General features: G+C 48.5%; 5 protein-coding genes and 1 non-coding gene across 10 annotated transcripts; 2 read left to right on the top strand and 4 right to left on the bottom strand.

Moving 5' to 3' along the window:
* Positions 1–20,346: 20,346 nt before the first annotated feature.
* On the top strand, positions 20,347–34,538 carry LOC136512605 (kinesin-like protein KIN-14K). The gene is made up of 21 exons (XM_066506564.1): positions 20,347–20,623; positions 27,689–27,843; positions 27,946–28,059; positions 28,708–28,945; positions 29,187–29,284; positions 29,376–29,459; positions 29,544–29,621; positions 29,700–29,792; positions 29,885–29,914; positions 30,404–30,745; positions 30,839–30,920; positions 31,010–31,105; positions 31,190–31,369; positions 31,457–31,563; positions 31,649–31,825; positions 31,951–32,114; positions 32,193–32,446; positions 32,549–32,712; positions 33,498–33,859; positions 34,001–34,095; positions 34,187–34,538. Exons 1-21 carry the CDS (start codon positions 20,584–20,586, stop codon positions 34,255–34,257), a joined length of 3,024 nt encoding a protein of 1,007 aa, XP_066362661.1. The 5' UTR covers positions 20,347–20,583; the 3' UTR covers positions 34,258–34,538.
* Positions 34,539–38,771: 4,233 nt separating this feature from the next.
* LOC136514246 (E3 ubiquitin-protein ligase APD2-like) lies at positions 38,772–41,796 on the bottom strand. Of its 5 annotated transcripts, none has more exons than XM_066508228.1 (10): positions 41,671–41,796; positions 41,462–41,568; positions 41,130–41,338; positions 40,898–41,000; positions 40,283–40,354; positions 40,108–40,193; positions 39,860–40,012; positions 39,677–39,749; positions 39,256–39,573; positions 38,772–39,162 (listed from the first exon to the last, which is right to left on the bottom strand). In XM_066508228.1, the coding sequence occupies exons 1-10, from the start codon at positions 41,784–41,786 to the stop codon at positions 39,107–39,109; spliced, it is 1,293 nt and encodes a 430-aa protein (XP_066364325.1). In that variant the 5' UTR covers positions 41,787–41,796; the 3' UTR covers positions 38,772–39,106. The 5 variants fall into 5 exon arrangements, with proteins under 5 accessions (XP_066364325.1, XP_066364326.1, XP_066364327.1 ...); XM_066508229.1 differs by having other exon boundaries at positions 39,256–39,550; XM_066508230.1 differs by having other exon boundaries at positions 41,204–41,338.
* TRNAK-CUU (transfer RNA lysine (anticodon CUU)) lies at positions 38,989–39,061 on the top strand. Its single transcript has one exon. It is a non-coding gene; the product is annotated as a tRNA-Lys (tRNA).
* A 2,718-nt stretch (positions 41,797–44,514) lies between the features above and the next one.
* LOC136514378 (glycerol-3-phosphate acyltransferase 1-like) lies at positions 44,515–46,660 on the bottom strand. The gene has a single exon (XM_066508344.1). It carries the CDS (start codon positions 46,000–46,002, stop codon positions 44,515–44,517), a length of 1,488 nt encoding a protein of 495 aa, XP_066364441.1. The 5' UTR covers positions 46,003–46,660.
* Positions 46,661–48,539: 1,879 nt separating this feature from the next.
* LOC136511191 (uncharacterized) lies at positions 48,540–51,172 on the bottom strand. Its single transcript, XM_066505361.1, has 5 exons — positions 50,937–51,172; positions 49,956–50,286; positions 49,063–49,165; positions 48,890–48,973; positions 48,540–48,733 (listed from the first exon to the last, which is right to left on the bottom strand). The coding sequence occupies exons 1-5, from the start codon at positions 51,170–51,172 to the stop codon at positions 48,540–48,542; spliced, it is 948 nt and encodes a 315-aa protein (XP_066361458.1).
* Positions 51,173–53,889: 2,717 nt separating this feature from the next.
* Positions 53,890–54,480, bottom strand: LOC136513927 (auxin response factor 14-like). Its single transcript, XM_066507903.1, has one exon. The coding sequence runs from the start codon at positions 54,478–54,480 to the stop codon at positions 53,890–53,892; it is 591 nt and encodes a 196-aa protein (XP_066364000.1).
* Between the last annotated feature and the right edge of the window lie 15,367 nt (positions 54,481–69,847).

Genomic DNA, 69,847 nt, shown 5'->3' with positions numbered 1-69,847 from the left:
CGATCAGGAGTCCTCCTAACTTTTTGTGTGACCCTCGTGCTTCCTTTTCGCTTAGAAGGAGGGGTGGAATATGCCAGGCTACCCTCGGTGGGCGTGAGCGGTGACACTTCTGGGGAGCTGTTATCGGGTAAGTCCGAGTGGAGGCCCATGTCCCGTTCGCTGGGGTCGGCTAGCGGTCTAGAGATGCACTCCAAGAGTACTAGAGGGTTTTTCTAGTGGGTGTCAGGGCCGTTCGCTGGGCCTCGGTGGCTCGATGCCTCCCTATAGTGGGATCCCATTCAGAGACCTCCATGCCGGTCTCGGACATGACTTAGGGCGTCCCAAGCATTTCGCTTGCTTGGTCCTTGGCCCCATACGGGCTTACCCATAGTCGTCCCTGACTCTGTTGCCCTGGGGCAGCTGTCGAAACCCCTAGGGGCCCAGCCTTCGAACCCCTGGACCACAACGTGCTCAATGCCCTTTATCATGTTTTTTTGGGTCTTCAAGTGCGGGCTGGGCTCGCTTGTCTTTGTCTTGGGTGCAGGAGGAGCCCCCAAGCCTCCTCACGGAGCGAGAGGGCGGTCAGGGGTCCCCCTAACTTTTTTGTTTGACCCTCGCACATCCTTTTCATTCGGATGGAGGGGTTTTTTGCCGAGCCCACTCATATGCGAGCCTGGGTCGCTGGGTCTCGGCAAAATTGCAGGGAGAGCCCCCGAGCCTCTGCACGGAGTAAGAGGGCGATCGGGAGTTCCCTTGGCTTTTTGTACACCCCTCACGCGTGAGGGTTTGTTTGCTGAGCCCCCCTTAGGTGCGAGCCTAGGTCGCGGGGTCTCGGCATATCTACAGGAAGAGCTCCCTAGCCTCTACACGGAGCGAGAGGGCCGTCAGGAGTTCCCCTAGCTTTTTGAACGACCCTCGCGTGTCCTTTTCGCTCGGAAGGAGGGGTTGTTTTGCTGAGCCCCCTTGAATGCGAGCCTGGGTCGCTGGGTCTCGACAAGGTTGTAAGAAGAGCTCCTTAGCCTCTACACGGAGCAGGAGGGCCGTCAGGGGTTTCCCTAGCTTTTTGTATGACCCTCGTGCTTCCTTTTCATTTGGAAGGAGGGGTGGAATATGCCAAGCTACCCTCGATGGGTGCGAGTGGTGGCACTTCCGGTGAGCTGTTATCGGGTGAGTCCGAGTGGAGGCCCGTGCCCCGTTCACTGGGGGTCGACTAGCGGTCCAGAGACGCACTCCAAGAGTACTAGAGGGTTTCTCTAGTTGGTGCTAGGGCTGTTCACTGGGCCCCGGTGGCTCGGTGCCTCCCTACGGTGGGATCCCATTCGGAGACCTCTCTGCCGGTCTCGGACATGACTTAGGGTGTCCTAAGCATTTCGCTTGCTTGGGTCTCGGCCCCGTGTGGGCTCGCCTATGGTTATCCCTGACTCTATTGCCCTAGGGCGGCTGTCGAAACCCTTAGGGGCCCAGCCTTAGAACCCCTGGACCGTAATGGGCTCGACGCCCAGTTCCTTCGTCTGAAAGGAATAGGGTGGGGGATATCTCCCCCATCGGCTCGACAACAGCTGGCACGCCTTTTGAGGCAATTTTCTCAGGGAGGCAGAACGACGCCTGCCGCTGTAGCGGTCGGATGCGATGTGGTGTCAGTGGATGGGATGTAACTATTCCCATGATTAATGAGGAAAAGGTGGGCACGTGGGCGGTAAAATCAGATCAGGATTAACCACGCCAGATCTAAGGGAAACTTCCCTAATTTCGTCGCCCATCCATTTTGCCTTCATCCTGCATAAATATGCAACGAGCCTCGTCCCTCCCCTCCTTACCTTGCTTGCATTAGCTTTGCCGCCTTTGAGCCATCACTAGAGCAGAGAGCCTCGGGAGGAAGAAGGGAGAGAGGCGAGGCAGAGAGAGAGAGGGGGAGAGGGACTCACTGCCGTAGTCGAACCCTCCACTGCACTCATGGTCAGCGACATTGTTGTCATCGAGGTGGACCCTTGGGGTCCATCTGACGTCACCATGGAGATGCTTCAGTCGCTCGTTGATGGTAGGCTTCTTCGTTCGGTCACCGACCCTAATAGGCCGGAGTGGATCACTCCGTCAGGCAAGCCAGAGCCGAGGCCTCACGACGGTTACGTCGTGAGCTTCGTGTCTTTTCACGAGTGTGGCCTCGGCCTCCTGGTGGAACGGTTCATGCAGGTGCTCCTGCACTACTATGGCATGGAGCTCCACAACTTCAACCCCAATTCCATCGTGTAGGCGGCCATGTTCAATGCTGTCTGCAAGGGGTATCTGGGGATTGCTCCCCATTGGGAGTTGTGGCTCCACCTCTTCCGGGTGGGGCACACCACCAAGCCGACAGGTACGTTGGGCACGAGGAAGGCGGTAAGGGCTGGCGACTGCACTCTCCAAGTGTGCTAGGACCATCAGCACCTCTACATACCAGCCTAGCTCATGTTAACCAATGGCCGATGGTACATGAGCTGGTTCTATCTTCATAATGACGATGGTGGACTTCCCCCCTACACCGGGTGGATCGTGGGGAGCTACCCGGAGAGGTGGAAGTATGGCATCCTGAGGGAGGATCAGCCAAAGCTACAGCTGCTCCTAGAGGGGCTAGAGAGGCTACGAGACCACGACCTTACTGTGGCTATGGTCATGGCCGCCTTCCACCGCCGGAGGGTGCTACCGCTGATGGCTCGGCGGTGGTGCATGTTCGAGATGAGGCCGGATGAGCCGATCGAGGGCATCCAGATGTCTGCCTCCGCCCTTTCCGACGAGGAAATTATTCACCAGGTGAAGGAGACGGTGGAGGCGAAGCTGAGGGGCGGTGGCCTGACCCCCTTTGCGATGCGCCCATAGCAGGGGTTCCTCTTACTGGTAAGTCACGTGCCACTGCAGCCCTCGAGGCCTTCCCATTTTTCATTATTTCTTGTTCCCTTACCTGTGTTTGCCGTTCCTGCAGGGGATGAGGGACGTGCGAGCCTCCCCGCCGCCCATTCCCGAGGACGCGAGGCGGCGGGCGGTCAACCAGGCGCACGCCGAGGCGCTGAAAAGGCGGAAGGACGCCAAGGTGGCGAAGCGCATGAAGAAGATCCTCGCACACGAGGAACTGGATAAGCGCCGCTGGTAGCAAAGGAAGGATGGTCTCCCGTTGGAGGAGTCCCCGTCGCCGTTGCTATCGATGGATGCCTTAGACGGAGATGACGAGGGCGAGATAGGGCGGGGTCCCCTAGACCATCTCCCTGACATTAGGGAGACGGTGACTGGGGCATCGGCAAGCAGCTCGGCGCTCCTAGGGGGAGGAGGAGGAGCTGACTCGAGGTCGATAATCACCCGCCTCAGGGCTGAGGCCGACTCGCCCGAGGCGCAGGCGCTGGGAAAGCGTGCTGTCAGCCGGGTGGGCTCGACGGTAGCGGTAGAGCCGGTGGCGGTGGGGGTGACACAACCACCCCCGTAGAGGACCGAGGGGCCGCCAAGGTCCGTCGAGGACCGGCCGGCGCCGACGGATATAGAGGCCATGCCTCTGCTGCCGCCATCGCCTTTGCAGATGAGGGTCGCCGTGCTGAAGCAGTTGCAGCCCCGCTCGAGGTAAGCGTATTTTTGGTGGGGCCACAGCGTTTTCCGTTCGTCCTTTCGTCTTGTGCTAACTCTATAAGTGTTTTGTCCTTAGCTAGAAGTGACCTATGGAGGTGCCCACCTTGGCGCCCCTTAAGGCGCTCAAGGTGAACCCCGGCTCCACCGCCCACTAGGTGGCGGAGGCGCAAGCCGCCCTACAACATGGCGCGGCGTCGGTGAGGGCTAACCCAAAGGAGTCGGCCGCCCAAGGAGGGGCTGTCAAGGTGGCCCTAACATAGACGGGGGAGGGAGTGCCTCCACCCTATGAGGGCAAGGCCAGTGAGTCAGATGGGGCCAAGGTGCCCTTAGTTGCCGAGGCCACCGAGGTCGAGGCCCCTAGGGTCTCCGAGGCCAAGGCGGCGGAGGCCGGGGCGCCCAGGACCACCGAGGCCATAGCGGCGGGCGCCGGAGCCCCTGCGACCACCGAGGCTACGATGGCAGAGGCTGGAGCCCCTAGGACCACCGAGGCTGATGTGATCATGGCGAGGCCGTTGGCCCAGGAAGTGGAGATGAAGGCGGTGGAGGCCTCGGTGGCACCCTTGGTTCAAGGCCCGCCGTCGTTGCGGGAGAGCACCCGGGAGGTGGAGGTCCATCCAATCTCTTTCGATGATACTTCTCAGGCACAGAAGGTGGTCGACACCGAGGTGGTCGGTGCCATGGAACAGCCGGTTCCGACCTCGGGCGAGGGAAGCTCGGCCCTCATGTGGGTACAACCCGAGCCCCATGGGTGGGATCACCCGCGTGTCCTATGGCAGAGCCAGGATGACCCTAAGGCGGAGCCTCTATTCGCCCTCAAGGATGTGACCGAGGGTGGGCGCTGGGACACCTTCGAGCAATACTGCCAGCTGGTAGAGCAGTCACTATAGACGGCGCTGTTCGTGGTGGCCGATGATCTGCCCGGAGTCGCCCAGGTTCGCGCTTTCTTTTTTCATGCAGTGTTATCTTTTTCCGAGTTTTCTTGTAGTGAATGACCCCTATTCTGTTTTCCCAGGAGCTCGAGGCCCGGTCCCTTAAGAAGTCGGTCTTTCTTTGGTGGGAGAGGGACGTTTGGGACCAACTCCAGTGGTAGAAGGGCCTTCTTGCCGGCGCCAACGAGCTCCTGTCAGTGTGGAGCACAGAGGTGGAGGACCTACGCCTTCATTGTGCTGATGGAAGGTTGAGGCGGCCATGGCCCAGGAGCAGGTCACCCCTCTAGCAGCATGGGTCAAGGAGTTGGAGGAGGAGCTGACCCGCATGGCCGGTGATTAGGATGCCTTCAGGTCTCGGGCTGAAGAAGCCATGGCCTCGGGCAAGGTCCTTGCTGTGCAGCTAGGGGTGGAGTAGAGTGCGCACCTGCTGATGAAAGGCACCTTGGATGAGGCCCTTAAGGTGGCTAAGGCCTCCTGGACCGAGGCTGTGGTCTGGAGGGGGAAGGCCGAGGGTGAATCTCGTTCCCTTTATTTAGTTTGTTTTTCTTGTATTCGGCCCCTAACTCCCTGGTGTGATGCAGAGCTGGGGAATGAGGCTTCTAGGGCTACCGAGGCTACTCAGGTCGAGGCCCAGCGTCTAAAGGAGAAGGCCGAGGCTTCCCAAGTCGAGGCCCAGCGCTGGAAGGAGAAAGCCGAGGGTGAGTCCCGTAGGCTTCCATCCCTATTTGGCTTGTTTTCCTTTGCGCTCAACCCCATTCCGTTTCCTGTGGCATAGAGTTGGAGGCGGAGGTCACCCAGGCAGCCGAGGCTTCTGTCGTGGTGCAGGCGGTGCTCGAGACCAAGATCGGGGAGCACGACGCACTGAAAGGTGCCGCCTATACCACCTGCGAGGCCCTAGAGGTCAAGGGGGTTCAGTCAGGCTGCTCCCTTGGGAGCCGTCTAATCGCGTTGAGCGGCCAAGTGCGCGAGCGGCTCCGAGGAGCGCTACACATGGGTGTCAAGCGTGCGCTGGCCGTCATCGCCTCGCACTACATCGGTGTTGACCTCCAGGCCATCAGCGATGGCTACGTCCTGCCCGACGATGACGAGGAGGCCAACGAGGCGGTCGTGAAGCTAATAGAGGCGGCGGAGGGCCCCGGCACGATGCTAGCTAAGCTGTTCAAAGAGGTGGTCCCTCCCCCGCCGTCCGCCGACGCTGAAGGCCCTGAGCCTTGACCTAGGCCCAAGAGGCCATGTAAATAGAATAGGGATTAACTTTGTATTGTAACGCTTGTGGCCGTCGAGGCCTTTTTTAAGTACTCGTGCTTCTTAATCATTTTTCTTGTATTTCCAAGCCTCTACCTTCTTTTGTCTCTGATCAGATGTCTTTTGCGAAAAAACCTTTTTGGAACCTAAGCCGCCCCTTGGGCGAAAGGTGGTGAGGGAGTGCCGTAGCCCGGAGGCATAGGCCATCTCGTGACTCTACCGGCCTTCTGGCCCTGAGACAGACTTTCGGTCCTTGGGTTTTTCACAACCGATTCGTCAGAGCATGCTAGAGAGTTTGGCGTAGGAATTTTTTTTTGAAAAACAACTAAAAAATGGTGCGTGGGACTTAGGGGGGAGTCCCCCATCTAGCCCCCGAGGGAGGCTCAGTTCTATAGAAGCAGAGCCGTGTCTCCCTTGTGATGTTATCGTACTGCCGAGGCCTGTGATGGGGCTCGGGGGGTTTCTCGAGGAATTAGAACAACTAAAGAACGCTTCTTAATTGTATTTCAAGAAACAATGTATACAATGCTTGGAAATTTAAGGGTAAAAGCAACGTAGTTGTTCTATGTTCCAAGCGTTGGTGAGGATTTCACCCTTCTCATTGGCTAGCTTGTAGGTCCCGGGCTTCAGCACTTGGGCGATGATGTATGGTCCTTCCCATGGCGAGGTCAGCTTGTGGCAGCCCTTGTTGCTCTGCCTTAGCCTCAACACTAGGTCGCCTACCTTCAGGTCTTGGCTTTGAATGTGCCAGGCCTGATAGCGCCATAGGGCTTGCTGGTACTTGGCTGAATATAGTAGCGCCACATCTCTTGCTTCCTCCAGTTGGTCGAGGGCGTCTTCATGGGTGGTGCAGTTGTTTTGCTCGTTGTAGGCCTAGGGAGGATAGCCTCGGCTCCATAGACCAGGAAGAAATGTGTGAACCCCATGGCTTGGCTTAGAGTGTTCCTCAGGCTCCAGATGACCGACGGGAGTTCGACGAGCCATTTCTTGCCAAATTTCTTCAACCGGTTGTAAATTCTTGGCTTGAGGCCTTGTTGGATCATGCCGTTAGCACGTTCTACTTGGCTGTTTGTCCTTGGGTGTCCTATGGCCGATCAGGCCACACGGATATGGTGGTCGTCGCAGAATGTCAAGAATTTTTGGCCGGTGAATTGTGTCCCGTTGTCGGTGATGATGGTGTTCGGAACCTCGAACCTGTGGATGATGTCCGTGAAGAATAGCGCCGCTTGCTCAGATTTAATTTGATTGATCGAGCGAGCCTCGATCTACTTGAAGAACTTATCGATTGCTACCAGTAGATGGGTGTAGCCCCCAGGGGCCTTCTGTAGAGGCCCAACCATGTCGAGCCCCCACACAGCAAACGGCCATATAATGGGGATGGTTTGGAGGGCCTGGGCCGGGAGGTGCATCTGCCACGCATAGTACTAGCATCCCTCGCAGGAGCATACTAACTTGGTGGCATCAGCAACCGCCGTTGGCCAGTAGAACCCTTGGCGGAAGGCATTTTTGACGAGCGTTCGAGGTGCCGCATGGTGCCCACAAGCCCCCGTGTGCAAGTCCCAAAGTAGGACCTGGCCTGCCTCGGTGGTGATGCATCATTGGAGGACGTTAGATGGACTTCGCCGGTATAACTCGCTGTTGTAGAGGACATAAGTTTTGGCTTGTCGCGCAAGCCACCAGGCTTTGGTCCTGTCAGTAGGAAGCTCTTCACGAGCGAGCCAATCAAGGAACGGGACTCGCTAGTCCATGTCCTAGTCGGTCTAGGGAGGCTCCATGTTGACTTCCATGACCTTAGGCTCGGCTGAAGGAGTCTCAGCGGTAGAGGGGGCATCGAGCCCTGCGGTGGGTTCAGCCAGTGGGCCCTCTTCCATTGCTGAGGCACAATCAATGGAAGGCTTATGGAGGTCTCTAGCAAAGACGTTTGGGGGGACCGGAGCCCGTGCCGACGCCATCTTTGCCAGTTCGTCCGCGGCCTCATTGTATTTCCGCGCGATGTGGTTGAGTTCAAGACCGTCGAACTTGTCTTCTAGGTGGCGTACCAACTTGCAGTACGCCTCCATTTTGGGGTCGAGGCAGTTTGACTCCTTCATGACTTGATTGACGACGAGCTACAAGTCATCTCGGACATCAAGATGTCGTACCCCAAGTTCGATGGCGATTTGCAAGCCATTGACGAGGGCTTCATACTTGGCTACGTTGTTGGAGGCGGCGAAGTGGAGCCGAACCATGTAGCACATGTGTACTCTGAGGGGCGAGATGAAGAGCAGACCTGCGTCTACCCCGATCTTCATCAGGGACCCGTCAAAGTACATGGTCCAGCACTCCGTCTGAATTTGAGCAGGTGGCAGTTGGGTGTCGGTCCACTCAGCCACAAAATTGGCCAAGACCTAAGACTTAATCGCTTTTCGAGGCGCAAAAGTCAAGGCTTCCCCCATAAGCTCGACGGCCCACTTGGCTATCCTACCCGAGGCCTCCCGGTTATGGATTATCTCTCCCAAGGGGAAAGACAATACCACGGTCACTGGGTGGGACTCGAAGTAGTGACGTAGCTTACGCTGGGCTAGGACTATGGCGTAGACTAGCTTCTGGATGTGGGGGTAGCGCATTTTGGTCTTGGAGAGCACCTCGCTAATGAAGTAAATAGGTCATTGGATGGGTAGAGCATGCCCCTCTTCCTGTCTCTCCACTACCATGGCCATGCTGACCACTTATGTTGTTGCGGTGACGTAGAGTAAGAGGGCCTCATCCCTGGCTGGCGATACCAGGACAGGAGGATTGGTGAGCAGTGCCTTGAGCTTGGCGAGGGCTTCTTCGGCCTCAGGGGTCCAAGAAAAGCGTTCGGATTTTCTCAAGAGGCGGTACAGAGGCAAGCCCTTTTTGCCAAGGCGTGAGATGAAGCGGCCTAGGGCCGCAAGGCATACCATGACCCTCTGCACTCCCTTGAGGTCTCGGATTAGTCCCATGCTGGTTACAGCCGAGACCTACTCCGGGTTGGCCTCGATGCCACGTTCCGAGACTATGAATCCCAAGAGCTTGCCTCGGGGGACCCCGAACACACACTTCTTGGGGTTGAGCTTGATGCCCTTCTCTCTGAGGCAGTTTAAGGCTATCTCTAGGTCATCGACGAGATCCCTGACCATTCTGGTCTTGACCACGATGTCGTCCACATAGGCCACGATGGTTCATCTGATGTGCTCGCCAAAGACCTAGGTCATGCATCGCTGGTATGTGGCCCCTACGTTTCTAAGGTTGAAAGGCATTGTCACATAGTAGTACATGCCGAATGGTGTGATAAAAGAAGTCACGAGCTAGTCGGACTCTTTCATCTTGATTTGATGGTAGCCGGAATACGCATCAAGGAAAGACAGGGTCTCGCATCCCGCAGTGGAGTCAATGATTTGATCGATTTGGGGTAATGGGAAGGGGACTTTCAGATAAGCTTTATTCAAACCGGTGTAGTCTATACACATCCTCCACTTCCCATTTTTCTTCTTGACTAACACAGGGTTAGCCAACCACTCTAGATGGGATACTTCCTTAATGAATCTAGCCGCCAAGAGCTTTTGCACCTTCTTGCCAATGGTCCTACATTTTTCCTCATCGAATCAGCGTAGGCGCTGCTTCACCGGCCTAGAGCCAGCCCGGATGTCCAAGGCATGCTCGGTGACCTCCCTTGGTATGCCCAGCATGTCCGAGGGACTCTATGCGAACATATCAGCATTTGTGTGGAGAAAGTCGACGAGCATGGCTTCCTATTTGATGTCGAGAGTGGCGCTGATCCTCAGCGCCCGGTCGTCGAGGCAGGCGGGTCGACTAGGACGAGTTTGATGGCCTCTGTGGGTTCGAAAGTCCCAGCTCGATGCTTGGGCTTGGGTAGCTGGCTGCCGAGTCAATCAAGGTCGATGATGAGGGTCTCGGCCTCCATGAGAGCCTCGGCGTACTCGATGCACTCAACATCATAGTCGTATGCATGTTTGTATGTGGACTCAATCGTGATGATGCCATTGGGACCCGGCATCTTGAGCTTGAGGTAGGTGTAGTTGGGGACCACCATGAACTTGGCGTAGCACGGCCGCCCTAGGACGGCATGGTAGGTTCCCTTGAACCCAACCACCTCGAAGGTAAGGACCTCCTTGCGGTAGTTGGAGGGGGTGCCGAAGCAAACGGGAAGGTCAATGCGCCCGAGGGGTCGCATGTGTTTCCCTGGCACGATGCCGTGGAAAGGTGTGGCGTCACCTCGGAGCCACGACCTGTCGATTTCCAGGAGCTCCAGGGTGTTGGCGTAGAGGATGTTGAGGCCGCTGCCTCCATCCATCAACACCTTGGTGAGTCGGGTGTTGCCGATGATCGGGTCGACAACGAGTGGGTACTGCCCGGGATTCAGGACATGGTCAGGGTGGTCATCCCGATTAATGGTGATCGCCTCCTGAGACCAGTCAAGGTATCAGGGAGTGGCCACCTTAACTGAGAAGACCTCTTGGCCTTCCCTCTTTTGCTGGCATGCCATAAGGTACACCGAGGGTCCGTCGAAGATCATGAAGACGTTGTGCACCTCAAGGAACCCTTCGTCCTTGTCGTCGTCCTGGTCGCCGGCGCCTCTCTTCTTGGCGTCGTCGTCGGGGAGCCCTAGCTTGGTGTAATAACACCGAAGCATGGTGCAATCCTCGAGGGCATGCCTCACCGGGCCCTGGTGATAAGGGCAGGGCTTCTTCAGCATGTCATCAAAGAGCCTAGGGCCCTGGGGCCTCGGGGATTCTTGCGCTCTATGGTCGCGACTAAATCGGCCTTGAGGATCTCCTACTTCCCCTGGCGACCCTTTTTCTTTTTCCTGGGAGGTGGGGAGCTGAGACATTGGTGACCTCGTCCCTCCGCTTCCCCTTGGCGTTGTTGTCGGGGAAGATGGCTCCAACTACCTCTTCACCCAAGGTGAAGTTGGTGGCGATGTCAAGGAGCGTGGCACATTTCGGCCTAACTCTCGGACCAAGTCTCGGGAGGTGGTGCTGGAGAGGAAAGCCTAGACGATTTCTGAGTCATCGACGCAACTCGATGCATTGTTTGGAGAAGCATCGGATGAAGTCTTGGAGAGACTCATCCGGTCTCTGGCGATAGCTCTTAAGGTCCTAGGAGTTTCTAGGGCACACGTACGTGCCCTGGAAATTCCCGACAAAGATCCTAAACAAGTCATGCTAGTCGTGGATTTGTGAGGGGAAGGTGCTCGAGCCAGGCTCATGCCGAGTCTGACAAGAGCAAGGGGAGGTTGTGGATGATGAGCAGGTCATCATCCACGCTGCCTAGCTGACAAGCCAGGCGATAATCGGCTAGCCAAAGCTCGGGGTTGGTTTCATCACTATATTTCGTGAGGTTGGCTGGTTGGCGAAACCGGGCTAGAAACTGAGCGCCACGGATGGCCCTGCTAAAAACTCGGGGGCCAGACGGTTCAGGAGAGGGGCTGCGGTCCTCTCCACTATCGTAGCGGATGCCTCTGTGTGGATGGTAGCCGTGGGCAGGCCCCTCATTATCGTGGCGTCGTCGCCTGCTGACCACCTCGTGGTCATCCTATGCCTCGCATCGGTTGTCGAGGTGGTCATGCAGCAAGGGGACCCTGTTGATTGTCGGTGCCTGAGTGGGCTTGGGACAAACTGAGGCCTCCCTATCCTATCGATGTGGTGCTGAGGGAAGGTCTGAGGTGGCTCCGCGCCATCGAGAGGCAGAACTCTTGGCCTGCTGCACTACGGCGGTCTCTAGGAGATCCTAGAGCTCACCGCAGACCCGTTGCCCCTCTGTAGTAGAGGGCTCGGGCATCGTGTGGACTAGCATCGCCGCAGCCATGACATTCTGGCTAGCGTGATTGAAGATTGGGGGATGCTCGCCCCCCTTCATCGTCGTTGATGCGGTGGTGGACATTGCGGGCCCACCGCCAGGCTCCTTTGCCATCACCGTGACCCTGCTGCTCCTACTCGAGAGTGTCTCGGAGCTATTGCAGAAGGACTCAATCTTGCTCGACCTTGGCCTGAAGCTCTCGGAGCTGCTCCAGGTTCAGGCGTCGAAGCTATCCAAGGGCAAGGTTCTCATTCCATGCTGCTGCTGGGACAATGCGAGAGGGTGTGGCATCGCCCGTTCCCTGGCAAAGCGGGGTACGATTGCCTGCCCCCTTGTCCTCATCACCCATGCTTGGCATCCTAAGTCTGACGTGGAAGCACTCTCGAGCGGGATCGTAAGTGCCTTCGTCGTTGGAGTCGGAGTAGCCGAAGCAGTAGTCGCTCGTGGCCAAGAAGCGACGCATGGCTTCAGGGTCGTGAAGTCCAGAGAAATCTGCTCTGGCCCACGCCTCATCCTCCTCTGAGGAGTCGGCATGGGAGTGAGTCAAAGTCATGGTACCAAAGTCGAGGGCGAAACGTTGGTGGTGTCCTGAGGGCTCCACGTGAGTAGAAGCGTAGGCATAAGCATAGGAGGCGGTGGCATTTCTCAACCCGAAGGGGTACCGAGATGGTGCCATCGCCGAGTTCTGCTTCGCCGGAGCTAGCTCCTCAGGAGGTGGCGGGGCAGAGCTTGATGACGGGGCATTGTCGCATGCCACCGGCGTCTTTCCCTTGTCCAGGCTCAGGCTAGACAGGTCCCCCACCAGGGACCTCGTGCCAATAGCTGGGCGTGGGACACCGATGGAAAGCGGTGTGTCGCCCTGAGTTCACGTGGTGTCGCGGTGACCCTGCTCGCGTCGTGCCTAGCGAGCACGGCGAGAGCGGCCACCCGAGCACCGCCTGTGCCTGGGCTGTGGGCGCGTGACGTCGTCATCGGTCGGCGGGGCTCGAGGTGTGAGAAGTACCATATCGTACTCACATCCTAGAGACATGAACTCTAGACTTTCGAACCAGATCATCGTGCTGAGACATAGTGGTCATACAGGGTTTGCCATCCAGAACTTGTTGGGACAACAAAACTAACACGCAGAGCTCCCCTACCTGGTGCGCCAACTGTTAGTGTTTTGCGCCGGCGGGTCCTCAACCAACTAATAAATTTGTACTGCATGTTCCCAATCCTGGATTATAATGCAAAGAGACACAATGTTTATACTGGTTCGGGTAATGAGCACCCTACGTCCAGTTTGAGAGATCGATCTTATATTCCTTACACCGAAGTGCTCGTAGTAGGGGGTTACAAGCGGGGCGAGAGAGGGAGCTAGTCCCAGGTCTCTACGTGGGGCGGCGTGGATTGCTTGAGATGTTGATCTCAGGCAGCGGGGAAGTTCGAGCATTCGTCTGTATGTTTTGCGTGAGTTCGTTGCATGGGCATAGGCCTAATCGTCTGTCCCCCTCTAGAAACGGCCCAGGTCCCTCCCTTTTATAGTTAAAGGGGGGGACCAGGGTGATACATTCGCTAGCTACACGGCGTCGTGTGGATGGAGGCGGCATGTCTGAGCCCTATAGCCTGTTACTGTGGTGGCATGGGCGACAGAGTGGTCCCATCCTTGAAGTACTGGTGCGACGTGGCGGTCACATCTGATCCTATGCGTCGTGGGAGCTCTAGGGTTACCTTGAAGCAGGCGTGGCGGTCGGCGTGCGGGTCACTGTGTGTTGACTACATGAGAAGCCGAGGTTCAGTTGGTGCCAAGGCTGAACCATTGTGGGAGGCTCGGTAGTCATGAATCCCAGGGTTGTCGAGCCTCTAAAGTAGATTGCCGAGGCTTGGAGGGAGTAGTTGGTCTCATACGCTGATTCTGAGGCTACGGTGCCCAGGCTTGACTCCCCATGCCATGTTGTCTCTAGGGCGGGGGTTAGGTGGCACAGTGTAGTGCAGGCGCTGATTGTGGGCACAACACCAGAGAACAGTGACCGGTAATCCCCGCCACGCCCTGTCCTGGTCAATATGGTGTTGATATGACTTCTTGTCCCGTCGGCCATTCTGCGGTGTCGAGCCATCGTCCGGCTGAGATTGCAGGAGTGGTTGGCGCATTAATGGGACGTGATGCTCTATCGGGGAGCTCGGTCAAGGCAGAAGCGATGGGTTATTGCCGAGCCGGCTTCGATCGAGACAGAGAATCAACATCTCGTCTGAGGCTTTACGCGCGGGGCCTCAGGCGAGATGGAGAATCGGTTCCCTGTCGAGGCCCCCTATGCAAGGCCTCGCGCAAGGCCAAGGTTTGGCAGGCCGCCGAGACCTCCCGCGCAAGGCCAGGAGCGAGGCGGAGAGCCGATGGGCTCGGACGAGGCCGGGGTTTAACAAATGGCTTACCCTTTGGCTTTGTTTTTGATGGGTTTAAGTGATTCTTTTGGTATACGCTCGGGGTACCCTGTTTTATGGTACCCGACATGACCGGACGTGTCTGATCATGCTTGATCGGACTCACCCAGCGTCCGGTCACACGTCGACTCCCCTACGCATTGCCACATCAGTAGGACTAGACGCAACTTTCTAGCGTCCGGTCACTAAGTGACCCAGCGTCCGGTCAGAGACCAACGCTAGTGTCTTCATGCTCCACCTGACCGGACGCACCGGTCCTAAGGAGACCAGCGTCCGGTCACTTACAGTGACCTCCGTCTTTTCTGTTTAGGGCGCCAGTGGCATCGTCGGACTGTCTCAATCACCAAAATAAAAATGGCTCCTACCATTTTTACCTTTGCCCTGAGCCTTTTTGTTTTTCTCTTTCTTCTTTTCAAGTCCAAGCACTTGATCATCACCATGGCATCACCATCATCATGTCATGATCTTCATTTGCTTCACCACTTAGAATGTGCTACCTATCTCATGATCACTTTGATAAGCTAGGTTAGCACTTAGGTTTTTATCAATTCACCAAAACCAAACTAGAGCTTTCACGTGGGCCACGCCGGTCGGGAGTGCGTGCCTATCAGCTAGCGTCGGCGCGTGGATCTCCTGATCTCGCCGCTCGCGTCCTACACTTGTAGGGTGAGCTTGGAATCCATTTGGTAGAGATAATGATTAGCTTAGTATCTTAGTCATTAGAGCTAGCTTAGTAGCTTAGCATGTGTATTCTTATTTTAAGAGTTATTGTTGCCAAAATACTAAGTGTTGCGTCACTATTGCATGCATATAGAGAATGAGTTGGTGGAGATCATGACCACTAGTGATCATGAGTATGAGGAGGTGATTGAGGAGTACGAGGAGGAGATCCTCGTGCAGGAGGAGGTCCCAGAGCTGTCACTGGCTGACTTAGCTGACAATCCGCCTACCCAAGGCAAGCCCCGATGCATAACCCTTATTTTTTATAATAATTGAATATATATCTGTGATGTGCATTTATGTTACAGGATCTATATTGAAACTATATGCATAGATAAACCTACGTATGAGTCTTACTAGCATAGGTCGAGTAGTTGCTATGCTTAGGCTACCATAGCGTGAGTAACCTGCCGTTACTCACAATAGGTGATTATTATTAATCTCATGACAAAATGGTAAAAGGAAATGGAGACCAGGCAAGGATATGGTACGTGTATTGGTGAGTGTAATAGGTTGTGTCCCACAGCCAATGGAGCATAGCTTGGTTACACTGTTTTCCCTGTCCGTGTCAGTTAAGGACCATCCGTTGTAGTGGATTCTAGTCAGATCACAGATCTATTATCCTGAGCATATACTTGCTTATGAGAGTGGGAAGGCCTGTTGCTCTCTTGTCATGGGTTCTGGCTCTTTCCAAACCGACTGATTAGGGGCGGAGATGGTGGAGGTCTAAGCACCACACTGAGTCTGGGACTCAGGAGTGGGGGCTTGGAGTCCAAGTTTGGATGGGGATCTGGACCCCTTGATAGTAGAGTGGTGGATTGGTTCTGCTTGTGCCTAGGGTATAAGCGAGCGTGTGTTTTGGGGTACTCAGCTGGGATACATTGGTTTGCGAATCGCCGTGTGATACGGTACGACTTGTCTACGATCTAGCACCGTAGTAAGAACTGGAAGATGAAAGATGGTGAAATGGATCTGATTGCTGAACTCTTGCTTCAAAGTAGAACATGTGCTTATATAGAATGGTTAGCTAATGAACTAATCATGACTGTTAACAAAAACATACATAAGGATTCACTATTAGTAATGCTTTACGCAAAAAGAAAACCCAGCAAACCATAAAGCTTATCATATCCTTTGGAGTCGGGAAATTATTTCCACTAGTCGAGTAAGTCTTACGAGTACATTATGTACTCAGGGTTTATTTACCCCTGTTGCAGGTGCAGTTTGAGGAATGGCTGTTGTGTGGAGGATTCTTTTGGTGAGCATAGATGGATTCTTGTATCTTATCGTTAGATGTTTATTTTAATTCCGCTGTTTAAATTCCGCACTCTGAACTTGGTATTTTAATAATGCATTTTTTAGAACTTTTGTTGTATGAAATGGACTAAGTATTGTAAACTCATTCTCATTATTGGATCCTGGGTGAAAACGTGGATTGCTCGAGTTCTCCCTTGGGGTGTGCTCGGCGGAACCATCCGATGTAGCTAATTTTCGAAGTGCTTAGTGTCTAGTGGAAGACGAGCACCTCCGAAATCGTGTTATTTCGGACGGTTCTGCCACAACCATCCGTGTCGGTAACTCTATGGATGTAATCAATATCTTTGTGACGACTGACGAGCATGTTGCTAAGCTTATAACTAGAACATATAAACATAATAAGGCTTTCTTTGCCAAAAAAAAGTATATAAGAGACTTTGGAACGGAGGAACCTGAAGAATATTGGAATGAGGTGAAAGAAAAGTTGAACTAACTCGAATTTTGTTTAGAAAAGGAATAACAACATTCAAGAGTTCGGTAGGATAACCTTAATTTGTAAAGATAAGCAATTGGTAAATCTCCTAAACTCCTAGATATATGTGTGCGCCTTCCACGCTTACTCGTGCCTTATTTTCGAGTTTTAGAGAGCTAATATAACTATGGGAAATTATTGAATAATACTAAAATAGAGCTCTCTATTACATTATTCGTTAGCATAATCATTGATTTACCTAGTGAATTTTAAGAAGCTTTTAGAGATGCTCTAACATGGGATCATTAGATGTTGGGAAAATACAAGTACAAATAGTAATAACAAATTAATGTGGTGGCCCTCTGATCCATTTGACACGCAGTGTGTGTATCCAAGGCGTGTCTATGCATTTAAACATTTAGTGCTACCATAGGACTATGGCCATGTTTAGTTGCCCCAAATTCTAGAATTTGGCACTATGAAAAAGAAGATTTTCCGTTACATCAAACTTGCGGTACATGTATGAAGTACTAAATGTTAACGAAATCAAAAACTAATTGCACAGTTAGGTTGTACTTTGCGAGACGGACGTTTTGAGCCTAATTAGTCAACGATTAGACAATTTTTACCAAATACAAACGAAATGCTACAGTGCATTACAGTGCGGGGAATTCCGACGGCGCCGATTCTGGAGGCAAACTAAACGCGGCCTATGTATTTTACACTGTGAGCTTGGTTCTACAGAGAACCTGCTCCCATGCATAGAACCAGCTCCCATCTTTTTTTCTCTCGTGCTTTTGCCCACTGTCATGCGCGAAGGGAGAGAAGTCAGTGCTACCAAGTACTGTGGGGGCACATTTATAGATCTAGTCCATAGTTTGAAACACACGAAATATTTTGACAGATAATGTCACATCATCGTGGAATCCATCTAAGACTGTGTTTAGTTCGCGAAATTTAGGAATTTAGATACTGTAGCATTTTTCGTTTTTATTTGGCAATTAGTGTTCAATCATAGACTAATTAGGCTCAAAATGTTCGTCTCGCGATTTCCAACCAAACTGTGTAATTAGTTTTTTTGTCTATATTTAATGCTCCATGCACATATCGTAAGATTCGATGTAATAGTTACTGTAGCACTTTTTAAAAAAAAATTAGGAACTAAACACAGCCTAAGGGCTTCACCATCGCAGGACAACAAGAGTATTGGCTTCAGAAAAATATTCTGCTCCAGCTAGGCATAGGATAGCTAGGACCACTACTCCTCCATTCCAAGCACATACACCAAAGTCTGTAAAAGCTGACAAAAGCTAACACCATTTCTCCCACACTCTCTTGCGGACGATCATCTCTCTCCCAAGGCAGTAGGAGCTTCATAAGTCACACTGACACCTACAGAGCACCTAACTTTTAGAGCAAGTATTATAAGCGGTCAAGAGCTGGCCAAATCCGACGTGGAAGAGAGAAAGCAAAAGAGAGAAGAAAGCGGGCGACTCGTGCCCCCACTCCAGTTCTTCCACGTCGCAGCGAAGCATTAAAGATCGGTGGGGTTCGCCAGCACTGCTCGGCAGCTCGGGTGACCGGAGCTTCTTGCAACCGGCGAGCGGACGTATCCATTAGCCTTGCTCTTACATACCCTGGCATCCGAGCCTAGTGGCTTCAAGCCACTAGCCAAGCCAGTGCGTTGGGGCTGGCCTAAAGGCACACCCCTACATTGCTGATGCCCTTAGCTATGTCTTGGATAGCTCTGTCTTAGATATCCATGGTCAGTTGCAATACTTTTAATTATTAGGCTTATATTGCTGATTATACTGATTAGTTACGAGAAAAAATACTGTTTATTCATTGAAAAGCACCGCTCAAAGAGTGCTACAGAACATGACCATCGTTACTTGTCCTCTCTCATTTTTAGACCGACTTCACAAAGCCTGCGGGGAGCAATTTGGCCCAGCACGGCCGGCTTCGTTCGAAAGAGAGAAAAAGTTCACAAGCAGCCACGACTAGGCGAGGCGGGAGCACGATTGGAATTGTTTGACGTTGTCGACGCTGCCGAACGTGCCGGCCACCAACTGGGCCCCACCGCTGTGTCACCACCGAGAGGAAAAGTCTAGGTTTACCCATAGATAAACAAATACTAGGCCGGTAACAGGATAGATTTACCGGAGTGCCATTCCGGGCTAGTACATAGTGCTGCCGTCACTCGGTGACAGAGCTGCGAAAGGGCATTCCCGTGATTCTTTGAGGAACCGATGGCTCTGTCAGCTTTGGGCTCCCCGAAACTTCAAAAGCGTCACGCGCGCACGTTGCATGGATGTTGGTGCCGTACTGCCATCGCGTACGTACGGTTCGGCGGGTTCGCCGGACGGCCGGATCAATCTGACGCCGTCAGTTCCAACAATCCAACAGTCCAACTTGTTCAGTAGTAAAAAAAAAAAACATTCCCAATGAGATTAGACCATGAATGAAATGTGTAGGATCAGTGAATGAAGCGTGTGACATTTGAATCGGTACTTGTTGCTAAAAAGGTTCACGCAACTTAATTTTTCATACGAGTACTTCATCTGTTAATTTTTTTTATTTGAAATTAAATGCATCTAACATTGACAAACTCCGTAGAGAAAATATATTATCTATTTTTTGACAACATATTATATCTATTAAGGGGTTATGAGGTTGTACTTATGCAGAGTATTCTATATTTATACACTTTTTTAGATAAAAATATCAATATCTACCATATTCCTACCTCCGACGTGAAAAGAATGTAACTATGGGTTGCGTGCCATGAAAAAGTGGTTTACGTTTGACCAAATTTTTAGTGAATAATATTTATAGTTATGTCTTTAAATTAATTTATTATAAAAATATATTTCGTAATTAATCTGATGGTATTTATTTGGTATCATAAATATAGATATTTTTTATCTATAATTGATTAAACTTAAGGTATTAAAACGTGACACTGTGCTAAAATTGTATTCTTTTGGGGATGTAGATAGTAAAACGGTAAATCATGAAAATATACTTCATAACATATGGTTCGCTAGGCGGGCCGGAGCGATCTAATTGTGCTTGTGTTGATATGTAAATGCTATTTTTGTTTTTCTTTGTTGGTCATATTTAAAATAGTTTCACCTATATTAAACTATAAATCCCTTGCAATTTCAAGTGAAGGTTGTACTCGCACCGCGTAGCTGACATATTTTATGGCGAATTCAATAAAGTTAATGTGACATGCCAATGTTAGATGAATTTTGTATAAATTTAGTTAAAGTTAAAAAATCATTTAAAACAAAAATAAAGTGAGGTGCATTTTAATATTTAAACTGATATAGGAGTATGTAATTCATGTAATTTTCCACTCCACTTTGTGATGCAAGGAAACGTGATAAATGTATCTGGCTCTCCCAACTTTGCTAAAGCCAACAAACCAACTAACCAAGTGATCATATGAACACAATTAACCTTGTTGCGGTGATCATCCCATATGACCGTATACTCAAGCATCTACCCATTATGTTCATCCATTCCGAATGGAAGGAGTATGATACCGCATCATTGCAGTAATCATCTCAAGGCGTTCACGTCATGATGATAACGATTCTACTTGATGACATACTGATTACGGAATTCAAACCTACTACGTTGAAGCATAACATTCACGAATTTATTTCCGTGGATGCGGATGAGATCAGACACTACACTATTTTTTCTTGCAAAAACCAAGAGAATTAAATTTAATCCGAATTTTCAGGGGAAAAAAAGAAAACAGTATGGAGAAAATAAAAAACGGCACCACTCTTGTGGCCCCTACTCCTACTAGCTAACGGTAACAGTGACGGGGCGCGCGAGAGTTCAGGAACAGCGAGTCAGCGAGACTGCGAGAGGCAATTCCGCCTGCCGCAATTCAACACGCGAGGCTAAAAAAACAATTCGAAAATCGACCCCCCCGACCTACGCGAGAAAACAACAAATCAGCCGCTCAGGAAGAGCGAAAGGCCAGCGCACAGTCGCCCGGCGACCCGTGGCGGAGGCCAAAACCCCGCGCCGCATTGCGCCGAAACCCTCCGATTCGGCCCGGGCCGAGCTCGAATCCGTGCAATCTAGACGCCGGCGGGCTTGATCTGAGCCGGGGCCGCCGCGCGCCGGCGAGGAATGGGGAGCGTGGACGGCGGGGCCGAGGGGATCCACGAAGGTGAGCCGTGTGCTGATTTGGATGCACTTTGGGTTGCGGAATTCGAGCCAGCCAGCTCAAATGTTTGGGTTAGGGAGTCTTCTCATGATTTTGGTCACCGATGGACTGCTCTTGTTTTCTGTTTATTGAGCTGAATTTTAGCTTGACGGTCTCATTGTTTTTTTTCTCGAATACGCACAAGCCATGCGTATCATTGTATTAGGTAAAAAGAGTTTGAGCAATACAAGCCGTTCCACGGCCGCGTTAGTGTTTTGCAACTGCTACATTTTGAAACAAACAACATTCAAGGTGACCATCCCACCTACAGGCGAGCCAATGTTTCAAGCCCTGGTGCGCCGGCGTCGATCCACCGATCGGCCTCGGTCTTGACTAGCTGCAGCACCTTGTTCACCGATGAGGATGCCTCCCTGAAGCACCTGGCGTTTCGTTCCTTCCAGATGGTCCAGCAGACTAGCGCAAACAGTGAGTCAATGTCTCGGCGCCGGACACCATTGTATGTCGCTCGCAATCGTCGCCACCATCGCAATGTTGTAGCTGCGGCTGGTTGTGGCAATGGGCGTTGCAAGGCTTGGAGAATGTGGAACCAGACCTCTCTGGTGAAGGGACACTCGGCCAGGATATGATCAATGGTTTCACGCCCTTGGTCGCAGAGGTAGCACATCTCCCTTGCTTTTAGCCCGAGCCTAGCTCTCCTGTCTCCGGTCCAGTGGCGTCGTCTGAATGCCAGCCAAAGAAAGATCTTGATCCGCAGTGGAGCCCAAGTTTTCCAAATGAGTTTGTGACCCAAGAACGGAGTGGATGCTGAATGCAGCATGTAGTAGGCAGATTTCGCCAAGTAAGCTCCATCGTTGGCCCAACGCCAAACGGTTTGGTCTGGTTGATCGTTGAGCTGTATGTCTTGCAGCATATCCCACAGTGCCAGGTACTCATGGATAGCTTGCATTGATACTCCTCCAGAGATGGACTGCACCCAGGACCTGTTGAGCAGACCCTGCCGCACGGTCTGTCTTCTGCGTGTTCTCGGAGGCACGAACTGACATAAGCATGGAGCAATGTCTGGGACGGATTCACCGTGTATCCACTTATCTTCCCAGAACAGTGCCTGACGTCCATCACCAATCAGCGTGTAAGTGGAGGCCTTGAAGAACGCCAGGACTTCAGGTGATGTCTTGATCGGCAGCTGACTCCACGCCCTATCCTGATCAGTCTTTTGGAGCCACAGCCACCGTGCTTGCAATGCAAAATCGGCGAGCTTTAAGTTGCTGACGCCTAGCCCCCCCAACTCCGTCGGCCTACAGACGGTCGCTCAAGCCACCATGCATTTTCCCTGGACCGAGGCATCCGATCCCGCCCAGAAAAATCTCCAGCATATGGTGTCAATCTCCTTCCTCGCCCATGGCGGCAGATTCTCCGCCATCATCGCGTAGATCGGTACCGCACGTAGCACCGATTTAATCCACACGAGCCTTCCGCTTCTGGCCATCAGGTTGCCGTGACATGGTGGCATCTTCCTCGCCACGCCCACGACGGCCGATTGGAAGTGGGACTTAGGTATTTGCTTTGTGCTCAGTGGGAGGCCGAGATACCTGATGGGGAACTGCTGCACTTGACATCCCAGAATGGACACAATCTCCTCCAGTGAATCTTCCCCGCCATAGATCGGCGTGATGGAGCACTTTGCCAAGTTAGTTTTCAGGCCTGAGGCTTCGCCGAAGATGTGCAAGATTTGCTTAACAGCCCTTGCCTCTTGGACATGTGGACGGATGAATAGGATGACATCATCGGCGTATAGGCTGCACTGAAACTTGATTTCAGGCGGCTCCATCTTCCTCATTACCCCATCAACGGCCGCTTTTTGGAACAGCCGTTGTAGCACGTCCATAGCTATGATGAAGAGCATTGGGGACAAAGAGTCACCCTGGCGCACACCTCTGAGGTGCCTGATTGGTGGCCCTTTTTGGCCATTGAGGATGATTCTGGAGGTTGCAGTACTCAGCAGCGTTTCGATCCACCTGCGCCAAGTTTGGCCGAACCCCCAAGCGTGTAATGTGTCTAGTAGGAAGGGCCAAGACAAAGTGTCAAAGGCTTTTGAAATATCCAATTTCAGCAGCAGCATGGGCACTTTCTTCTTTCTGATAAGCACCGCCGCCCTCTGTAAGTATTTGTAATTGTCATGGATTGATCTTGTTCTGATGAAGGCATTCTGATTAGTGGCGATCAGCTCATGCAGCCTTGGAGCGAGCCGTAGTGCTAGCAGCTTGGAGATTAGCTTCGCAAAGCTATGGATCATCGTTATGGGCCAGAATTCGGCAGGACAATTGGCACCCACCTTCTTGGGCAGCAGTACCACTAGAGCATTGTTGAGCTTGTCCATGCTGCGGGTGTTCCCCTGGCTGAATGCTTGAACTGCAGCCATTACCTCATTAGAGATGGTGCTCCAACTTGACTTGTAGAATGCTCCTGTGAAGCCATCCGGTCCAGGTGCTCGATCGCTTGGCATGGCTCTGATAGCAGCCCATACTTCCTCGGTAGTGATTGCTGCTTCTTGGTCGCTGAGGTCGAGAGGCTGAATCCCTAGTGCCTGAAAGTTCAGCGTCATCCCTCCCGAGGTTGCAGTCCCAAAAACAACGGCGAAGTGGTCGTGCAGAGCTTGCTGCATGCCAGCCTGATCGGCGATCATTTGGCCATGCACCGTCAGAGCCGGTATGAAGCTTCTTCTCTTCCGTCCCCGAGCAATGAGGTGGAAGTAAGCCGTGTTGGCATCCCCCTCCCTGAGCTGTCGGACTCGTGATTTCTGTCGCGCCATGGTACGTTCCAGGGATGATAACCCCAAGCAGCGCATCTTCATTCGCTTCCGTAGCCCGAGCTCTTCCTCCGAAAGCTGCCTGCGTTCTTGCGCTCTGTCAAGCCGTAGCACAAGCTCTCGAGCCAACAACAACTGCTCTCTGATTCCACCTATCTTTGTTGCGGACCAACGCTGTAGCTCACGCACCAGCGCCCTGAGCATGCCGTCAAGGCCAGACAAGGGGTCATGGGGCCAGATTGGCCACTGCCAGGCATTGGCCACAACTTCCGCATAGTCGTCGAACTTGGGCCAAAATAGCTCGAAATGGAATCTCGCCTTGGACATCTGGCCCATGTTGGTTTGTAGCAGCAAGGCACAGTGATCCGAAGCATCAGTTCCCAGAGCGCGAAGGTGAGAGTTTGGGAATCTCTCGTCCCAGTCGATGGACACCAGTACTCTGTCGAGGCGCACTAGCGTTGGGATGTCCCTCTCATTACTCCAGGTGAAGCACCGACTGTGGAGATGAAGGTCTTGGAGTTCTAGAGCGGCAACAGTTCGCTTGAAGCGGCGCAAGTTGGCTCTGTCAATTCTGTCATTGCTCTTGTCCGCTTCATGCAAAATTAGATTGAAGTCCCCGATCACAGCCCATGGCCCTGGAGCAGCGTCACGTATGGCTTCAAGCTCCTCGAGGAAGATCAGTTTGTCCCCATCCTCCTGCAGTCCATATACTGTGGTGAGCCACTAGCTGGCCTGTGCTTCGCTTGTTGCTGAGAGGTTTCACAGCAACGGTGACTGAGAAGCAGCCAATTAGGACCTCAGTGAAAGCTACGTCGCAGCACTGCCCAGCGACAAGGATTCCTCCGCGAGTACTAGAAGCAGGCAAATACGCAAACTCACTGAAGCCTACTCCAAGCAAAGAGAATACAGTGTATTGTGAAATTACATCCAGTTTTGTCTCCTGCAGACACACGATCGTCGGCCGGATGCCACCGACTAGAGTACGAACACAGTCTCGCCGGGCCTTCGCGTTGAGACCGCACACGTTCCATGACAAGATAGTTGTATTATCCATTGGTGATTACGACTGTGCGGTTGAAGGCCGCACTAGGCCCTGGCAGCCAAGGGTCGCCTCGTTGTTCTGACAGCCCTCGTCCTGACGGTCGGGAACAACTCGTCAAGTGCAGCGACGTGGCTCGCAGAGAGGTTGGAATCGAAGAAGGAGTCCAGTGATTGCTGTGACGCCGGCGGCAGAGCAAACTGCAGAGTGCTTCCCATCTTCTTCTGGAGCAGCACCTCACCCCTCCTGGGTGCTGGGATATGCCCCATCTGCTGTGCGGCAATGCGGCGGCTCCGTAGAGGCACGGGCAGCATCTTAGCTTGCGTTTTTTGCTTTGGCGGTGAGCGAATGAGTGGCGATTGCCGTTTAAGCTGAACCGCGTTGGTGAACGTGGCGAGCCTTTGGGCAGCCTCTGCCGTCGTCGGTGTTGCCTTGTCGGAGATGCCCCTAGGAGTGAGCATGGCGACTGCTGGGCTGGCCATCGAGTCTGCGTCATTTGCCGGCTGGGCATGCAAGGCTGTAGGAGGCGTCGAGTCTGCGTCATTTGTCGGCTGTGCATGCAAGGCTGTAGGAGGCGTTTGGGCGATTTGGGACCCAGTGCGTTCGATGATCGTCGCCGTGGCTGCCTGCTCAGTAGTCGCTTCGCTCGCATCTTGGGCCGCGTCGGCCGCGGGGGCAGAAACGAACCCGTGGTCCATGGCGGGCTGCTCGGGCGGCTGACGATCTCCGTCCAGCATTGCTTTTGCGGTCGTCTGTCCTGGTCCAGCCGGGGCCGCATCGTCGTTGTCTTGTGATGGCTCAGTCTCATTTGGGATCAACACCGAGGGGTGCGCCTGCTTTGTATCTTGCCTGTTTGGTGGGGTCGACACCATGGGTAGGCCTGCCTCAAAGACCATGAGGTCCAAGGCAAGGTGTCGCTCTGTGTCGTTTACAGCAACGGAATGAATTCCGATTTCAAGCTAGCACTGGTCTTGGCAAGGTATTGTGCTGCTTTTTCGTTCTTTTGCATCTTCCTGCAATACCTCTGGCAGAGTATCCTTTTTTTCGGCGCTACCCGACGGCAATTGTGTCTGCCCGAGATGCGCTGGAACTGCGGCGCGATTTGCGGTGATGACGTTGTTGCTGACGTTTCTTGTCAAGCCCCCATGCACGCCGGCCCCGTTGTCGTTCATCGGGGCCTCTCCGTCGGCGACGCCTCGGTTGCATCGGAACCCCCGAATGTGGGGCCTGGTTCCCCGGTGGAAGTGGTGCCCTTTCGGGGTTGCCGTCGTGGTCGTTGTCGCCGTCGTCGGACTCCGGCGGTGAAGGCAGTGGCGACGGGTTGGCCGGGTCGAAGTCGTAAACGTTCCGGATATGCACGAGAACGCGGTAGCTGAGGACGTCTTTCCACCGGAGGTATGGAGGAAGGTTGCCGAAGTGGAGGTTGTTCACCGTGGCGCCCACGATCTCGTTCTCGGCGATGTTCAACCACACCACCTTTGGGATGGCCCTTGGGTTGCACGTCTAGGCCGAGAGCTTGTATGCGAAGAGGTCAGACTTGTCAGCGGAGTGCAGATGGAAGGACTGTAGCCAGCAGCTGGGAGCCAAGATTTTGGCCGCCGTGTCCTCGCTCCAGGCGTGTGGGGGAACTCCCTCGAGCTCGATGGCGACCTTGAACTTCATCGTTGCTGTTTCCGCGTGAGCCAGGCGCGTCCATGGACGCAGCACCAACCACGTCCCGGGCACATGCAACGGCGACGCGGCCAGGATTCTGTCCCGGACCTGCATGGACTGGCACCGGACCAGGAAGTTCTCTGGGTAGAACGGCGCGACAGAGAATGAGCCCTCAGCCACACCGTCAATGCTCCGCATGGCACGCGCTGCGTCGGCGATGGACACGATGCGCGTCGCATCAGCCGCCATGGCCGTGAGAGCCAGCCGAAGACCTGCCTCGGCGTCGTCGATGACCGCGCCGCGCTGAATGATGACCGTGCTCTCCCATTGCCGCTCCTCTGGGTGACCAGGTGGTAGGTGCTCGCGGTCATCCGCGAAGGAGCTGTCGGCGGCCGCCGGGGGAGGGGAGCCTGGTGGGGTGGTCTCGGTCGCCTGGGACCCGGCCGGAGTGCCCGGACTGACTGGGCCGCGTCGAGCCCTGACGAACCGCTCCTGTCCGCGATCACCGCCCCGGCTGGCGCCCTGCGCCGGCGACCTTGGCCGCTTGCACTCCCGTGCCAGGTGCCGGAATCCGCAGCACTTCCAACATCTCAGCGGCAACTGGCAATTGGCGAGCCGATGGGAGAAGGATAGGCAGTTGAGACACCTGTCGCGCATGGCGTCGGGGATCCGTCGGCGGCGGGGAGCCCGATGGCCGGCGTTCGCGACCCACTGCGCGTTGGTGATGGTGGTGCTGTGGTCGTCCGGTTTCCTGGAGAGCACCTCCCTCCAGCCGTCCGTATCCGGTGGCGAGATCCGTCGGCGACCTCGTGCTGGGACGCGGGGGCCGAGGCGAAGGTGTGCAGGTACGCGTTCCGCGACGGCGCCAAGGCGTTGGCTTGTCGGAATGCGCGCGCCTCCGTCGCCCCGGCTGCCTAGACGTTGCTGGGCGGGGATGCACCCAAGGGGTTCCGCCGACCCGAACCCGCCGGATGGGCGCCTGGGCTTCCGCTTGCGCCTGCCCCGCTTGCGACGCGCTGGGAGGGCGTTGTCTTCCCGCACAGTCTCCGCCGGCTGCGTCTCGACGGCACAGGTGTGCGGCTGGGAAGTGGTCCCTGCCTCCAGGCCTGCCTGTGCCGGAGAGCCCCGGCGGACGACGTCGAGGAAGGATGGTTTCGCCGACGGCGCGGCCTCGGCCTCGCTCTCGTAGTCGGAGTAGGTTGCGTCGTCCGACCAACGCATGGTCTTGGAGCGCCCTGAGTTGCCGCCGGGGAAGAAGGGTGTTGCGTGGGGAGAGAGGGGAGAGCGGTGGGGCTGGGTGGCCGGCGGCGCCGGGTTGGCGGCCGGCGGGCTGGTGGGTTCGGGGGGGTGGGGGGAACGGAGGAACTCCATCTCCGGTCTCATTGTTTGAATCTCAGTGTTTGATAGTTTAGCTATATTTATTGACTTAGCATCAGTGTGACCTTAGTTGTTGTGCTTCCGTTTGTTCTGAGATTTTAGTTTGGAGCTGTCGAGCAGTCGAGCTCGGAGTTGCCATTTCCTCCTTTTTTTTGTCATATTTACATCACACGGTGCTATAAAATCCTTGTAGCTAATCGGCGCGCGCAGTTGATCAAATGGATGAATGCCTTACTCCCGGAATTCAGTTTGCCTCCGGATTCGACAGATGAAGAACTACGAGAGCTGCTCAGTGACGGCGTGGTCCTGTGCCGTGTTGTGAACACACTCATCCCGGGGGTTCTCGAGGCAAGTCTTTTTTTTTTCTTGGACAGTATGTGTTGCTTTTGTTTTTTGTTGCGCTGTGGAGATGTTGATGTTTGTGCTTTGAGTGTGGTCATTTTTGGTCAGGGATCCTGGGAGGGTTATGCACCGTCAGATCAGAGGTTAAGCAATGTGAAGAAATTCCTCTCAGTGGTTGCTGATATGGGGCTGCCAGGTTTCAGTGTGAAAGATCTTGATGAGGTGAGGGTTCTGTTATCAGTTGTCATAATTTTGAAGTTGGTATGCACGCCAGAACTCGAAATTGGCATACTTTTGAAGCTCAATTCGTATTGCATAGATGCTGTTTTTGATGCAGTATTTCATAGTAGGGTGCCTAGCATTGTCGGACATGTTTTTCAACTTTTTGACATTTTCCAGTTACGTACAGACAAATAAAAGTTTGGAATGTACATCTATATGTGATCCCTTTCCTTTGTTTTTGGTGTAAATGCGTTCTTGATATCTTCGCAATGTGTAGCTGTGATTGAACTGCAGAAATAGCTTAAAGATCTGGTTCCACGGTAAATATACTTGATTTTGTTAGTTCCTTTTTTTACTATGCTGATTGCTTTCACGAAGGAGGCCTTCAACTATAAATATGATGGACGGTTGCTTTAAATCTTATGTCACAACATAGCTATAGAACCTTGTAACATGTCATTTTATTCGAATGTTTTTATGTTGCTGAGGCTCACGAGTCACGAGCACGGGAACATGGACTAAAATTCCATATTTTATCTATTTGCGCACTATAAGATAGGGAGTACTCTTAGATGTGACATACTGTTTCCCTAGTTCGTGCACTCCTGGTTGTCACATTCTGTTAACTTCTAGGCTTGATGATTACAGGGATTAATGTCTTCTGTAGTGGAATGTCTCTTGGTTTTGAGGGACAGTGTGGATCCTAAATTAGGTGGTAATATTCCACCAGATGTTACCATAACTCCTTCGAGAAAACAATGGGGAGTTCCAGAAATGGACAAGCCTCAAGTTCCTGGTGCAGCACTAGGGAAAATATCCCCTGCAGAGGACAAGAGAAATGGCGTTGCAGATCCCAAAGCCCATCAGAAAACTCCTATCTTTTCTGGTAGATTTATTTCACACAAGCTTTCAAGAATCATCCAGAAATGAGATATTCAGATTACACCTTAGATAGTTTTAATTCATTACAAACTGCAAACTCAGTAATCACTATTATTTTAATATCATTTCCAAGCTGCACATCCACAATATTATAACATTTTCCACTTTGTATAGCGCCATTCATTGTATTGGAGTGCAGATTTCATATCTGTTTAATCTGTGGGGGATCGTTATGTATCCTGCAGGACAACAGTTTCGTGAAGTTTTTCAATTAAAACGCGGATCATACTCCGATCTTCCTGCTGCCAAGATTTCAGAGATGATGCACTCTAATAGCTTAGATGTAAGTTCTTCAAGAATATTGCCCAAAGTTGTTGAATTATGTTACCCTGCTATCTGGTGTCCCAGTCGTAACATTAGTAATCTTCTTGCAGAATGCATCCACACAGTCGCTTATTAGTGTTGTTAATGGCATTTTGGATGAAAGCATAGAAAGGAAAAAGGGAGAAATACCACATGTATGTGTTCATTTTGTACTACATCACTATCTTTCCATTAATGATTGTTTACAACAGTGCTTAACTTTGACTGCCTCATCTCAGCGTGTAGTTTACTTACTGAGGAAAGTCGTTCAAGAGATTGAGCGTCGTCTCTGTATTCAAGCAGAGCACATAAGAAGTGTAAGAGAATCTGCTTAAAACATGAATTTTCCTTTTAGGCACACAAATTCACAATGAGTCAAATACCTTATACTGCAGCAAAATGTTATCATCAAGACAAGAGAACATAAGTACTGTTCAAAAATTAAAGCACTTGAAATATTGGTAAATGGCACAAATGAAGAAAACCAGGTAATAATTCATTTGGTTGATTAGTTAGACAAATTATGTGTGTTTAAAAGTTTTTACGTCGTTTAATATTAACATGTAGTTTCTCTCTTCAGATGGCAATAAACAGGCTTCATATAGTCAAGGTTTGATCCTCATCCGATACATTATAATTTTCTATGTTTTGAAACTTTTCTCTTTATTCCATGCATTATGTATGCTTCAGTAATAACATAAAGATCTTTGAACTGTCAATTACATAATATCTGATATGATAAAAAGGATGAGCCTCTATGTTTTGAAACTTTTCTCTTTATTCCATGCATTATGTATGCTTCAGTAATAACATAAAGATCTTTGAACTGTCAAATACATAATATCTGATGTGATAAAAAGGATGAGCCAATAAACACCACTATTTTACTTTTACCACTTCTACTGTTAGTAGAACTTATGGTAGCAGATATAGTAATATATAAAATGATGTATCCTCAAATTGTCAGATATTATGTATCTAATGTCATAAAAAAATGACACAATAAACATCTATGTTTTACCACTTAAGTTAGTAATTAGTAGAAGTTGTGGTGGTCTATGAATATGATTAATGTTATTATATCTTTTTCTTCTTTCAGAATGAGAAGTCAAAAATCGAAGAGAGAAGAAAACTCAGTGAGCAAGATGTTCATCGATTGATGAAAGAGAAAGAACATTCTGAAAACATTATAGCGAACCTAAAGAAAGATATGGAAGCCATGAATAGATTGCATGAGCAGCAACTTGAGCAAATTGAAAGAAAGGCAAAGGAAATGGAGGAGCAACTAACCACCAGAATGAAAGAAGTAGAGTGTCTCTTGCTACAATCGAATAAGAAAGTTGAAGAAGTTGAGACTGCTTCCAGGCTAAAATCACAGTTATGGGATAAGAAAGAGAACAATTTTCAAAGTTACATGGATAATCAACAATTAATTATCAAGGTTTGTTCACCAGCAGTGATTCCTTTTGTTTTAGTTTTAATCCAATTTTTGTGTCTTTTACTTTCTTTACAATCCATTACTTAAAAAATGCAGGACATAAGAATATTGTCACGATCATATGAAAATGATATGCATGCACTTCAAATGCAGTGGAGAAATGAGATCTCTAACTTGGGTATGTTTTCTTTTGTAATATGCTATACAAAATTTCATAGTAAAGTCTATATAATACGTTTGTCCTTTTGATGTTAAAAACCTGTGTAGGATCTGGGTTAAAATGTTTGGTTGATGCTGCTGAAAATTACCATAAAGTCTTGGCAGAGAACCAAAAGTTATTTAATGAAGTGCAAGAACTAAAAGGTATTTGTTTCCAAATGTTTTTTTTACCTTAAACTCTAAGTATAGATATTATAATCATGTTTTAATCTTGTCATTTTCTTTCAGGTAATATAAGAGTATATTGTCGTGTCAGGCCTTTTCTTTCTGGTCAAGATAAAAAGTCTACCACAATTGACTATATGGGGGAAAATGGTGAGCTACTTATATCAAATCCATTTAAGCAAGGGAAGGATGGACACAGGATGTTCAAGTTTAATAAAGTGTTTAGTCCATTTGCTTCTCAAGGTATGTTTTCTTTTAACTTGAAACTATCTGATTATTTATTATCACATCTGTATTGTTATAGTCTGATTATTCTCTATAATTTTACAGCTGAGGTTTTTTCTGACATACAACCACTAATCAGATCAGTCCTCGATGGATTTAACGTTTGCATTTTTGCATATGGCCAGACTGGTTCTGGAAAAACATACACTATGGTACTGTAGGATCAATCATAATAAAAACATTGTTATCACTACAATAGTAATGTTACTAATTATGTTGTTACTATTTATTCTTTAGAGTGGGCCTAGCACATCGAAGCAGGATTGGGGTGTCAATTATCGAGCTTTGAATGATTTGTTTAATATTTCACTAAGTAGGAGAAATGCCTTCTCATATGAGGTGGGGGTACAGATGGTTGAGATATACAATGAGCAAGTCCGTGATCTGCTATCAAATGATATTGCACAGAGAAGATATCCTTTTTGAACTATCACTTTAGCTTTTTTCATTACATTTATTATCTTCAAAATATTAATATATGAAACATTGATGTTATTCTTGCATCTGGCAAAATATTTTTTCTTTAACATAAATAAACACTTGGGATTTGGAGCACTTCTCAACCCAATGGGCTTGTTGTTCCAGATGCAAGCTTGCACTCAGTTAAGTCGACATCTGATGTATTAGACTTGATGGAAATTGGGCAAGCAAATAGAGCGGTTGGTTCAACAGCGCTAAATGAGCGAAGTAGTCGGTCACACAGGTTAGTCACACCAATAACTATTTTTTTTCTCTACATGTACTTTAGTATTGTATCTTATTTTGAATATTTTATTTGCAGTATTCTAACTGTACATGTTCGAGGGTTGGATTTGAAGAATGGATCCACCTCTAGGGGTTGTTTGCATCTTATTGATCTTGCTGGTAGTGAGAGGGTGGAGAAGTCTGAAGTAACCGGGGATAGATTAAAAGAAGCGCAGTACATTAACAAATCACTCTCTGCATTAGGCGATGTGATTTTTGCTTTGTCACAGAAAAGTGCCCATGTGCCTTATAGAAACAGCAAACTAACACAAGTTCTTCAAAGTTCTTTAGGTAATCGTATTTATTTACTACCAGTAAATTATAGGTGTTAAATAGATTTATGTGAATCTTGTTAATATTTATAATTTTATATTACCTTTTGTTTTCTGCCAGGCGGACAAGCAAAAACTCTAATGTTTGTCCAAATAAATCCTGATGTTGAGTCATATTCAGAAACTATAAGCACTTTAAAGTTTGCTGAAAGGGTGTCTGGAGTTGAGTTAGGTGCTGCGAGAAGTAATAAGGAGGGAAAGGATATAAAAGAGTTATTTGAACAGGTTCTTTTACTTCTTTTTGACTTGTCACTAACTGTAGTTTGTTTCTCATTATGTTTGACTGTCTGAGCAATTTTTTTTTTATAAATAATATACTAAAAAAGGGCAAACTTTTATATGAATGCTATGTTAGTATTTACCAAGGTTCGACTTCTTGTCCCAGCTTTTCTACGAATGCTATGTTAGTATTTATATCAAAGCATGGTTTGCATACTACGATCACTTCTTGTCCCAGCTCTTGAATCAAGTTTAAAGCTCAAGTGATTTTAGTAGTTAGTTATTCAAAGGTTTGGTGTACATAAACTGGTTTTGATTAATCTTTGCATGATCAGCTGGTGTTAATATAGTATTTGTGGAACACATTCTTTTTTTTTGTGAAACTATTGTAGATTCTTTCTAGGCTCTTGCTATGTGAGTTTTCTGTAGTTTTTTTTAGTATTTGTTTCGTAACAGATAGACCAGTCACCAGTCGCAGAACATCCACAATGCTACATACATACTAAGTTACTAGCATATCCTTTTTCTTTGTGAAACCATACCCTTGGATCAATCATAAAATGGAAACTAAAAGGGAAAATATCAAGTCTGAACCTTCTTCACACTATTATAATCTCCAAAGTTTGTATAGTTTTAGATATATGGAAAACCAGGGCTAATAGTAGAGATGCTGATAATGATGTAATATTTTAAATTTACATTTTGCATGTGATGCCTGTCTTTTGCTTTGAATATCTCAGTTTTGAAACTACATCAGTTTGAAACAGCAACATTTTACATATTTTATCCAGGTTGCGTCTTTGAAAGACACAATTTCACGCAAAGATATGGAAATAGAGCAGCTCCAAGTCATCAAAGACAAAGTAAAATCCCCAAATTTATTGTTAGATAGAAATGAGACTGGCTTGACGAAGATTACGGTAGACCAACCTAGCCAACTATTATCAGGCAAACGGATGCTTAAGTCTAGTGACAGAGTTTTATCAGATCCTCAGAGTTATGGTGAGGTGAATGGAGATTCTAACCATAATCTGACGGATACTGCACCAGCGAGCTTAGATGAAGCAGAATATGAGGACAATGCATCCGATGATGGTTTATCAGGCGAAACCGAGAATTACAATTCAGCTGCTGAGATGACAGTGGAACGGCTGTAAGTCATCTAGACTTCCGTTCACTTCTTGTAAAATATCATTTACTTGTTAATTCTCTCTCTTTTTTTCATTATATTCACTTTATCATCACAGCAATAGCAAGAATGATAACTTATTTGGTAATGTTAAAAATATTGCAGGCATAGATTTCCATCAAGAATAAGCAGATTCACTCTCACAAAAAACGGGCAACCATCTATGTCTAGATCAAAATCAAAGGATGCTAAGACTCCAAGTATGTATTCTAAGCCAATCAGGCACACAACTACTTTAGCATGTTAGGCTATAATTACCAATTCTAAAAAAGGGTTATACTATTTGAATAGGTAATACAAAAGCTCCATCTAGCCAGTTCACAGGAGGTTCTTCAGTCAGGGGGTCTAAAAGATGGCAGTAGTACGGTCATGTTGCTCGTTTTGATGTGCATTGTAATTGAAATGTGAATTTGATGGGTAGTTGTAGGACTATTTTATGATTGTAACTTTAGAGAATGATAGACATTCTGCTGGCAGAAGATTTGAAACCTTCGTTTGATCATTTGCTTATGCCGAGCAAAACACCAAACAATGCTCGATTGTATGTGAAACATTCTGACCTGTGACCATTTGAAGAGGCTGGTGCGCCTCCGGAGCTGTATATATACCACCACCAAATTGTCGGCTGAAAATTTCCAGTTTGATTGCATCCTGGAAGTATTGAGCTTTTCTCACGATTCTCATTTCATATAACACATCGGTTTTCAATTTTCTTGAAACATGTTTCTGTTTCTTTTTTATAAGCATGGAAAACTCCATTACATAGAAACACGTTCTGTTTCTGGCAACGAATTTGTTCAGTGCTGCCACTGGTACAAATAATTTGTCAGAGGAATCTCATATATTCTGCTACCTACACATAAGAGTGTATTTTGGTTTTCAATTTTGTTGAAACACGATTCTGTTTTTGGCAACGATTTTGTTCAGAGCTGCCACTGGTACAAATATAGGGATTGTGATTTGACTATTTGAGAAACACGAGAGGATTAGGAGTGGATAAGGAGAGACAGACACATGCGACGCCGATGCACTCATGTGCGATTGGGAGCTGAGAGATTCTAGGTAAACATTGGTGAATGGCAATTTGGATGGGCCTAGGAAGCCCTTGATGGAGTGTGGTGGAAGGAGGCCGGTAAGCTACAACTTTTTGATAAAAAGATGACAAGAAAATGACGAAAATAAAATGCAACTAACATATACACATGTGCCTACTTGATATATACACAATCACAACAACAACAAAGCCTTTAAGTCCCAAATAAGTTGGGGTAGGCTAGAGTTGAAACCCAACAAAAGCAATCAAGGTTCAGGCACGTGAATAGCTGTCTTCCAAACATTCCTATCTAAGGCTAAGTCTTTGGGTATATTCCATCCTTTCAAGTCTCCTTTTATTGCCTCTACCCAAGTCAACTTTGGTCTTCCTCTGCCTCTCTTCACGTTACTATGTTGACTTAGGATTCTACTATGCACCGGTGAATATGGAGGTCTCCGTTGCAAACCATCTCAACCGGTGTTGGACAAGCTTTTCTTCAATTGGCGCTACCCCTAATCTCTCACGTATATCATCGTTCCGAACTCGATCCCTTCTTGTATGACTGCAAATCCAACGCAACATACGCATTTCCACGACACTTAGCTGTTGAATATGTCGTCTTTTCGTAGGCCAACATTCTGCACCATACAACATAGCAGGTCTAATCGCTGTCCTATAAAACTTGCCTTTTAGCTTCTGTGGTACCCTTTTGTCACATAGGACACCAGACGCTTGCCGCCACTTCATCCACCCTGCTTTGATTCTATGGCTAACATCTTCATCAATATCCCCATACCTCTGTAGCATTGATCCTAAATATCGAAAGGTATCCTTCCTAGGCACTACTTGACCTTCCAAACTAACATCTTCCTCCTCCTGAGTAGTAGTGCCGAAGTCACATCTCATATACTCAGTTTTAGTTCTACTAAGTCTAAAACCTTTCGACTCCAAAGTCTCCCGCCATAACTCCAGTTTCTGATTCACTCCTGTCCAGCTTTCATCAACTAGCACTACATCATCCGCGAAAAGCATACACCAAGGGATGTTCCCTTGTATGTCCCTTGTGACCTCATCCATCACTAAAGCAAACAAATAAGGGCTCAAAGCTGACCCTTGATGTAGTCCTATCCTAATCGGGAAGTCATCCGTGTCTCCATCACTTGTTCGAACTCTAGTCACAACATTGCTGTACATGTCCTTAATGAGCCCGACGTACTTCATTGGGACTTTATGTTTGTCCAAAGCCCACCACATAACATTCCTTGATATTTTATCATAAGCCTTCTCTAAGTCAATAAAAACCATGTGTAGGTCCTTCTTCTTCTCCCTATACCGCTCCATAACTTGTCTTATTAAGAAAATGGCTTCCATGGTTGACCTTCCAGGCATGAAACCAAATTGGTTCATAGAGACCCGCGTTATTGCTCTCAAGCGATGCTCGATAACTCTCTCCCATAGCTTCATAGTATGGCTCATCAACTTAATTCCCCAGTAATTTGTACAACTTTGAATATCCCCTTTATTCTTGTAGATCGGTACCAATATACTTCTCCTCCACTCATCAGGCATCTTGTTCGATCGAAAAATATGGTTGAACAGCTTGGTTAACCATACTACAGCTATGTCCCTAAGGCATCTCCACACCTCGATTGGGATACCATCCGGTCCCATCGCCTTACCTCTTTTCATCCTTTTCAACGCCTCTCTGACCTCAGATTCTTGGATTCTCTGCACAAAGCGCCTATTGGTGTCATCAAAAGAGTCATCCAACTGAAAGGTTGTGTCCATATTCTCACCATTGAATAATTTGTCAAAATACTCTTGCCATCGATGTCGGATCTCATCCTCCTTTACCAAGAGATGCTCCCTTTCATCCTTAATGCACTTAACTTGGTTGAAGTCTCGTGTCTTTCTCTCACGAACCCTAGCCATCCTATAAATGTTATTCTCTTCTTCCTTCGTACTCAAATATTGGTAAAGATCCTCATACGCTCTACCCTTTGCCACACTTACAGCTCGCTTTGCAGTCTTCTTTGACACCTTGTACTTCTCTATATTGTCCACACTCCTGTCTTGGTACAAGCGTCTATAGCATTCTTTCTTCTCCTTAATAGTCCTTTGGACTTCCTCGTTCCACCACCAAGTATCTTTAGCCTCGCGTCCCCTTCCTTTGGTTACTCCACACACCTCTGAGGCTACCTTCCGAATGTTGGTTGCCATCTTGTTCCACATATTGTTTATATCGTCTTCTTTCTTCAAGAGCCTTCTTTGATAACCCTTTCCCTAAATACCTCTGACGTCTCTCTTTTCAGTTTTCACCACTTTGTTCTTTCAATCTTAGCTTGTTTATCGCTACGGGCACGCACCTGAAAACGAAAATCTGCCACCAAAAGCTTATGTTGAGAAACAACACACTCCCCTGGTATCACCTTGCAATCCAAGCATGCTCGTTTGTCCTTTCTTCTTGCGAGGACAAAGTCAATCTGGCTACAGTGTTGTCCGCTACTGAAGGTCACTAGATGAGATTCTCTCTTTCTAAAGAAAGTGTTGGCTATCATCAGGTCAAAAGCTACCGCGAAGTCCAGAACTTCCTCCCCCTCCTGATTCCTACTACCATACACAAAATCTCCATGAACTGCCTCGAAACCTGCGCTTGTAGTACCTACATGCCCATTAAGATCTCCTATAAAAAACTTCTCACTACTAGGTATAGCTCTAACTAGGCCATCTAAGTCTTCCTAGAACTGTCTCTTAGCACTCTCGTCGAGGCCTACTTGGAGGGCATACGCACTAATTACGTTCAAGACCATATCACCAACGACAAGCTTGACTAAGATAATCCTATTTCCTTGCATTCTCACTCCCACCACACCATTCTTGAAGCTCTTATCAATCAAAACTCCTACTCCATTTCTATTCGCGACTGTCCCTGTGTACCAAAGCTTGAAACCTGTATTGTCCACCTCCTTCGCCTTCTGACCCTTCCATTTAGTCTCTTGAACGCATAATATATTTACACGCCTCCTAGTCGCGGTATCAACTAATTCTCTTAACTTACCTGTAAGTGACCCTACATTCCAACTACCTAAACGGATCCTAGTTGGTTCGACTAGCTTCCTTACCCTTCGCACCCGTCGACTCTGATGCGAAGACCCTTGCTCATTTTTCACTACACCCGGGCGCCGATGTAGCGCGCCACTAAGGAAGCGACGACCCGATCCTTGGTTACTTGACACCATGCCCAGATCACGACACGGTGCGTCACGGGGGTGACGACCCGGCCCTTGCCCATTTAACACCATACCCGGGTTCCGATATGGCGCGTCGCTAAGAGGGTTACGCTCCAACGATTTTCTTTTGGGTTTCATCTCCATTTAAGTGGCTAAGTTTTTACATTGGCTCGCCACGCCTAACATAACCCTCCTCCTTTACCAGGGCTTGAGACCTGCTATGCTGGGACACCAAAGGCGCCCCACCATAGGCGGAGTTTTGATATATACACAATGTTCTGGCAAAATTATTGGTTATTCTCGAGAATACCCAGGCATCCATATTGGATCCGCCGCTGAAACACATAAGTGGTCAGTGCAGACTCAGTACCTCCCTTTTGGGGTGGTCAGAGTTCGAGTCCCAAGAGACTCACTCTTTATTTGTAGCTTCGGCCACAACGACCAAGAGGGGAAAAAACCTCCCTTGTCTGTCCCACATCAAAGCACATGTCTGTGACCAGCTCATCTCACGGAGCTGCGGTACCGCTATGTATGTGTGGAGTAGGGGTTCGAGGGTTTTCTCGATCTGCATGAGAAAATCTTCTTTTTAAGCTAGAATAGCCGGGGCTGTCTAACCACCGCAGAACGAGTTTTTTTAACATGTTTTTCGACACATCCTATAACCATTGTAAATGCTACTATACTTAGGTAGGTAGCATCCGCACGCACATATTTTAGCTCACGAATTATGAAGACAGGCCGTTTTCGGTTGGCCAAACCCATCACGTTTTCTGATTCTTGCTAATAGGAATATAAAATATGTGCTACCAGTGTGAAGCATCATTAACAATGCCCGTCTAGCTCAGTCGGTAGAGCGCAAGGCTCTTAACCTTGTGGTCGTGGGTTCGAGCCCCACGGTGGGCGTTTTTTTTTGGTTCCGGCGGCAGTGTCATACAGCGAAGATCCTCCTTACTTTCTTGAGCTTCCTTCTGCAGAATGGGCAGCCACCATTTTCCTCCACGATCCTGCACCACCAAAAAACCATTGTTGTGCCCCCGTTTACGGTTTACCTACTTCTCTTTGATCATCATGGTTCATGGCAAAGCCCGACGCTTTACCTGGCACCGCACGCGTAGCAGGTAGCGGAATGCCCGCACGGGAGGAAGAAGCAGTCCTTCGGGGCGTCGCAGCAGAGCACGCATCCACCGCCGCCCTCGCCCCTCCCCTCCGGCTCCCGGTCGTCGCTGCCATCGTGAGACACGGAGTCGTACGACGAACCCAGGCTCGCGGCGTCGTCCTCTTTGTCCTCCAGCAGTGGCCTTCTCCGGTCCGCGCCGCCGCCGCCTCCAGTGCAGGGGCCGAACAGCAGGTCCAATATCTCGTACAGGAGCAGCAGCACAAGAGCCAAGACGACTGCAATAGGCAGATGCGACGAACTGTGTTGTTTGCTTTGCTTGTAATCAGAAGGCCGTGTGAACATTTTATAGGTCTTTCTTTGAGCTTCCCCTAAAAAAAAAAGGTCTTTCTTTGAGCTAGTACCTGATCCAACCACGTACACCGTCCAGCGAGGTTCGTATGACAGTTTCACGTGCTGTGCATCAGAATTCAGTCTCTGAAGAAAGGTTAAATCAGTGAGTGCAACTAACGTAGACAAGAAATTTGGGTACAGGATGCGATTGCATAAACAAAAGGGCCTGAAGATCACAAGAATGTGCAGTTTACCTCTTCGTGGCCGGATGACAGGACCGCAACATTCCGTCCAAGAAATGGTAATCTGTAGGTGCAGAGACCGTGACCGGCCGGTCCCGGTGAGCATCTGTAATCTGCTCCGCTGGTGTTGTAGAGCAAGGTCCTGATTCTGAATTCCAGCTGCACCTGCCGGATGAAACCTTCAGAACAAATGCCGATGCTGTTGCACGGCATTCAGGAACTCCACCGGGCTTTCATTTCAAGATGGCTACTTGATTTACCGTCGTGTCGTGATGATCGTTTAGGTTGCGCACGGCAATGTAGTACTCAGAGGAAAGATTGACGGTCTGCTCAATTGTTCCATTTCCTGAGATCAGACAGTGTAACAGCATTAGCATTCAGAATTTCACTGAACTGGTTCTTTTAATTGATATATATATTACAGTACTTACTTACCCTGCACCAAGCGCCAAAATAATGTGCTGTTCTGCAGAGATGGCATCTCAGCCCACCGCATAAAGCTTTCCCCTATGGAGCCAACGCCAGAGATCACACAATCAGAATTTTCAGGAAGTAAAAGGAAGATGATGAGTGGTCAGTGATTGTATCTGTACAGACTTACTTGTACCTCCTCGTTATTCATCTACCTAAGTTGTTCATACGATTTAACAAAGGACTAACAAAATCTAGATGACAATTCCTTTTCAGATATCGATAGATCCCCTGTAACTGCCGTCAGGTTATTTTTTTAGAAAGACAGCAAGAGCTTTGCTGAGATTTTATTAGACGATGTAAAGGAAAATAACAGGATAAACAGAGAAAACTCCGAGCTACTACGGCGCGCAGGTCTGACCGTCAGATTATTTTCACCTAATGACTAATGTTGACTGTCTCCCACAGACCCGTGCAGTGGTAATAGTAGTGTATATAATCCTATGATATCTTGCAGTTATGAGAAATGAAGTGATAGGAGCTAAATGCAAATCTTTTAGCTTTAGCACATCTTCTTCCCTCCTTTTCGTAATATTACGGACCAACCACGGCTTCAGTTTATATCTGAAGGCACCTTACCTTGTGCAATGATGATGCAGAGTGGATGAGGCACGCCATCTTCAGACTTGACACTGTAAGCGGCTTGAAGTCGAGCCCCCTTGTTGAGGAAATACGTCCATTGCTGCACGATACAAACAAGACAAACTATTCAGGCGAGATATACAGAGCCGGTTGCTGTTCGTTTGGTTGCAGACGTTCTGGTGAAATCTTTTGCTGGAAGCCTGCAGGTACTCTGAACGCGCAGAACAACCTGAAGTCCAGAGCCTAACAGGCGCGCGACAATCAGATCCAGAGACGAACGACGACGACACAACGCGGCGTTACCCTGTGAGAGTTGGCGGGCACGACGACGCGACGGGCCTCCGGCCACTCCGTCGGCACGTCCAGCGGCGGAGCCACAGGCAGCCCATGGAGCACCAGATCGCCGCCGCTCCCTTGTGACCCTGCATCCACGCTGACCTGAAAACGCACAAAGCGCACACGCTAAACAAACTTCTGCTTACCTCCAGGCTTGTTCAAAGAGCAAGAAAATTCAGTGTAGTGCCTCTCAGAGCATGCGCCGCGCAGTGTACTGCTGCTCACCTTGATGCCCTGCACGAAGACCGAACTGGCCTGCACGAGCCGCGAGCACCCCGGGCCGACGGCCAGCTCCACGGGGCCGTAGTACCCCAGCATCAACGCCATGGACGCTGCACGTACGCCAGGTCATCAAGAAATTAAACACTGCGACCAATCGACCAAAACGGCTACGACGACGTTGGGCGAGTGTGGATCCAGGGCGAGAGATCGACCGAGGAGGCAGAGGGCGAGGAGCGAGACGAAGCGGGACGCCGTCGCCTCCATCGAGCCGCTGGCGCGCGGTGGACGTGTGACACTGTGACGGCGTGATGGACGAGCACGGGCGCATGGAGAGAGCCGGAAAGATGGGTGGGTGTTAGCCTGTACAGTACGTTCGATGGGGCCTAGTAGCCGCGTACGTAGCTACCGGTCTCATGCATACATGGCGCGTGCGAGAAGGTAGGTAACCTACGGTTCCGATCCTCACCGACGGGAGAATGTTCCTGTGTGGAACTGTGCATGACTACACCGTCACCATCTCAGGAAGACGGAAATAATCTGCTGGTCACTGTAAACACATTAGGCCTTGTTTGGACACATGCGATCCATATGTGTTGGAGTGAAATAGAATAAAATTTAGTGTAATTCCACTCCAATCTATTTCAACACATGTGGATTGAGATGAATACATGCGCATCCAAATAAGGCTTCAAGGAGGTGTATACTTAGGTGGTGTTTGGTTGGGACTTGGTTGGGACTGTTCTGATCCATGTTTTTTTAGCTTCACTTCACGATTTTTAGCCAAATGGTTTCATCTCCACGCACTCTTTTCGAGAAAAAATGGTGGACTTATAGGAGTACCTAAGAGCATCTCTAAAAGACTCTTCATATCCTTGCTAAATGTTAGGAATAGAGATTTTGGTAAAAAATTATCCTCCAACAGCTTTTCTAAATGGTCATCCAAATATAGCCATCTTCTATTCCGAATTTTTCGCTAGCCAAAACTAGAAAACGAGAACGGCTCTCTAGAGTGTGCATGAGATATAGAAAAACTGTTGGAGAGTGAAAAGATATAGAAAGTGATTTTTATGCAAAATGATGATTTAGAGAGTGAGATTTAGAAAGGCTCTTGAAGATACTCTAAAGAGGTGCTCTACAAACTCCAGGTTTTTGTGGAGCTGCTCCACGGTGGAGTTTGTAAAGCAGTCCCAAACACCCCCTCAGTTAATGTGTGACATGAGAACTTTTAAAACATAATTTGCCTATTGTTTCCACTCGGAGTCTGGTCTAATATGTGACAGACAAACAAAAAAAAACGAAGGAAAAATTCTAACCAGCAAACCATCTTTTCTGTGCACGTCAAATAGAGGCTTTTTTCGTGTCAAGTCTAGACCTTATGAGTACGCTTTCATAATGGTGCACTTAAAAGGCCCCTACCTAGCGTGTCAGGTAGAGGCCTTTTTACGTACTAGATAGAGGATGTGGGATGCCAGATGGAGGACGTGGGATACACGACGCAGGCACGCAATGTGTGAACTCAATGCCATTGAGGAGTGTTTAGAGGAGCAGTAGGATACAAGATGTCAGGTGTTGCTAGTTGGGTCAGCCTAGAAAGAGTAGTGAGAGGGAGACACATATGGGTACGCGTGTGATGCGTACTTAGGCTAGCGTAACGTGAGACGATGTATAAATGACCGTATAAAATCATCTAGGGTCATTTGAATATTATTAGTTTTTTTAAGAGCTATAATATTACAGCATCAAGTTTTATAGTTAAGGCCTTAAGGGTGGGTGGGGGGGGGGGGGTATGTACTCAACCGCGTGATATGTTAGGGGGGTTATATAAACTTTTTACTATTGTTTGTTGACTCAATTAAGGCCGTGCTAGCACCCACATAAGATGTCATGTCAACGAAACCACCTTCAAAACCTTCTCAGGGTGTTATTTAGATGGTTTTCAGCAGTTTAAGGGCCTGGGTAGAACACCTGGTGTTATAGGTGATGAGGTGAATCACCGATAGTTTGGGGTTTAAAGTAAACTTTGTCTAATTTTGTTATCATGGGTCCCTCTGCTTGGTATGGAGCTTGTGTCTAGGGGTGGTCACTTGGTTTTTGGTTCGGTTGCTCGGTTTTTGAAGAAATTCGGTTCCTGAAAAGTAGAAACCGATCGGTTGTAAGAAATTTTGGGAACCGAACATTTTGGTTTTTGATTATTTTGGTTTGGTTCCGGTTCTAACCAAAGTAACCCAACATTTTTTTACAGAGGTTAAGACAAACAACAAAATATGTAGGTTCTAAAGCAAATTTAGGCAACACTACCTCTCTATTTAGATAATAATATTTGTTAAAGGAACAATAGCAATATTATATAGTAATATAAATACACAGCAGTTCAAATATGAGACGAGATGAGGTAACAAAAATATATAAATAGCAAATTTGATAGAATTTTGCATATAGTATAACTTTAATTTGCAACTGTTAATTGTTCCTGCACTTGGAATGACATTTGAATCAGAGGACAAATATTGCGAGATGTACAACATCTATGTCGATAATGTCGGGTTTAGTATTAGAAAGGGCAAGAGAAAGTGCTTCAAGATGATACTATTTATCAGAAATATATAGAGGATTATAGTTATTCACCGTAAAAATGAGTTGGAAGAAGATTTTAATGCACGTTGAAAGAAACTAGTTACTTACGTTCCAAAATTACCAATGTTGAAGACTGCATCTCATAATCACAGCCATGGTGCTTCCTTGCTGTAAATGGTGCCGAGTGAAATACATAAGTTTTGTATATTACAGCCATGGTGCAACGATTGATCAGTTCTTTTGATAATTGCAAAACATTATTTAGGTAACCTGTTGCGTTTGAAAGTCAATCGAAAACTTTTTATAGATATAAAAAATGGATTTGTGAGTTCCTAAAGAAAATAAGATACACTATTTAACCTTCAACGTAGCAACGCATTGGAAGATTGCATAATATAGATCACTTGTTACACCAATAAATAGATTCAAATCGAAATGTACAACTAGCAGGCCGTACGTAGCAATGCACGAACATCAATGTACTACTTGGTCTTGACGACTCCTTCGTTCCCGGCGAGGAGGAGGTACTTGTCCTTCCTCGTGAGAGTTGTCCCTTCGAACCCGAGCGCGGAGGCGAGGTCACGCTGCACCTCGTTTGCCACCTCTATGCTGCTCTTACCACCCTCGGTGCTCACCGGCTTCAAGAACTGGACGCTGTACTCCGGTCGAGGGTTCATAAGAAAGTACACGGAGTCCAGGCTCTTGGCGAGAGGCGACGTGGAAGTCGCGTAGAATACGCTCGTCCGCGCGTCGACCGCCACGGGGGTCACCTCGGCGGCGAGCTCGGCGAACAGCGGGCTGAACCGGAGTAGGTACGGCTCCCGGCACGTCGTCCCCTCGGGGCACACGACCACGTCGCCGCGGGCCATCATCGACGACATGCGGCGCCGGTCCTCCTCGCGGTCGCGGGTCAGCCGCCGCAGCGGGATCGGGGATAGCAGCTCCGATAGGCGGCCCAGGCTGTACGACACCGAGGCGACGGGCCTCCCGAGCGCGCTGGCGATGCCAACCGCGTCGAGGAGCGTGCGGTGGTTGCAGGCGTATAGCCGCCCGCCGTGAGGCTTGCCGCTGTCGTCCGCTGCGGAATTGGTGACCCCGATGACGCGCACCCTCACGCCGGTGAGCGCAGCAGCGACGGCCGACACGCGCCACGGGAGGAGGATGTAGATGGCGATGCGGATGACGGCAAGGACGACGCCGAAGGGGAAGTAGATGTACATGGCGAGCGCGGCCGCCGCCGTCGGCGTGAACGCCAGCCGGCCGTCGTGGAACACAACAGGCTTCGGGCCATAACCGCACAAGGTCGTCTTCTCGGTTTGCTCCAGGACACGCGCAACGACCCTCTCCGTGTCCAGCTCGGCCATTGTCCCGGTGAGGTACCGTGGCCCTCCTTTGAGCTCCCTCCCGGCCACCGCGTCGAACCCCACGTACTCCTTCAAGAACGCCTCCACCATCACCGTCGGGAACGTCTGGGTCACGGCCACCACCTTCGCCTCCTTGGGCAACGCGCGCAGCAGCGCCTCGACTGCTCGCACGCCGCCCGGCGCCTCCCGGGAGAAGAGCTTGGGGAGCACGGCCCTGCCGACCCTGGCCGCCTCGTCGCGGCGGAGCCCGCAGAAGGAGACCATGGCCATGGCCCTCACGCGCGCGCCGCGGGGCAGCGTTTGCAGGACCGGGTAGAGCGTGAGCAGGACGAGGCCCCGGGCGTAGCCGCCCGCCTCGACGGCGGCGAGGAAGTAGGGCGGGAACGCGGCGCCCGGCGACGGGTTCAGGAGCAGGGCGTCCGCGTCGACCGCGAACGCGTTCTCGCCGAGCTGGTGCAATGCTGGAGGCGACGGCGTTGCTGCTGCCGGTACGGTGGTGGTCGCCACGCCACGGGAGCAGCCCCGGAGGCCCGCGGCGAGGCCTCGCTTCACGAGGCGGTGGATGCGGAGCGCGCGGCTCATAAACCTGTCGCTGGTCAGCGCCATAACTCAGAGGTGCTGATCGTGGGGTTTGATCTTGTAATCTGTCCTCTTTTTTATGTGTAAGTAATCGATGATTTGGTTTCTATAGGACGAGTGTTTACCGGGAAGGAAACTGTTTCGGATTTGGTTTCCAGATCGGACTAGTCTTTTTTTTTTTTGAAAGGGAGCTGTTTCTTTGTGTCGGAAACGAGCTGGGAAGGGATGTTATCGTCGTGTGCCCACTTGATGGCCCCGCTCCCCTCCGTGTCTGCGGCGTCACGTCGACTCCGTCCGCATCTACCTCCTCGAATCGGAAGCGGAGTTCGACCACGGCGTGGAGCGTGGTAGCCTCGTTCTCGTCGGTGGCGTCTTGCTCGGCGGCGACGGCAAGACGAGGTCCAAAGCCATGCGAGGTGGATCTCGCCATCTCCCTCTCGTAGATAGATGTCGTAAAGGACGGTTATCGTCTAGGCCCGCTAGCTCTTCGCCCCGCCCGCTCGTTCTCGGCTTTGCCCCGCTCGGTCGACCGCACATCCATCCTCCCACGCAGTTATTCGATCTCTCCCTCACGTGTGCCTCCGCTCTTCCTCCTCTCCATCACGTAGTCCTGCTTTTCCTTGACATGACCTTGGATGATGCAGACGCCGGCGTCGAGGAGCTGCTGGGACCAGGAGGAGGAGCCGTGTAGCCGTGTAGGTCGAGGGACCGGACCTCGCGGGTGCCGCGGCAGAGTAGCTCTAGGTAGAGGGCAGCTCTGACGAAGCCCTGCCCGCCCGTCACCGCGAACCACACGTCCTCGATCCCTTCGTTCGCGCTCAGATGCATCTTCTCGACGGGGTACAGGTCGTCGGCGACCGACAATAGCCTGGGTAGTCGGCCTCCGTGCTGCCTGACCCCGAATCCGGGCGAAGCGTCAGCACTTCAGCAAAAACAAGACCAACTCCACGATGGGGTCTGGACTGTGAAGTGGAGGCGTTGCCTTATTTTCCAATTGAAGACCATGTTGATGCTTATGGGCGCAGCAAATCCGTAGCTGAACAATTGTTACTGAAGAGTAATGGGCGGCTAGCTAAGTAATTTTTTTTTTTGACGTTGAACAGGAAGGGCGCACCCTACTGGTGATTTATTATAAAGAGTTTAAAAGTAAGTATAATAAAGGAAGGAAGATAGGCAGACGGAGGGGGTTCAAGAGACAAAGAAAGAAATGAAAAAAATAAGCCACACTAAGAATATTAAACAAGATTGTTTAACCATAAATCAATCACACGGAAGTAGCTTCTTTTTGCGCGCAGCAGAAGTAGCGCAAATTAAAACTTGAAAGCCCTTTTGGCATCTTGAATTGATGGCTGCTTGTTGTTGAAGATGAGCCCATTTCTGGTTTGCCAGATCGTCTAGCACATCAAGATGATGATTTCTGTGAAGAAAGGGACATGGAGTTGTCTTCTAAAGATTTCTAGATTCTGGAAGAGATCTATTTGTGGGTTAATTTGTAAACCCAACCAGTTCCAGCAAGTAGTGGCAAATGAGCAATCTATTAGTAAGTGGAATAGTGACTCCTTTGTTGGTGGAGTGCAGAGAACACAAGTATAATCCTCAAGTTCCATGTTTTTCCTTCTAAGAAGCTCTCTTGTGCTTAGCCTGTCAATCAAAATCAACCAAGCAAAGACCTTATGCTTATTCTGACATGAGCACTTCCAAATCTAGCTGAAGCTCTGGTGTATGACTCTGTGTCCATTTAAATGCTTGTATGCTTTTGCAACTGTATATCTTCCCGAGTTCCATAACTAAGTAATAGTTTACCCTTCTCCTTAGCATCAGAGCTCCTTTCGTCGGTGGCAAGATTGAAAAGAAGGGCAAGGAAAAAAAGAAACACACCGGAGGTCATAGCAATCGTCCTGCGTGCGACGCTCTCAGCTTGCACCGTGAGAAATGTTTCTCTGGCTGCAGGCTTGCAGGTGCTTCACCGTGTGGCCAAACCTACAGACGCCCATTGTTTTCGCGAAGAAGGCATTGTAATGGCTAGAAAACATTTCAGGGACTATGCACCTCTCCATGGTCGTGGGGGAGTCTCTTGGCCATTTGGAAAGGCTCCTTGACATACTTGAGCTTTCTTCCACCTCTCTTTCAAACACTGTATGTGATTGTATTTTTAGTAAGATTGGGAGCATTTTGCTGCATTGCATCAAGAGTTTAAACTCTGTAACATTCAGCGACGGAGCACGGCACAAAATCAAGGGGGGGCCAACTTGACAAAAACACAAGTGAAATATGTTGACATCCGAAATAAAACCATATATACTATGATAAATTTAACTAATCACATATCAAGTGACTATAGAGACTGTCAGACTACTCTTAACCAAGTTCTGGACTAAAACTAGCTATATATATATATATATATATATATATATATATATATATATATATATATATATATATATATATATATATATATATATATATATATATAGTTGTGTCACATTTCACAAAATACAAGTGACCAAAAACTATTAAACAAGCCAAGCCAAAATATGTGTCCAACGTCATAGGACTATCAAATCCTAAAAGTCTGCTCTTCTGTTCTTCATATCCTTGAAATCTGAGATTATATCATCATAGGTGTAGTGTTCTACAATTTCACCTTCGACCTGGACAAGCAAACTGTTGGCAAGGTATTGATCTTCTATCTTGTTGCGCAGCCTTGTCTTGACGATCTTCAAGACAGAGAAAATACGTTCTGCAGTAGCTGTTGAAACTGGGAGAGTAACAAGCAAACGGATCAATTTATCAACAAAGTTAAAGATTCTATTCCGTCCTGTCTTAACAAAGCCTCGACATAGGTCCACCAAGGTAGAAATATTTTTCATGTCTTCATTGGTAGAAGCATCAATAATAAAATGGTTTAGCTGACGCTCTAACCCAATCATTTCTTGCTGATTGAAATCCAACGGGTAGTACTTCTCAATCATTCTACATATCTCTTTTGTTTGAAAATCTGCAAATCCATTTCTTGGTACAAGTGTAACACTAATGGACAAAAGATCCATCACCTTCTCATTGAACTTCAAGTTTAATTCAACCAACTGGGTATCAATGGTTGCACGAAATATCTCCACTCGATAGTAGCGCTCCTTAGTAAAATGTTCAGGTTGACGACGAGCACAGCAACCACACAAAATGTATGTTTCTTCCATATTTGGAATAAGAATGTCATGATTCATGCAAAACTCAACAACTTGGCAAAAAAAAAGTTTCCCATCCATCATCAGATCTCATTTTCTCAAGAAGTACTTTTGTGGTTTGCACAAGGCGAATAGCATTTACTATATCTTGCGATTTCTTTTGTAAAGCTTGGCCAAGTTGTTCAGATATTTCTAACATTTCCTCATCATACACAGCACAAACACAAACTCAAATGATGTCAAGTACTTGAAAGAAGTATCTCCATCAGCATGGTTTGCACCTGCTATTGAGTCGGCGGCTAGATTTTGCAGAACTGAACTTACTACTTTAAACATGTTCATAAGGCTGGAAATAGAGCCTAGCTAAGAACCCCACCTAGTATCTCCTGGATGTCTCAATGAACGGATTTGGTTTTCTCCTTGACTTGTCTCGAGCTCATCAACAGCAAGCAAGCGTGCAAGTTCAACCATTTGGGCATCATGGAGCTCATCATGACGCTTTGATGATGAATCAACCGTGTTTACAAAAAAGAGAAGATGCTGAAAAAACTGGGTAATAGGAACCACATCCTTTGCTGCAGTGACAAGAGCAAGTTGCAAGCGATGTGCATAGCAATAGACATAATATGCATAAGGACATTCTCTAGGAAAAAGTGCTTGCAGTCCATTCAACTCTCCCTTCATATTGTTTGCGCTGTCGTACCCTTGGCCGCGAAAGTTTTGGATGCCAAAGCTATATTTGGACAATACAGTACATAGTTCCTCTTTTAATGTCAATGCTTTGGTGTTCTTTACATGTATCAAGTCAAAGAACCGTTCTTGTAAAACACCATTTATATCAACAAATCTGAAAACAAGTGCCATTTGCTCTCTCTTTGCCACATCACATGTTTCATCCATAAGAATATAGAACTTGGCATCACCAATTTCTTCACGGATATGCTTCCTGACTTTCATTGCAAAAATACTTAAAATCTCTTTTTGAATATCTGGTGAAGTGTATTTGCAATATTTTGGGGCATTCTCTAAAATTACATTTGCAATTTTAGGATTGAACTCTGCAAGAAGCTTTAGCATTTCAATAAAGTTACCTCTGTTTTTTGATTGAGGTGTCTCATCACGACCTCTAAAAGCACATGACTGAAATGTTAGCCACTTAACAGCTGCTATTGATGTTCTCAGACATAGACGATTTCTTTCCTTCTCCATGTCAGTTGCCTCTTCCAAAATATTTTCTATATGATTTGGTTGATTCAGTATAGCTTGACATTCTCTTACTGCATTATTGTGTTGTGAGCAAGGTGTGGATCCGACATGAACTAAGAAGCCACACTTTTTCCCATCATTAACTTTCTTCCAATTATCGAAACCTTGTGTGTAAAGACATCAAAACCACCTCGCTTCTTTATATTTTTGCTACAAAGAAAGCGGAAAAAACAATATGCATGGCCGCTGCTCTCAGAATATTCCAACCAAGACGGAAATTGACTGAACCAAGTATAATTGAAACAGCGTTGATGCCCTTGGGGTCCAGAAGGCTTGTATTTCTTCAATAATGGTTGCATGGGACCTAACTGCAAGTATGCTTGCCGCACTTGATCTCTCTGGTCATTTGGATATTGCTAAATTTGTGGACGCAATGCAGGATCTCTCTCCAAGAATTCAATGCCTCGAAACATGATGTGTTCATTTCTTTGATTTTCTTTTTCCTCAGCTTCGGCTCCTTCCGTATCTTCTTCTTCTGCTATTCCAATTGCTTCTTCCTAGACTTCTTGCCTTTGTGGCTCTGAATCATCTAACTCATTTTCAACTGCAGCTTCTTGTTCTCCTTGCCTCAGCTGATCCAATTCATCTAACTGAGTTGCTTCTTCCTCATTTCCTTCTTGTCTTTGGGGTTCCAAATCACCTAGTTGAAGTATTGGAGGAGCTTGATCTTCCTCTTCCCCAACATCTGATTCATCTCGTTTTCTTTTGTAAAAAGAATGGAGAGACACAGTTTTCATGTGAACCATTGTTGTTACCTAATAAAAAAATTGCATCCAGTTATTTTTTATTTCAATCAAGCATCTAGCAAAACCACCTGGAAAAGAAATAGAGCAAAAGATTGGAGTTGGAGATCGAAGAAGAAAAATTAACCTGTCAACGACGAGCCGACGAGGCGTTGAGCCAGCGACCACCGCTGCTGCGCTGCAGCCTACACCCTGTAGGACTGTGGGATGGAGGGAGGACGAGTCGAGAGGGAGAGCGGCTGCCCTTGCTGGTGTGCCGGTGTCTGCTCGGCTGGGGCCGGCGGTGGCGCGGTGCGGCGCCGTGGTGGACTGACGGTCTGGCGGAGCGGCGGAGGTCGGAGACTCGGAAGAGTCACCGAGTCAGGCACTCTGCTCAGCTATTCTACTCTCGTTGTTGGGCTGTCTGGCTATTGGTTTTCTTGGGCTGAACAATATTTGGGAATTTTGTTTTGGACAAGGGAGGGCCGGAGCCTAGTTTGGCCCCCATTGCGCTCCGTCCGTGGTAACATTATTGGAGACTAGCGCTAGCAGATGCGAGTTTAGTCATGGAGAATGAGTTTTAGCATTTTGTCATAAAAGCAATGTCTCTTCATGAATCAAATGAAGATGAAGAATTTAGTCATGGAGAATGAGTTTTAGTATTTTGTTGTAACCTGGTAGTGATTTTGAGTATGTGGTGACGTACTTTTGTCCCTTTTGCGTACGTGGTGATGTTTCTTTTAACCATGTTGATGTGTAATAATGGGCCTTGCTTTCTAAACAAGGAGCCATAAATGTGATTTTGCAATGAAATAGAGAAAATGCTATGTTGTTTTGTCCCGCTAGCTTGTTTGATTGTGGTTGTCCTCCAATACGTTTATACTTGTGGCTTGTGCATGCAGCTTGCTTTCTTAATTAGTATTGTGTCTGACCATCGTCTGCATGGTTGATTACTAGTGTAGAATTTTTGTTTGGCTGTAGTAAAGCATGGGCTCTCACGATAGGTACATAAAAGCAATGTCTCTTCATGAATCAAATGAAGATGAAGAATTTAGTCATGGAGAATGAGTTTTAGCATTTTGTTGTAACCTGGTAGTGATTTTGAGTATGTGGTGACGTACTTTTGTCCCTTTTGCGTACGTGGTGATGTTTCTTTTAACCATGTTGATGTGTAATAATGGGCCTTGCTTTCTAAACAAGGAGCCATAAATGTGATTTTGCAATGAAATAGAGAGAATGCCATGTTGTTTTGTCCCGCTAGCTTGTTTGATTGTGGTTGTCCTCCAATACGTTTATACTTGTGGCTTGTGCATGCAGCTTGCTTTCTTAATTAGTATTGTGTCTGACCATCGTCTGCATGGTTGATTACTAGCGTAGAATTTTTGTTTGGCTGTAGTAAAGCATGGGCTCTCACGTAGTCATCTTCAAAATCTAAGCCATGTCAAAAGATTTGATGTACACAGTGTGGACATCGGTTGGTCCGTTGGTGGGACCTATCGTGTACACAGTGTGGGCGTAATCCACGCCAAAAGACGCGTGCCGCAACCGCACGCACGAAGCCACGACCCACGAAAGGCCCGCAAAAGCAGGCAGTCAGCGGCTCTGTTCGGCTTCCGCTGATTTGTACGACCGAACTGAGCCTGATCGTTAGCCGGTTCGGTTGGCTGGTTCGTATTGTTGCTGGTTCGTAAAGAAGTACTGCTGGTTGGTTTGTGTAAGAGAAAAATACTATTCTGACTGAAAATTTACGATCGTTTACGATAAGAGATGCATACGTTTGTCTTTCTTATGAATTTCTGGTTGCTTAATTTTCTTGTTTGCTTAATTTTCTAGTTTCTGGATAAAAACATGAGATATTTGTTGCGTGAAGCCGTGAACTAGCCACGCCATATACTATTCCGCATGATTAGCAGATGCAAAATCTCGTATTCCGCATGATTAGCAGATGCAAAATCTCGAGTTGCGTGATTAGGAGATATTTTCTAGCATCCATGCATGCAGCCATGCAAAATCTCAAGTTTACCCCGTATTTACCCCTAACCGGTTAACTCCTTCGGCTTTAAGATTCACAAAGATTTTTAGAGAAGGAGCGCGGGAGCAGTTCTCAATTTTTATTAGTACTGTCTAGATTAAAAAAAACAGGTAGTCTTCAAAAACATCTATTCGACAGAAATTAAAATAATCACAAGATGCCCTTGTTTTTTTTTTTTGCATATTTAAATTCACCAATTTTACATGTGTTGACAAGAATGTTTTGGGATACTTTAATAGCTCGTACACAATGAATGGAGGGTGATCTCATTACTAAATTCATCATGGGGGTTCATTTTCAAAGGAGCACTTTCTTGCAACGGTGGTGAAGTATCAATTTACAGGAAAATTGACAGTGAGAGAACATCCTCTAAATCACGTAGTTTTGCAATTTTACCGCTGTTGTACTACGACCATTTTGGCCAATTTCTATAAGTAGCCTCTGTTTACTTGCGCCAGAGAACAAAAGGTGCTCCTTGTTTCAGTTCTAAAGAACGCATAGACAGGGGTAAGAGCAAATCAGTAATGATGTTATCAATTCCCATGCCCAAACTTACGTACCAGAAGGATTACATAAATCTAACTACTATAACACTAAGTAAAACATCGTCATATTCCCAAGGGAGCAGCGCAGAGAGCATGCAGAGCACCGGGCGTAGAATGGCCGTGCCCAAACAAGTAGCACCCGGGGAATTTGCTGGCCCGATTCGTTAGTTCCCTTCTTTCACACCACCTCCCTCTGTTCCAAGGATCTTCTCAGTCAAGGAGAAACCAAAAAGTTTACAGCTGCTTCGCCCGATGCCACTGTCGACCAATCCAGAGTTAGCAATACTTGCAGGAGCTGAGGCTTCAGTTATGTCGAGAGGCTCGCTTCCATTTTCGCTCACTCTTTGCTGCTGCATGGATGGCCATGGTGCAGCTTCTCTCTGTAATGCAATGGATGAGTACCCGCTGCCATATGCTTCTTCACGGTTGGTCACACCATCTAGCTCAGCATGTGGTACCATGGTTTGGTTAAACATAAGAACAGAAGAGGGCGAATGCACTTCTGCGGCTGGCAGATTAAACTGCTGGAGACCATATCCTCGACTTGCAGCTGATCTCTGCACATAATCAAATGATCGAAGCCTGCCATTCTGTTTGCCAGCATTGAAAGCAGCTCTCATGAAAGAAGGAACCACCTGAGACATTTCTTGACCTTGCAAGACCTCTGAGAATTTGACAGATTCAATGAAGCCTAGGGGCTGGTAAGCAAACCCAGTGGCATTTAGGTGTTGATGGCCACTCATTGCATCATTCATCTTGCAGTTCCACACATCGGCAGAGAATCTCCTTCCATAAAAGCCTTGACATCTGGGGGTATCTGATGAATGAGAGCATGCAACACCATGAATCCTAGAGTGCACCAATTCTTGACCTTGCAAGACCCGGTGGAAACGTTCAGCTTCCACAGAGTCTGGACGACCATTTCCATCTACATATTTCATGCAAATAGTTAAATGGACCTGACTAAAGGAACTTTTTAGCTATGAATCTGTATTAGTTTCATGCTGTGGAACCTACCCAGAATTGGTGCGTCCAAATCACCTTGGGGGAAGCACAACTTTGTTCGCTTTTGTATTGTAGACCTAGCAGCGGAGATGGCATCCACATCGGAGATGGCTACAGTGCTGTTGTATTGTAGCCGCGGCAAGGGCAGACGTCGAAAGGCTCCCCTACCGCACTGTAGCCACAACAGAGGTAGGCGTCAAAGTTAGCCCTGCTGTCACATCTAGTCACTATAGCAGCCTGGTATGTCTGTGTACTAGGATTAAATAAGTAGAGTTGTATATATAGCTTCCCACTTAGTGAAGACAGTTCAGTTGCCACAAACATTCTGAAGCAGAGCTTCGGCCAACGCTGGGCTTGTGCTGTGTGTGTGCTTTTCTCACCTCTTCTTCTACCTCTAGCCATAGTGAGTGAGAACGCCGGTGGGTGGTCGGCTCACCCGTGCGGGAGATCTCGGGCCCAACAAGTGGTATCAGAATCGTACAAGCGTCATCGCCGGACTAACCGCTGGCGATTATGGATGGTTTGGAGATAGGCGACAGCAGCGACGCTGTTGTGGCTACCCAGCCACGACAGGAGGTCGTCGTGCGCACGGTGCGAGAGGTCAGCGGCACCAGTTGGCCGACGCTAACTCGCACCATTAACAAATGGGCGGTGACCATGAAGGTCAAGCTCAGATCCCGACGGCTCTGAAATGCCATTGACAAGGGCACCAACAACGAAGAAGACAACATGTCAGCGTTGGAGGCTATCCTTGCTGTTGTGCCAGTAGAGTACAGGGAGCCGTTGGGGTTGAAGAACTCTGCTAAGGAGGTGTGGGAGACCATTGTAGCGATGCGCGTCGGCTCCGACCACGCAAAAAAGGCGACGGCCCAGCAGCTAAAACAGAAGTACGCCAACCTCAAGTTCAAGGATGGTGAGCCGGTGGAGGACTTCTCCCTCCACCTGCAGTCGTTCATCAGCAAGCCGGGGAGCCATGACATCACCATCGATGAAGAAGAGATGGTCTCTAAGTACCTCCACTCTGTGCCGGTGAAGTACATCCAGATCGCTCTCTCCATAGAGGCGATGCTGGACTTGTCCACCCTCACCATTGAGTATGTGACAGGTCATCTGCAGGCGGTGGACGAGTGCATGGAGCACGCCATAGCAACGACGGACAGCGGCAAGTTGCTGCTGACAGAGGAGGAGTGGGCTGCCCGGATGAAGGAGAAGAAGTCCGAGGAAGCCTCCTCCAACTGCGGTGGCGATGGCAAGCGTCGCGGCAAGGCTTCTTCGGAGAAGAAGAAGAAGGTCGACCCCAACGCCTGCCGGCGCCACGGGAAGACAGGCCATTGGGCAAAGGAGTGCCCAAATCACAAGCAAGAGAAGAAGACTGAGGCTCATTTAGCATAGGCTAATGAGGATGATGATGCCACTCTCCTAATGGCAATGTTCTGTGCACCGCACGACGTTGAGGCCAAGGAGAAGGGAGATGTGATGGTGGTGGAAGGGGACGACAAGGCTTTGAAGGCTGTCAACCTCGACGAACCACGTGCTCAAGTCCACCTCGGACGTGTGGGCGGTGAGCAGGAGCAGCGGTGGTACCTAAACTCTGATGCTAGCAACCACATGACGGGCTCCAAGAAAGCCTTCTCTGAGCTCGACAGCAATGTGACCAACACGGTGAAGTTCGGTGATGGCTCAAGGGTGATGATCCGAGGGCACGGCCCCGTCATCTTCAGGTGCCAGAACGGCGAGCACCGCACGCTGACTGATGTATATTACATCCCATAGCTGTGTTCAACCATCATCAGCATTGGCCAGCTGGATGAGCGCGGCAGCGAGGTACTGATCAATGACAGCGTCCTCAAGATCAGGGACCGGGAGCAGCGGCTTCTTGCAAAGGTGAAGAGGTCTCAGAACTGGCTCTTGTGGGGGTATGGCCCCCGGTACCCACAAGACAAGACATGGGTCGCGCCCCAAAGGTGGCTCAACCCACAAGATCAAGGCGTGCACCGCAAGACTACATGAATATGTGATTTATTATATAATACCAAATAGGATATTTTCTTGTAACCCTACCCCTCTAGAGTATATAAGGAGAGGCAGGGGTCCCCTAGACGGGATATCAAATCTGATACACAATCAATACAAAATAACAGAGCACAGAATGTAGGGTGTTACATCAAGTTGACGGCCTACGCCTGTATAAATCTTGTGGCTTGTGTCTCTGTTACCATCTGGTTCGTATCACGCACACCTCCACCGATTCATCTACTACCGTGGATATACCTGAAGGGACCATGACGTCTAAGAGGGGGGTGAATTAGGCAACTTTAAAATTCTAACTCTAAACTATGGCCTCTTTTTCTTACCCTAGCAAAACCTATGCAATAGATAAACTATCTAGATGTGCAACTATGGTTTTGTTAGTGTATTGCTATCTCTACCATAAACGTAGTAAAGTAATCAATGTAAATGCGGAAGCTAAAGAGCAAGGTATGCAAACTCCCGTCAACGACTCCGATATTTTTATCGAGGTATTGAGAAGCATGCAAGCTTCCCCCTAGTCCTCGTTGGAGCCCCTCGCAAGGAATCCCTTGCAAAGGCCAAGCTCCCGGTCGGGTAACTCCGTGGATAGCCTCGGGTCTTCCCCACGCACAAGTGGGTCTCTGATGTGCCTCTCGGCAAGCCTCTTCCAGATGCTTCCCGCTGTCTTCACTATCAAGCTTTCGGGCGAAGCACCGTGGGCCTTGTTCCCTTCGGCACACGGTGGCGGCCACACCACAAACGCGGTTGGTGTGATCTCGCGAGACTTCAAGCCCCTCCGATGTACAACACTTGTGCTCGCAAGCATGGGGTGGCAAGAGGTATGCAAACCTCACTAAACACTAGGCATACACCTAGAGCAAGCGCATAAGCGGTGGTCTAATCAACCTAAGCACTTCGCAAAGCACTTATGTTAATCACCTAATAAAAAACTAAGCACTATGCATGTGGAGATCACTAAAATGATGTACCAACACCCTTGGTATGTTTCCTCAGCTCCACACTCCTCAAATGGCCAGTTGGGGGTTGTATTTATAAGCCCCACTGAGAAAGTAGCCGTTGGGGTCGAATTCCCGCAGAACTGCTACTGACTGGACGCTGAATCATCCTGATCGGACACATCCGGTCGTCCCGACCGTTGAGCCAGCAATATGCTGATCGGACGCTGGCTAGCGTCCGGTCTCCTGCCATCGGACGCATCCGGTCGCAAATTTGCCGCTCTGGAACCTTACTACAATCGATCGGATGCTGCTGTCCTGCGTCCGGTCGGTTGCCGCCAGCGTCCGGTCCAGTGTCCGGTCGCCTGTCTGCAGAGCCACTCGCCCAGCGTCCGGTCACAGCGTTCGGTTGCTTGTCCAGCGTCCGGTCCTGCATCCGGTCACCACAGTGAGCTTATTTCTTCGTGATCTTGCATATGGCTTGGTTCTAATCTTCATACTTAGACTTTGCTTGATCTCTTGGGTCTTCTCTTGTGCTCCTAAGGTCTTGCTTGAGGTGTTGATCATCGGATCATCACATCGCCTTCGTCCAAGTTACGTTTTGCACCCTATTGAGCTACAAAACAAACACTTGCAAATTCATTAGTCCAATTTAGTTGTGTTGGTCATCAAACACCAAAATCCAAAGTAAATGGGCCAATGGTCCATTTTCCTTACAATCTCCCCCTTTTTGGTGATTGATGCCAACACGACCAAAGCAAGCAAATAATAAGAATTTAGAAGTTAAAAACTACCTACTTGCTAGGATGAAATGCAAAGGGCAAGGTTATATGATACTAATTGACAGATACCAATTAAAACTTTACTTAAAAGCTTGTCTTGCCCTTGTAAATGTCCTCGTGTGATATTATGGATTACTACAAATTTTACCATTACTTAGACTAATCCATAATCCACTTTCCTCCCTTTCTAGGACCATTACAACTTGTAGACATCAACTTGATGCTTGCCTTTGGTCCTTCAAATTCTCCCTCTTTGGCATCAAACACCGAAAAGGAAGACATTAGTAGCACAAGGGAGGGTCAAATTTCATGATCCTTTGTGTATAGAGTGAAATGGATCACAAAACTTGACTCTCACATTATATAGACTAAGCTCCCCCTAAATATAAGCATGCATATGGTCAAAATCAAAGCATATGCATAATTAGCAATTTATTGAACAAGAGAGTTTAATCTATATAATGCATGGAGAAAACATATAAATATGAAATGAACCAACATGATGATGTCAATTGAAGAATAATGCTTAACTCCGGGGACTTCAATTTCCTTACAATGAGACTACTACACATGTGATAGGTTTGAAAAATATGATACCATTTGAACAAGTGTTAGTCTCAAAGCATCCAAGTTGTAGAATTACTCCCCCTAAATATGTGCACACAAATGTGGAACACTTTGTAGGAATCATGCACATTGATTTTAGAATCAAAATACCACTTGAAAGATGACTTCTCATGAATGTGAGAATCATTTTCAAAAATGATATTCAGGAGAGATTATCTATAATTTGGACTTTGGCACATATTAGATAAATAAAAGTAGGACAAGCTATGCGCCGTGCTCCCAAACAATTTTAAACCATGTAGGTTTGCTCCAAGGGTTGATAATGAAACCAAGCAAGCCTACCATATGATATACCTATTGAATGCATGACAAAAGATTTAAACATGTAAATGCAAACATAGGCATGAAAAATAACTAGATGCTTTAAGAGTATATCAATTGAAAAACAATGCTAATTGAAATGAATACTAATTGAAAGTAATGACATCTAGTTACCTAACATGGGAAGGGGAATTTGGGTCTATAGTATTCACTAACCTACTTAGCAATGACTTTGTCCATCATGATGCACCCCATGAAATGCACCCATACTTTGCCAAGTTTCCAAATTCCCTGAGGTCCGATAGACTTCTCACTTCCCTTTTGGGATCCAAACCTTCTTGGTGCTCTTCATGTTTGAAATGATTTCTTTTGGCACCTAAAAGCGTTTGACCCCATTGTTGGCTTGCTTGTTCACCTTGATGGCCACCACCTTGTCATTTTTCTTCTTCTTCAAGAGATTAGGTGTGGAGGCCTTCTTGTCCACCTTGTTGGTGTAGGTGTTGGAGAGCTTGCTTGTTTGCTTTTTCTCCTTCTTCTTTGCTCCTCCCCCATTCTTCATCTTGCACTCATAGGACTTGTGACCTTCCTTGTGGCACATATAACAAACCATGGTTTGTCTTTCATTAAGCTTCTTCACTCCCTTGACGGTGTTATCTTGATGAAGTTGGGTTTGCTTCGCCTGGCCTTTCACTTGAGTCAAGTCCTTGGTGAGGCGAGCTACTTCTTGCTTGTGTTGCTCGTTCTCCTTTGCAACCTCTTGTGTGCATGTATCTACAATAACTTTCTCAACACAAACTTGGTTGCACAAAGGTGAGTCTAAACATAAATCATTGCAAGAAGTAGAGGCATCCTTTTTAGACATGTTAAAGATAGAACTTTTCCTTTTAGATGCCTTGGTGGGAGTTGTGCTAACGGCTTTAAGATTAGCAACTTTATTAGTTAGCTCATCACAATGTTTGCACATGGTTTCCATTTTAGCAAGCAAACTATTATATGCTTCTTGTGAGCTAACTAACTTTTCTTTTAATTTTTCATTTTTCTTTTCAAGTTGCTCATCATTGATTGTGCATGCATTTGTTGTTACACTAGCCTCAAGTTTCTCAATTTTAGTAGATAGTTCAACATTGAGATTAGCAAAGTTCTCATATTGTTCAAGAAAGGTTTTGTATGCTTTTTGTGAACTATCTAGCTTTTCTTTTAAGCTTTTGAGCTTCTTTTGTTGACTAGTGCAAGCTTTAGCAAATTTAAGATTTTCTTGCACAAGTTCATGATAAGAAGGCATATCATCATCACTATCACTCTCACTAGAGGAAGAGCTTTTGTTACCTTGTGCCATAAGGCACACATGAGAAGAGCTTGATGATGATTGCTTGCGGCCTCGCCTCTTGTGATGGATTTCTTCTTCACTTGAAGAATCATCCCATGATCTTATTGATGTGAGGGTTTGATTCTTTCATGCCTTCTTCTTTGTCTTGGGTATGGGCTTGTTTGGACAAAGTACCCCAACTCGCCGCATCCATAGCATCCTCTCTTTCTTTGCTCTTTTCTTTGATTTGTGAAAATGAAATCTTGAATTTGGGTGGGCACACCCTTGACATTGAGCCTTTGGATCATCTTCTCTACTTTGTTGATCATTTTGATTGATTCTTCATCAAGATCGGAGGTGGAGAAGGAAGATTGATCATCACTTGAATCTTCATCATCATCATCCTCATCCTCATCTTCTTCATCTTCACTTGAGGAACTTGAGCTTGAGCTTGACTCAACTTTCTTGCCCTTCATCTTTTCCTTCTCACTACAAGCGAGAGCTTTGCCTTTGCTTGATGAAGATGCTTCTCCTTGACCCATCTTACGTGACATTTCAAATGCCACTAGCTTGCCAATGACAATCCCCGGGGTCATGGTGCTCAAGTTCTCCATATTGTGAAGGATGGTGATGATGCTTGCATATTTCTTTTGTGGTAGAATGGAGATGATCTTCGCGTGATGTCCGCATCATCTAGCTTTAATAATCCTATTAAATGGAGCTCATTGATAATTAGATTCAATCGAGAATACATATCATGAACAAGCTCATCATCATTCATAGCAAAGGAATCATAATTTTGCTTAGCTAGATAATGTTTTTGCTCACGGACATTACTTGTGCCATCATGGATCTCTTGGAGTTTTAACCAAATTTCATGTGCCATATTTAAGGTGAACACTTGGTTAAACACATCCATGCTAAATGATTCAAACAAGCAATTCTTAGCTCTAGCATTAAAATGCATTTCTTTTTCGTCAGTCTTTGTGGGCTTTTTGGGATTTTTAATGGGTTTCATCCCGTCATGAGTGACTCTTCATACACCTAAATCAACCACCTCAAGGTGGCAAGCCATTCTAGCTTTATAGTAGAGGAAGTTAGTGCCATCAAATTATGGAGGCCTAGCGGTATCCATCCCAACCACTCTACAATAGCATCGGCTCAACGGCAGTTAAGCCAAAGGTCCAAATATGAGCCAACCGGCTCTAATACCAATTGAAGGGACCATGACGTCTAAGAGGGGGGGTGAATTAGGCAACTTTAAAATTCTAACTCTAAACTATGGCCTATTTTTCTTACCCTAGCAAAACATATGCAATAGATAAACTATCTAGATGTACAACTATGGTTTTGCTAGTGTATTGCTATCTCTACCGCAAACGTAGTAAAGTAATCAATGTAAATGCAGAAGCTAAAGAGCAAGGTATGCAAACTCTCGTCGACGACTCCGGTATTTTTATCGAGGTATCGAGAAGCGCGCAAGCTTCCCCCTAGTCCTCGTTGGAGCCCCTCGCAAGGAGTCCCTCGCAAAGGCCAAGCTCCCGGTCGGGTAACTCTGTGGATAGCCTCGGGCCTTCCCCACGCGCAAGTGGGTCTCCGATGTGCCTCTCGGCAAGCCTCTCCCAGATGCTTCCCGCCGTCTTCACTATCAAGCTTCCGGCTGAAGCGCCGCGGGCCTTGTTCCCTTTGGTACATGGTGGCGGCCACACCACAAACGCAGTTGGTGTGATCTCGCAAGACTTCAAGCCCCTCCGATGTACAACACTTGTGCTCACAAGCACGGGGTGGCAAGAGGTATGCAAACCTCACTAAACACTAGGCATACACCTAGAGCAAGCGCATAAGCGGTGGTCTAATCAACCTAAGCACTTCGCAAAGCACTTATGCTAATCACCTAATAAAAAACTAAGCACTATGCATGTGGAGATCACTAAAATGGTGTACCAATACCCTTGGTATGTTTCCTCAGCTCCACACTCCTTAGATGGCCTGTTGGGGGTTGTATTTATAAGCCCCACTAAGAAAGTAGCTGTTGGGGTTGAATTCCCATAGAACTGCTACTGACCGGACGCTGAATCATCCTAACCGGATGCGTCCGGTCGTCCCGACCGTTGAGCTGGCAATATACTGATCGGACGCTGGCTAGCGTCCGGTCTCCTGCCACCGGACGCGTCCGGTAGCAGATTTGTCACTCTAGAACCTTACTGCAATCGATCGGACGCTGCTGTCGTGCGTCTGGTCGGTTGCTGCTAGCGTTCAGTCTAGTGTCCGGTCGCCTGTCTACTGAGCCACTCGCCCAGCGTCTGGTCGCAGCGTCCGGTTTCTTGTCCAGCGTCCGGTCCTGCATTCGGTCACCACAGTGAGGTCATTTCTTCGTGATCTTGCATACAGCTTGGTTCCAATCTTCATGCTTGGACTTTGCTTGATCTCTTGGGTCTTCTCTTGTGCTCCTAAGGTCTTGCTTGAGGTGTTGATCATTGGATCATCACATCGCCTTCGTCCAAGTTACGTCTTGCACCCTATTGAGCTATAAAACAAACACTTGCAAATTCATTAGTCCAATTTGGTTGTGTTGGTCATCAAACACCAAAATCCAAAGTAAATGGGCCAAGGGTCCATTTTCCTTACAATACCCCTCGGTAGACTGCTGACCAGATTTCGTCGATAGTGGTGCGCCAGGTAGGGGATGTGCGTGCTAATTCTGTGGCGAACCAGATGGGAATCTTTTCTTCAACCAACATCGCTGGCAACTCGGGATTCGATGACAACTCGACGCTGGTACGCAGCGGATCACTTTCCTCAGTGAACAGCCACACGTGCTGGAGTCCGACGCCTTGCCATACGCCTCCAATAGATGCAATACACGACAACAAGATCGGAGTCAAATCGTTTTCGTGGATCATGACAACCAACAATCAGGAAAGGTGACCGACGATTACGCGATGTGGAGCAGTGTTTCCACCAAAGATGCTGGCAACCTCACATATCTTAGGCATGCAATGAAGATCTTGGACTATGCCCTCGCCTCAGTCGGACATGCTCAAGGACTTCGCCTCCCCACGCGGATTGACTTCGTCAGGCTCCGATAACGTTCGTTCGCCTACGACTCCACATACCCATTCGAGCCATCAAGCAAGCCGCTAAGCGAGCCGACCGGACTACTTATTTTGATCGCCTACCGTGTCATAATGATTGCTGTGAAGAATGGCGTTATAACGACCATGACCGCCGCCATGATGATAGGCCAGAAAGCTCGAGGGCTGAGCAATTTCATCGCCGCCGACCAGACGTTATGTCTAAAGATAAGTACCCTTTTATATATGAATATTTAACAAAGTTTTCACCATGATGTTTCTTCATACTATTCTCTACATGATTATTCTCCAAACGACTTTTCTCCATGTATACCATCTTAAAGATGACATACGCTTTCCCCTCGATGGCTCCCCGAACAACCACGTTTATGTTTGTGCTCTTCAGAGACAGCCATGTCTCTGGCTTCTCCCTACACATGCATGGGCTCTAGCGCTCTGTGTTATAGGTGGTCGGTAGTGGCTCCTCGGTGATGCCTATATTCCTAAGCGTGCATAGGAGCTAAGCTCTTTACACCATGGGGTGTGGGATAGCCGGGGCTAGGGGGCTCAACCAACAAACTAATGACTCGGGGCAGTTTATATTAAATATAAACACATCTCCAAAAGAAAACTTAATGTTTACAATATATTTAAGATATTCTTCATCAACTCGCCGACCAGCCATGTTCTCACTTGCGTTACCAGAAATAGCCATGTTCTCAATCTCACTCCTACATATGCACGAGCGCCAGCCCTCTGCATTATGGGTGGTCGGCAATGGCTCCTCGGTGACGCCTATGTTCTTACGCGTAAACGGGTGCTAAGCACTCTACGCTATGGAGTATGGGCTAGTCAGGGCTGGTGATGCGATACAGAACCAAGTGGTAGGAAGTTACTCATATTTAAAATATGAACACTTCATACAAACATAATGTCTATCTATTCTGCTCTGCTGCCTTCATCGCCGAGTTCATATATTTATTTTTACATCATGTAATACTCATTCTACATATTTATTATAGGATCATCATTCGGGTGGTCGCACCACCTGGCCTTCGGACTTCTTCGCTGATCAGCTAGTCGGACCGCTAGGTTTATGGACTTCATCACTGACCAGTTGGTCGGACTGTTCGACGTTCACTTCTACTCGGCGCTCACTTCGCCACTGACCAGTTGGTTGGTCTTCTCGGTGCTCGATTCTTCACCAACCAACTGGTTGGATTGTCCGTCGCTTCATCATTAGCTATGTTGGGGGCTCGCTAGCTAAGCTAGGGACTCCATGGTGTTTGGATTGTTCGTCGCTTCATCGTCAGCCACGCTGGGGCTCATCAGCTAAGCTGGGGACTCCTCGGCATTCGGATTCTTCATGCAAGAGTTCTCAGCTAAGCTGGAGACTCCCTTGGCAGTCAGATCTTGCTATGTCTCATCAGTTTGCTATCAACTTGCTCCATGCTGTTCGGATTAGGGTGCTGATCTTGGGTAGCATATCTGGGGTCTTGATAAGCACATGACAGATGATATTGGCAAGCTTTTAGGCTTATTTTCTTTGAACCTACTATAAGATTTATTTCTTCATCTTCCAGCAGGCTCGGGGACTAAGTGGCTACACTTCACCTAGCGGTGAATGTAGTGCTCTTTTCTTGATTTACCCTCCTTATTGACTAAATCATGAATGATTCCTTGCAAATGGAGTCTAAGTGGCTACACTTCGCCTAAGGTGGAGAATTTTAAAATTTTTATCTTGAGCCCCTTGCATCCTTTTGGCAAGCCTTGCTTGGCTAAGTCTGAGATTTGCGTACCACTTAAATCGGTCGGCTTTGACTTTCACCACTCAGTTCACTAGTTAAACTGGTCGGCTTCGACTTCCATCGCTCGGATCACCGGTTAAACTGATTGGCTTCACGTCAAACTGCTTGGACTTATTCAAAACAGCATTGCTCAAAGGATACAAGGCACTTGAGGACTAGCTGTGGGGGTATAGCCCCCGGTACCCACAAGATAAGACATGGGTCACGCCGCAAAGGTGGTCCAACCCACAAGATCAAGGTGTGCACCGCAAGACTACATGAAGACGTGATTTATTATATAATACCAAATAGGATATTTTCCTTGTAACCCTACCCCTCCAGAGTATAGAAGGAGAGATAGGGGTCCCCTAGACAGGATATAGAATTTGATACACAATCAATAGAAAATAACAGAGCATAGTATGTAGGGTGTTATGTCAAGTTGACGGCCTGAACCTATATAAATCTTGTGTCTTGTGTCTCTGTTACCAACTGGTTTGTATCACACAGCTACCTGGCCAGGAAGCAGAGCAGGCTGCCGTTCTCAAAGGTGGCCAAGTATCGCGCATCGGACGCTCTTGAGCTCATCCACGGCGATCTCTATGGGCCAATCACACCAGCTACAAATGGTGGTCGGTGGTACTTCCTCCTGCCTGTGGATGATTGTAGTCGCTATATGTTGCTACAACTCTTGATGAGTAAGGACGAGGCGGTGGAGGTGATCAAGAATTTCAAGGCGCGCACGGAGGTGGAGAGCGGCAAGAAGCTACGCGTGATGCGGACTAATCGTGGTGGCGAATTCACTTTGGTGGAGTTTGCTGCGTATTGCGCTGATCATGGTGTGGTGCAACACCACACCACACCATACTCACCATAGCAGAATGGCGTGGTGGAGCAGCGGAACCAGACGGTGGTCGGCATGGCTCAATCCATGATGAAGGCCAAAAGCATATCGGCAAAGTTCTAGGGAGAGGCGGTGACCATGGCGGTGTTCATCCTCAACCACACGCCCACCAAGGCCCTGAAGGGCAAGACATCGTTCAAAGCTTGGTATGGGCGCAAGCCGAGCATGTCCTTCCTCCGGACATTCAGCTGCATCGGCCACATTAGGAAGACGAAGCCGATCCTCACCAAGCTGGAGGATAGGAGCACACCGATGGTGCTGCTGGGCTATGAGGAAGGTACCAAGGCGTACAAGCTCTATGACCCACACGGAGGCAAGGTGGTTGTCTTACACGGCGTCGTGTTCGATGAGAAAGGAGCCTAGGACTGGGACAGTCCGAGCATGGGAGAAGCTGGCGGCTTCACCAGCACCTTCATCATCGAGCACTTGGTCATCCACGATAGTGGAGACGCTAGAGAGGAGGTGCCGACCACTCCAGTAACAAAGTCAAGCACTCCTGGGGCGGTGCCGAGCACTTCGGGAGGGGTGCTGAGCACTCTAGAAGTGGAGTCGAGCGGTCCTGCACTGGTGCTGACCACTCTAGAATAGGTGCCAAATGCTCCCGTAGCAGAGCTGAGAGGTCTTGTAGTGGTGCCGACCACTCCAAGACTAGTGCCGACCACTCCTGCAGTAGTGCCAACCACTTCAGGAGTGGTGACGAGTGGTCCAGGAGTAGTGCCAAGCACTGTAGCTAGGGTGCCGAGCACTCTAGGTGCTGTGCCGACCACTCTGACGGAACAGGGGACTCCATCGATGCTGATCGAGTTCACCTCACCACAAGCAACATCACTAAGTTCGTGGATGCCTTCCATGATGGTGAGGAGGTGTGGTTCTACAGGCTGGATGACATCGTCGGTGGCATAGGGTCCTCAGGCCTGGCGGGTCGGCTACTCAATGACCCAGAGCTTCTTCTCGTCAGTGTAGAGGAACCATCCACGTTCGTGCTGGCCGAACACGATGCAAATTAGCGATGGTGATGCTGGAGGAGATGAAAGCGATCAAGGAAAATGAGACTTGGGAGCTTGTTGATCCACCTCCAGGATGTCGTCCGATCAGCCTGAAGTGGGTGTACAAGGTTAAGTAGGATGAGTGTGGCGCCATTGTCAAGCACAAGACGTGTCTTGTCGCTCGAGGCATTTTCCAGCGTGAGGGCATTGACTTTGAGGACGTCTTTGTGCCTGTAGCATGCATGGAGTCTATCTGACTGCTGTTGGCTTTGGCAGCAGTGAAGAACTGGCATGCCCATCACCTAGACATAAAATTGGCCTTCCTCAATGGCAAGCTAGTGGAGACGGTCTTCGTCAGGCAACCTCTGGGTTTTGCCGTCAAGGGAGCGGAGCACAGGGTGCTCCGACTGCGCAAAGCGCTCTATGGGCTATGGCAGGCTTCGCGAGCGTGGAACACCAAGCTCGACGTCATGCTAGGCAAGCTTGGGTTCACACGGTGTGCAACCAAGCACGCGCTCTACATGCGGTGACAGGGGAAGGAGCTCATCGTCGGCGTGTATCTGGACGACTTGATCGTCACCGACGCGCGTGCAGAGGACGTCGACAGCTTCAAGCACGAGATGGTGGCTCATTTTCAAATGAGCTATCTCAGCGCGCTCTCCTACTACCTCGGCATCGAGGTAAGATAGGGGAAGGAGCCACTCATGCTCGGTCTGAGCACGTACGCCTCGAAGCTATTGGAGCAGAGTGGCATGGCTGAGTGCAAGCCATGCGTGACTCCAATGCAGAAGTGGCTAAAGCTGACGAAGGCTAGTACCACAGCGAAGGTAGATGCAACACTCTACCGGAGCATTGTCGGTGGTCTACACTACCTAGTCTACACGAGGCTAGACATTGCGTTCGCTGTGGGCTACATCAGCCGCTTCATGGAGGATCCCCGAGAGGATCACTGGACCATGGCGATGCGGCTGCTGCGCTACGTCAAGGAAACGGTGGATCATGTGATCATCTTCCCCAAGACCAGCAAGAATGGGCTGCAGCTCACTGTGTTCAGCGATGCAGACATAGCGGGGGACATCGACAGACGGTAGAGCACCTCTGGCGTGCTCGTCTTCCTCGGGTCAGCTTCAATCTCATGGCTATTGCTGAAACAGAAGGTGGTGGCGTTGTCCATGTGCGAGGCAGAGTACGTGGCGGCGGCCACAGCGGCGTGCCAAGCTGTGTGGCTGCGCTGGCTGCTGAGTGAGCTGACCGGTCTGAAAGCTCATCCACCAGCACTGATGGTGGACAACTAGCCCACCATCGTCCTCGCGAAGAATCCAGTTCTCCACGACCGGAGCAAGCACATCGACATCAAGTTCCACTTTCTCAGGGATTGCGTCGATGGAGGGCAGATCGTCATCGAGTTCGTCGAAACTGGTCGGCAACTCGTGGATGTCCTCACCAAGCCGCTCGGCAGTCTTTGGTTTACGAAGCTGAAGAAGATGATTGGCATGGTAGAGGTTCTAGGGTTAGCAGCAGGAATAGAGGAAGAATTATAAAGTAATCTGCTGCTCTCCCTCTGTACGCACAGTAGGGGCAGGCACCGAAAGGGCTCCCCTGTGGTTGCATTGTAGCCACGGTAGGGGCAGACGCCGAAAGGCTCCCCTGCCACACTGTAACCAAAGCAGGGGCATGCGCCAAAGTCAGCCATGTTGTCACATCTAGTCACTATAGCAGTATGGTAGTCTGGTATGTCTATGTACTAGGATTACATGGGTAGAGTTGTATATATAGCTTCCCACTGTAACTCAGTATAGGCAGTTCAGTTGCCACAAACATTATGAAGCAGAGCTTCGGCCAACGCTGGGCTTGTGCTATGTGTGTGCTGTTCTCACCCCTTCTTCTACCTCTAGCCATAGTGAGCGATAACGCCGGTGAGTGGTTGACTCACCCGTGCGGGAGATCTCGGAACCAACAATTTCTAGTGCACTCCCATCACTCACCAAACTAGGTCCTCAGGACATGGAGAGTGGTCTAGAGATGAATGCTAGCTTGTACAATAAGTATAATGGGGGCGTAGCGGCATACCTTGATTACACCTGGGAGCGGAGCCAGGGGCATACAAGGGCTATGCCCCCCCTAAATATCACAACAACATTTTACTTAATATATATTTTAAGTCTATAATTATATTAAGAAGGATATAATGATATATAGCCATTCAGGTGAACCGGAGATCACCAACGCAAGAATGGTCATCTATCGCTGCCTACTTCGGTTCGGTAGTGCCTCGCCTGACTGTCCTTAACCATTTTTAATGTGTAGAAATTTTCACTGGCTCCCGAGGCCCGAAGCACTACTCGCTCTCGCTTGGTTAAAAACTGCAGTTGAATCGGAGGAGGAGAAGAATGTCGGCCGCAGGCTCCCAAAAACCGCAGCACC

This window comes from Miscanthus floridulus, chromosome 16 (genome assembly GCF_019320115.1).
Source record: "Miscanthus floridulus cultivar M001 chromosome 16, ASM1932011v1, whole genome shotgun sequence".
NCBI classification, from domain to species: Eukaryota; Viridiplantae; Streptophyta; class Magnoliopsida; order Poales; family Poaceae; genus Miscanthus; species Miscanthus floridulus.
The sequence above is the reverse complement of the archived record's forward strand: the minus strand, read 5'-3'. Positions and strand labels throughout refer to the sequence as shown.

Coding starts and splice junctions, on each gene's coding strand:
- LOC136512605 (XM_066506564.1), top strand. CDS start 20,584: ATGGGGAGCGTGGACGGCGGGGCCGAGGGGATCCACGAAG. Junction 28,946..29,186: donor GAAAACTCCTATCTTTTCTG/GTAGATTTATTT, acceptor TGTATCCTGCAG/GACAACAGTTTCGTGAAGTT. Junction 29,793..29,884: donor GCACAAATGAAGAAAACCAG/GTAATAATTCAT, acceptor TTCTCTCTTCAG/ATGGCAATAAACAGGCTTCA.
- LOC136514246 (XM_066508228.1), bottom strand. CDS start 41,786: ATGCGCCCGTGCTCGTCCATCACGCCGTCACAGTGTCACACGTCCACC. Junction 41,569..41,670: donor CCTCGCCCTCTGCCTCCTCG/GTCGATCTCTCG, acceptor GCGTACGTGCAG/CGTCCATGGCGTTGATGCTG. Junction 39,574..39,676: donor GGTGTACGTGGTTGGATCAG/GTACTAGCTCAA, acceptor CAAACAACACAG/TTCGTCGCATCTGCCTATTG.
- LOC136514378 (XM_066508344.1), bottom strand. CDS start 46,002: ATGGCGCTGACCAGCGACAGGTTTATGAGCCGCGCGCTCCGCATCCAC.
- LOC136511191 (XM_066505361.1), bottom strand. CDS start 51,172: ATGGTTCACATGAAAACTGTGTCTCTCCATTCTTTTTACAAAAGAAAA. Junction 50,287..50,936: donor GATGATTCAGAGCCACAAAG/GCAAGAAGTCTA, acceptor ATGTGCTTTTAG/AGGTCGTGATGAGACACCTC. Junction 49,166..49,955: donor GGTTCTTTGACTTGATACAT/GTAAAGAACACC, acceptor CAAATATGGAAG/AAACATACATTTTGTGTGGT.
- LOC136513927 (XM_066507903.1), bottom strand. CDS start 54,480: ATGAATGATGCAATGAGTGGCCATCAACACCTAAATGCCACTGGGTTT.